Source organism: Lynx canadensis, chromosome E1, assembly GCF_007474595.2.
Source record: "Lynx canadensis isolate LIC74 chromosome E1, mLynCan4.pri.v2, whole genome shotgun sequence".
Lineage (NCBI taxonomy): Eukaryota > Metazoa > Chordata > Mammalia > Carnivora > Felidae > Lynx > Lynx canadensis.
In genome coordinates this window covers 57,997,679-58,065,451 of record NC_044316.2, presented here as the reverse complement: position 1 = coordinate 58,065,451, position 67,773 = coordinate 57,997,679, and the positions used below count along the sequence as shown (strand labels likewise).

Below are 67,773 nucleotides of genomic sequence, written 5' to 3'. Positions count from 1 at the left end.
ACAGAGCCAGAGCTGGGTCTGAGCCCCGCAGACCTGAACCCTTTAAATAAAAGAAGGAAAGAAAGGCAGGCCTTGCGTTATTTCCCGGTGGTCCGTTGCTTTTACGCGCTTTTTATCGCAACAGCATCGGACAGGAGCCTGCGTTCTGGGGGAGGGGCAGAGGGACAGAGGGACAGAGAGAATCCCAAGGAGACTCCCCACTGTCAGCACGGAGCCCGGTGTGGGGCTCAGTCCCACGAACCAGGAGATCGTGACCTGAGCCAAAATCAGGTCGGCGGCTTAACCAACCGAGCCACCCTGGTGGTCCTCGTTTTCTGATTTTAAAAGAAATTAGGGGGAAAAAATAAAAATAAATAAAATAAACGGAATGTTATTCAGCTTTAAAAAGGAAGGAGGGGCGCCTGGGTGGCGCAGTCGGTTAAGCGTCCGACTTCAGCCAGGTCACGATCTCGCGGTCCGTGAGTTCGAGCCCCGCGTCGGGCTCTGGGCTGACGGCTCAGAGCCTGGAGCCCGTTTCAGATTCTGTGTCTCCCTCTCTCTCTGCTCCTCCCCTGTTCATGCTCTATCTCTCTCTGTCCCAAAAATAAATAAAAAATAAAAAAAGAAACGTTGAAAAAAAATAAATAAATAAAAAGGAAGGAGAGTCTGACACGTGCTACAATATGGATGGACCTTGAAGACAGGATGTTTGTTCAGTGAAATAAGCCAGACAGAAAAGACGAATGCTGTAGGATTCCATTTATATAAGGTACTTGGAGGAGTCAAACTCATAGATCCGTGGGTATCGGGGGCTGGGGGAGGGGGAATGGGATATTAATGTTTAATTGGCACAGAGTTTCCGGTTAGGGGGAGGACGAAGGGATGGTGGTGAGCTGGTACAGTAATGCGAGTGCGCTCAGCACCACTTAAAAATGGGGGAAAATCGCACCTGGGTGGCTCAGTCAGTTAAGCCTCTGACTTCAGCTCAGGTCATGATTTCACAGTTCATGAGTTCGAGCCCCACATCAGACTCTGCACTGACAGCTCAGAGCCTGGAGCCTGCTTTGCATTCTGTGTCTCCCTCTCTCTCTCCCACTCCCCCACTCACAGTCTGTCTGTCTGTCTGTCTCTCTCTCTCTCAAAAATCAATAAACACTTAAAAAAAGTTTTTAAAAATGGGGGGAAATGGAGAAAATGGTAAATTTTACATTACACGTGTTTTAAATATTAAATTTTTAAATAAACAACTTTTACCCCCCCAAAAAAAATCAGAACGATTTTTGGGGATCCCTAAAAGCATTGCGGGCCCTGGCGTGCGGGCCTGATGGAGGAGTGTCCCTGCCCAGAAGCACAGGGGCGGGCTGGGCCTGTGGGCACCTACTCACACCCTCTCCCAGCCGCACACAGGGCTCCACTCGCCACATTCCTTCTTCGTCAGTGAGTAGCTGAGCCCAGAGAAACAGAACATCTGAACTTTATCCAGAACTTCGGTGATTATAAATCGTCTCAAGACACAGTCCAACCTAGCTCTTGCCATCCTCAAGGCCACTGTCCCCATCAGCGGAGGACTGGGGGTCCCTTTTGCCTGCTTGGGGCATCTCTTCGGGCTTTAGTGTTCTCCCGTGCACAAGGCGGGGAAGCATCCCTTACAGGGAAGCATCAGGCACGTTGAAATAGTGCCATTTGTCAGCCACGGCCGCTTTTATTTAGTGAGCCTCAGTTTAGGGAAGAGAGTCCCTGGTGGGGTTCCCGTCCCAGGCTTCCCCAGTCACTAATTCCTACCTTAAGTAGGGCTGCCTTAGGGAAACCTGCACTGTAATATCAGTTTGCTTCTTCTTGGCCCTTTGATAGCAGAACAAGGACCTTTGTGATGCTCTTGACCTGAGATTTCCTTCAAAACGCTCGAATAAAAATGTGTATGTATGAAAGGAAGGGCAGGACGCAAGGGGCCCGGTGGGGAAACAATGGCGCTCACGCTGACAGACGTTCGGTCCTAGGTGTGCAGGGGCTCCTAGGGTTCAAAATCGCTCTGGGTCCCGTGGTTTCTGGCTGGAAAGGGGACAGCCACGCAGCCAGAGCGATGAGGAAGGGAGGGGGCAGAAGCAGGGCGCGCGGGGCTCTCCAGCGAGACCCCCACTTGGCCCTGCGCGCGCTTCCCCCTCCTCGCTCCGGGAGAGGCGCGGAGGGCCGCCCTGGCCAAGGCCCCAGCAGCCCGCCAGCCCGAGGGGAGCCCGCCCCCTAGGGGAGGGCGCAGCGGGTGCAGGCTCCGCGGCTCCTGTGCCCCGGCCCCGCCTGGGCGCCGGCTCGGGCAGGTGAGGCGGTGGCTGGGGCAGCCCCCCACCCCGGGAGCCGAAGGGGATCCCTCGGGGGTCCTCAGAGACCGTCCCAGGAAACGGCCCTGCAGAACGAGTTGGGGAAGGGGACTTCTTGGACAGACCTAGGGGATCCTTCCGGAGGTGGTGTTAAGGGGACACATACTCCTTTCTCTCAGGATTGGGGGGGGGGCGGGGGGCGGGTGAGGGGTAAGAACCGGGTGATCACGTCCGACGACCTTGTCATCCGGGGTGGGGTGGGGGTGGGGGTGGGGCGGCGATGGGGGCCTGGACACGGAGGGACGAAGCTTCGCGGCAGGCGGACTCCACTCCGGAAGTGGGCAAATCGAAGGCCCGATGCAGAATCTATGGGACTTCGGGGGGGGTGCCCGAGGCTTTACCACCCGCCCCCGGCCCCCGGGCCCCCCCGGTGCAGGCCGAGCTGTGCTCGGTCTGGGCCCTCCCGGCCGCCATCCCACGGTCACGGGATCCCTGAGCACCCCCTCTGTTCGCCCCTCGATCCTTCAGGGACATCCCCCCCCCCAGATGTCCAGGGGGGGTCGCCGCGTTCCCGCCCCTGGGGATCGATCGGCTGGCTGGCGACGCGCGGCCGCGGCTCCCGAGCCTCCGCCCCCTCCCCCGCTCGGGCTACGCAGGACGCGGCCTCCGAGCAGCGTCCTCGCGGTTCCGGGCCGCGGCCGGGCTCGGCTCCCAGCCAGCCTGGGAGGCGGAGACGCACCGGGCCCTTCCGATCGCGCCCGCCCCGCCACTCCGGGGTCGGTGGGGGGCACGATAGCGAGCCCGGCTTCCCCGGCCCCGCGGCGCCCGGCACCCCTCCCCACCCCCGCTCCTCCCCGCCTCACCAAATACCCTCTCGGGCGCGCGCTTCCCCCTCGGCGCGCCGCCAGGCGGGGAGGGGGGCGCGCGCTGGGCCGGGAGGGGGGTGGGGTGGGGTTGCGCTGCGGCTGGCGACCACTTTGGGGTCCGCCTGGCGATTTTCATTTCAATCCCGGCTTTGCTGAAGCAGCTCTCGTTTGGAAAAAGGAAAGAAAGAAATCTGCCCTGTGTGTGGGCCCCGCTGGGTTCGGGGGGCGCAACGGGGGCATCCGAGAGCGAAACACAGGGGGCGGACGTGGAGGGGCGACCTCGCGGGCAGAGGAGGCCCGCGGGGAGACCTTGGGCAAACCAGCCCCAAATGAAAAACACACAGCACGCAGAGGCCGTTGTGAGCGCGCGGCGGCGGCGGCGGGCGGTGGAAGCGGCTCCAAAGATCGCATTTGAAATATGGATCCCGGGGGCGCAAACCACCAGGCCGGCAGGAGCCCCGCGACCCAGCGTGCGGCGGGGGTCGGGTGGGCTGCTCCGGGCGGGCCCGGGGAGGCTGCCCTGACGTGGGGAGGGGGTGGGCCAGCCGACGTCGCAGAACACCGCTCGTCCCGCTTTGGCGCCTGCGACCCCCTCGGGCCGCAACGCGGAGGCGAGGCCCCGCGGGCGCGGGTGTGGCCCCCGGGAATGCCCGGGACCTGCCAAGGGGCCACGACCTCGCGGCGCGCCGGGCCCGTTGCCCCGCCCGCGCACCCTGCCCGGCCCTCCCACCGGGCGCCCCAGCTTCAGCCCCGAGCGACCGGCTGCGGAGGGACGCGGGGGCATCCAGGGTTTCGCCACCCAAAGGAAAGCCGACCTTTCGCGGGCGGTGTGACAAAGAGCACACACGCGGGGACGAGGACACGGAGGGCGGAGGGGCGCCCTTGGGAACAAAGCCATCCCTGCGAGAGGGTGCGGGGAGGCGGAGTGCAGGGCTCCCACACCGCCTCCCGCTCTTCCCCTCCTGCCCCCCAGGCACAGCCCCACCGGGTCAGTCACCACTCAAAATGCAGAATTAGAACGCCAGCGCTGAAGTCAGAGACAAGTTCCACCAACTAAGAACAGAGGGGAGAAATGAGCTCTTGTTAAAGCCTGGGTAGATTTTGTAGCCGTTGTGCTAGTAAATTCTCCCTTGGCTGTTTGAAACCCACCTCCAGGGACCTAGAAAGCCACACCAGCTGGGGAGCTTTCCTAGTATAGGACTGGCCGGGGAAGCCACAGGCGGCCCCTTCCCGGCAGAACTCAGACCTGGGCTCCGTGGGCGGGAGGGGCCTCTCGGTGCAGAGAGCGTCCATTCAGGGAGAAGATTTACGAAGTCATTTGTTTCCCTGGGTCGGTGTGGCTCGGGACCCTTCAGGGACCCCGAGTCTCACCACCCTCTGGCCCAGGGCCATTAGAGTCTCCGGCTTCCCCAGGGTCTGCTCTTTCGGCCCTCTCCCCTCCACGAGTGAGGCTGTGGCTCAGCGAGACAGCATCGCTCCTCACTTGGGGCCCCTAGGGGCCCCTGGGGGCCCCAGCCTGAGGTGGCACCCGGAAGGTTTCTGGCCCTCGGCGGAACCCAGGGGCGCAATGCGTCCCTGGCTGGAAGGGGGCAGCGTCAAATGCGCGGACCCGTGACCCTTCTCCGGGGTTCCCCGAGGGGCTCGGGATATCCCGGATCGGAGGCAGGGGCCCCAGCTGAAGGCTCTGGGAATCCCGAGTTTGAGCTCCACTCGCCTTCGGTTCCCTCAGAGGGGCCAAGACGGGGTGGAATGGGGGGGGGGCATTGGGAGGTTTCCCAGGAGGGGCTGGTGGGGCGCATCAGGGAAGCCTCCGGGGCGCTCCCGCTCCTCCTGCACCGCTCCCTCCTCCCCCCCTGCCAGATTTTGTCTACGCCTCCTCCCTGCAGCCCATTGATGTTTCTGCGATCTGAGCTCCTCCCCACACGCGCAGGCAGGTGAGGGGTGGTCTAGGGCCAGGCCAGCCGGAGGTGAGGCCGGGGCTCTGGGAGTTGGCCTCTCTCCATATCCGCCCACCCTCCTCGAGGACAAAATAACCGCGCGAAGGAGCGAGTCGCCGCTTTCAGCCCGCGTTTGTGTAATTCGGACACTTGGCGCAGAAAGGCCAGGAGTGGGGGCGGCCAGGGACTCCCCGGGCTTCTGAGGAGCTTGGGGGCCTCCCCTCCCGCCATCTGGGGAGCCTGGCGGCTGCTCACACCGCCACACAGACAGCTATAGAAAAGATCCGCTGTAGTGGCCGGCGAGAGCCACCCTTCCTCCCCAGCTCGGCCGCAGGCCCAGCCCGGCTCCTGCGCAAAGTCGCCGTCGGGGCACCGGCTGCCGCCGCGTGGCCCCGGAGGTCCGGGTCCAGAGCAGGCGCCCGGGAGGTGCGGGGGCAGAGCGAGCGGGATGCTAAGGGCAGAGTCCGACGCCCCTGGCGGCGCAGAGGCTGCAGCAGTGAGACCAGGATGCCGCGGAAACACCCACTGGAGACAGATTTTCCAGGGGATTTTCTAGTGAGGGGGCAGGCGGAGTGTCGGGAAGCTCGGCCCCTACCCGGACGATGGGGTTGCCCAGGACAGGGTCGCTGCGGACCTCCCCACACACTGAAAGCGCCTATGGCTTGGCGGCTGGCTCTACGTGTGAGAGTGACTGTCGCGCTGACAGCGTTCCCCGCGCCAGCCTCGGGGACCCTTCCCCTTCCGCAGTTAAGTTGTTCACCCGAGAGCTCCTCGCCCTGGCCAAGAGTGTCAGAAAAAAACGCCCGAAACACAGGAGGAAAACGTTTTCCCTGTGTCCCCCCTGCCCCCAAACTCCGCCTACCCCAGCGTCTATAAACCCCGAGAGCCGCCCCCCCCCACCCCGCGACCCGTGGACTCTAGGCAGCCGCGCGCCCCCACCCCTACGCTCCTCGAGGAATCTTGGGTTTGTGCCTCGAGCTTGTCAGAGAGCAGTCACTGCAGACCGAGCCCCTGTCTCACGCCGCCAGAAGACCACCCCCCCACACACACACACTCCCAGAACCACTCGAAGGGAGGAGCCACGCTGGTCGTCTTGGGCAGCCGCCGACAACGCACCAGGAAAGGCCACCGCCGCGGGAGCTGCGAGGTGGTGGTGGGATAGTGGAGTCGGCGAGTGCGTTCTTAAAGACCAGACTGTCTCCAGGCTTCTCCCGGATTCCTGGGAGAAGGCGAGCCCCGAGCAGGCTTGGGGGGTTCGCTTCAGTCCCTCGGCCCTCCCCGGCTCTCCCGAGCCCCCCGCGCAGTCCCCACCCAGCATTCCGGGACGTGTGTCAGGGCGGGAGCGGAGACCCGGATGGCTCTTTGCCCGCCCCCCTCGCTCATTCCACTCTCGCTCGGCTTTTGCTCATTTTCTTTCTCCAAGGACGCTCAGCCAAGGGATTGCGCAAGCTTCCTGCTCCCGGTCCTTCAGGGGCCTGGAGCAGGGGGCCCGGACACACCCCAGGGCAAGCGCGCCCCGCGCCTCCTGCGCCCTCCCCAAGTCCCCTCACCCCTCGCGGCGACCCCACCGAGCTCGCAGCCCCGCGGGCGGCGCCCTCGGGAGGCCGCGTGGAGCGCAGCAGCTCCCCCAGCCGGACGCTGGAGCGGCACGCCGAACGCGCCGTCTCGCCGCCGGAGGTGCTAAACTTCACACTCAGCGTCTTCTCAGCCTGCGTCAGGAGGGCCTCGCTCAGCTCGGCTGGCTGTCGGGGACCAGGGACGCAAAGTCCTGCCGAACGCTTGGCTCCTTGGCCATTGCATTCAGCTCCCCTTTGTGCGGCCTCGATCTGCCCCCTGCTCAGCCTGAACCTCTTCTCCGCCCTCCCCACTCTCTCCTTCGATGCCTTTCCCGGGACCCCACCAAGTCCCCCTCGGTCCCCCGCCCAGATGTGGACATCCCCTGCGCCCCCTCTGTGGTCTCCCCCTCTCGTCCCGCTTGGCCTCGGGGGGGGGGGGTGGGGGGGGTGGGGGCGGGGGTGGGGAGGAGTCTTTGCTGGAAACTAGGCTTCCAACCCCTGCCCCACCGAGGAGAGTGCCGAGGGTACATTGGGAGCCTGTCAGGATCTGGGGTGCGATCGATCGGGACTCCGAGCCCCCTTCTTGGTAAGGTTCCGGAGCGCTAGGGCCCCAGACTGGCCGCTCCCGTCCTCTTCTTCCTCGTCTCTTCTTCCCGATCTCCCTGGCGATCCTGTGAACCCCGTCCTCCCTCTTCTCCCTGCCCTTTTCTCTCCCGTGCCTCGCCTTCCTAGATGCCGGGAGCCTCGCGGGGCGGGGCACGCAGGGCGGGGGGCCGCGAGCTGCCCCTGCCCCTATTCCGCCCCCTGCCGGCGGCTCCCCGCGTGTCTGCACATGACGCAATTCTGTGCAACTGGAAACGGCAGTGGATGCTTCCGTGGCCCCCAGCAGGGGTCCCTGGGCGGTGCACACCGAGAAAGAGGCGGAGGGGCAGGCCCAGGCGCCGAGCTGCGGGCGAGGGGTCGCCGCCGAGCCCTCCCGGCCCTGTCAAGCTCTCCACCCCCCCCCACCCCCCGCGCCCTCGGCCCGACACACCTCTCCCGCCGGGTCCCGCTCCCTCCCTCTCCCGGGCCCGCCGATCCCTCCCCCTGCACCTCCCCGGCGCCCTCCTCCTCCGGCCCCCTCCCGCGTCCTTCCTTCTCCCCCCGCCGCCCAGGCCCGGGGCCTCCGGTAGGCCCGGCTGCGCCAATCCCGGCCGCGGCCCGCCCCCTGACGCCGAGCTGGGCCCGGCGAGGCCCCGCCCGCTGACGTCCGGATTTGCATGAGTTCTTGTGCAGCCGCGGCCCGGGCTCAGTTGTCTGAGCGAGCGCGAGCCGGGAGTCGGGGCGGGCGCGGGCAGCGGCGGGCGGCCGGGCTGTGCAGGGAGAGCGGCGGCGGCGGCGGCGGCGGCGGCGGCGGCGCGGGCGGCGCGGGCGGCAGGGGCGCCTCGGCCCGGGGCGGCAGCGGGGCGCCGGCAGGAGCCAGCAGCGTCTGCAGCCGCGCCGGCCGCCCGCGCCCCGGCGCGCTCCGGCTCGGCCATGGAGCTGCCAGCTGTTGGCGAGCACGTCTTCGCGGTGGAGAGCATCGAGAAGAAGCGGATCCGCAAGGTAGGGCGGCGCGGGGGCGGCGGCGAGGCGGCGAGGGAGCGGCGGCCGGAGCGGCCCGCGAGGAGGCGGGGAGGGGGTGGGGAGGCTGCGGGCCGGGGCCGGGGATCCCGCGGAAGCTGATGGAGTGCTGTCTCTTCCCCCCTCAGGGCAGAGTGGAGTATCTGGTGAAATGGAGAGGCTGGTCCCCCAAGTAAGTAGCGGCGGAGGGGCGGGGGCGCGGGGTGCCGAGGCGCGGGGCTCCCGGGCTCCGGACCGCCGAGCTGGTGGGGTGGTGGGGGGAGCGGACGGGAGGCGGGGTGGAGGTGGGGTGGAGGGAGGAGGGGGTGGGGAAGTCGGTGGCAGGCACTGGGGAAGCCGAGCCGCCGAGCCCGAGCCCGGCGCCCTGTGTTGTGCTCCGCTCTCCGGGAAATGCCATCACTAATTTATGCACTAAAAGGAGCCGGAGGAGCTGGAGAGACGCGGGGCCGAGCCGGGGAGGCCGGCGGAGGGAGGGAGGGCGCAGGCACTGACTGATGTGCAGCAGAAAATGGCTCCTTTCCCCTTTCCCTCCACCGAACGGCTCCATATTGCAAAACCAAAAAAAAAAAAAAAATTAAAAAGCGACGAAAATGCAATTGTGTGCCTCTTCCCTCCTAGTGGTGCGGGGAGAGGAAGAAAAAAGGCAGAAAATGTTGGGAACTGTCACTGCGGCGCTTTTGGTGGGGATTTTTTTTTTTTAATTTGAAATGCGAAGGCACCGGATGGAGACAGACGCGCAGGCACACGCACACACACACACACACACACGCACACACACACACACACACACAGAGGCATATTTTTATATTGCTGAGTATTTGGGGGTGCTTGCCCGTGACACCGGGCTCCAGAGCTGCGAGGGGGGTGTTGGGGGGGGCCACTTGGCTGACGGTGATCGGATTAGGGGTCAAATGGAGAACAGCTGAAGCCCTCGCGGAGACTCGGGGTTGGGGAGAGGAGGGGGGGACTGCGACTTTGCCTTTCGGCTGCTTTGCACGCAGGGTTCCTGGTGAGCAAAGTGGCTTTGGAACATGTCGCAGTAACATGCTTAAAATTCTTGACAACTGCAAAATAAACGGCTAGTTTCATTTTTCTTACCCCTCCCCTTTCTTCCTGCCCTTGTGTGTTTATTTTGACTTGAGGGGGGGTTGTCGGGGACCGTGTCAGGCCTGCAGAAATCTACCCTCCACCCCCCACATCCACAGCGAAATAGCTTTCGGTTCATGGAGACAGAGTGGGGTCTTATGTCATTCCCCACCTGGAGGCTGCAAGGCTGGCTCGGTTTTTTTTACGCCGTGTCCCCCTCCCTTTTCCCTTGCAAGATATAACACGTGGGAGCCGGAGGAGAACATCCTGGATCCCCGGCTGCTGATCGCCTTCCAGAACAGGTGAGCGTCCCCCAGCCGCCGCCGCCGCCGCCCGCAGCCGTGACCGTATATGGGAGAGTGGGAAAGGGGGCCACGCGGCAATGGGAAAGAGGGAGCGGGCCGGGGCGGGGGGGGGGGGGAGGCGGGAGCCCCCTTCCCCGACGGGCCTGCACAGGCAGGGCTGCGGCCTCGGCTCTGCTAACCAACGTCCTTGGCGGTTGCGGCAGCCCGGGGTGGGGGCGGGGCGGGGCCCGGAGAAGGCGAGGCTTGTGTTTTGGGGGAACTTCGAGAAGGGTGCGCGCGGGTGGCCCTGCCGCTGCCCGGAGACCTCGAGGCTGCTCCTGGCTCCCCGCGGGCCCCCCTCTGGTCGCAACCCTGGAGCCCCACCCCCAGAGCCTAGGTGTTGCTTTCCTGTAGCCACTGGCCGCTTGGCAGTAGCCCCTCGCGGGGCAGCGCCGAGGGAGCTGGCGTTGTGAAACCGCCGGACGTCACGGAACTGAGCTTAACCTGTTGGGGGCTGGAGAAAAGTTGAGAAGGCCTTAACCCCCCCCCCACACACACACACACAACCTTCGACCCCCTGGGAGCTTGGGATCTGCAGGGGGTAGATTCTGTCTGGTGCTGGGTGCCCTTCACACACACACACACACACACACACACACACACACACCCCACTGGGCCACTTGGTGGGTGTCCGTCCCCAGCCTCTGCGCAGGGGGAGCTGGGCCCAAAGGGTGTGTGGGATGGGAGCTGCCTGGTGGCGGAGGGGTGGCTTCTGACGAGGGGCTCATCCTGGTGCGCACAGATGTTTGTCACGCTGTAGCTGCTGCGGCTGGATTCACCGCCGGTGGCTGTGGTTCTCTGTTTCGGGGAGGACGAAGGGGGGGGAGGGCGGGCGAGAAGGGGAGGAGCGGCCGGAGTCCAGGAGCCCGGCCACCCCGCTGCCTTCCATCCCCCCCTCCCCCTTTTATTTTGCATTATTTCCTGTGGTGCGTTTGGCGCTAAAACTGTAAACTCTAGACCCTGGGAGAGAGCCGCCGGCGGGGAAGTTGCTCTCCCGCGACGCAGGGGGGCGCCGGGAAGGGATCCTGCCCCGGTTCCACCTGGGAGTTCACCACCCTGTAACCATGTCAGCGGCTGATGCCATGTTGCATAATGGGTCCCCGAAGAATTAAAACGCAGGCTGTTGCAATGCCACGCAACTTTGGAGTCAGGCCCCGGCCCCGGCCCCTAGGCATGGCTGAACTCCCCTGGGTTAGCCCACGGGCAGGAGGGTGCCTGGGGTCGCTGGACAGCGCGTTTATGACCCGGGAAGGGGTTGCAACTTTAGCAAACGCTGGGGAGGCAGCCCTTTCTCCCGTGGAAGGCTGGGGGCGGTGCTGGGACGATCTGCCCCCCCACCCCCAGCCTCGGGTTCCCCTCTGTCAGGCCGCAGGCGGAAGCCTGGCAGTTGTATTGACCAGTGCCACCTCTGGTGGGCTTTGTTAATTATTGGGAAACCGAGGCAGTCCGGAGCCCAGCTTCGGCGAGGAGGAGGTGCTTCTGCGCCCCGCCCTGGCCCCGCCCCGCCGCTCCGCCCAGGCCGACCCAGAGCCGGTTCACCAGGTGGCTGCGAACCTGGCCAGGCCGTGGCCTCGGCTGCCGGCCCCCGCCCCCAGCCCCTAATTGGCTCATTTGCCGCCGTGTAAACAAGGGCGCAGCCCCTCCCCCTGTTTAGTGCCTGGCCTTTAAGAAAACGAGTCCTCCCTTCTGCCGGCGGCACTCGCTATCTGAATCTTAATGAGGTCATTAGCATCCGTGCCTCCGACGGGGTGGGACACTTCGGGCGCACACCTCGTTGGACTCGTTTGCACCCCCCTGGACCCCCGCGCCCACCTCACTTGGTGCAGGGCCACGGGCCCAAAGCGGTGGGCGCCCAGCTGCCGCCTCCCCGACCTAGAGGCCAGGCTGCGCGGGCGGAGGAGGGGGGCGCCAGTTCAGGTGCGGCTATGGGGCGTGGGGGAGCCCTTCCTGGAGGACCCCTTGGTCAGATGAGGGTCGGTGTGAGCACAGAGTGGGGCTCTGGGACCCGACCGAGGCGCCCAGCTGGCGGCACAGGCGACCTTCTGCCCTGAGCTCTCGATCCCTCCGGGTCTTGCTGGCCTGGCTGCTCGGCGAAGGGGGGGTGGGGAGAGCGGGGGTCACCTCAGGTTGGACACAGCAAGAAGGGAGGTGACCCCGAGGCTAATAGCGCTGCCCTCTGTTCCCTCCCCCCAGGGAACGGCAGGAGCAGCTGATGGGATATCGGAAGAGAGGGCCGAAGCCCAAACCGCTGGTGGTGCAGGTGAATATACTCGCTGGTCCTAGGGCTGTCCACTGGTCTTCCCCTTGACCTTGACACCTGAGCTGCCTCCAGGCCCAGAGGGCAGGGAGAGTTCCTCCAGAGCACGCAAGTGCACTTCCTTTCTACTTGACCTTCAACACACTGCCCCTGGAACATAGCTGCTGACCCGGTGGGGGCTGGGACACTCCTGACGCTGGAGGCATGCTCTGGGCCCGGCCTCGTCCCTCTGCTCACCTCCCCCTCCCATCCCCGCCTCGTTCCCCCAGGTACCTACCTTTGCCCGTCGCTCCAACGTGCTGACTGGACTCCAGGACTCCTCCGCAGACAACCGCTCCAAGCTGGAGCTGGGCGCTCAGGGCAAGGGCCAGGGCCACCAGTACGAGCTCAACAGCAAGAAGCACCACCAGTACCAGCCCCACAGCAAGGAGCGAACCGGCAAGCCCCCCCCGCCCGGCAAGAGCGGCAAGTATTACTACCAGCTCAACAGCAAGAAGCACCACCCCTACCAGCCGGACCCCAAGATGTACGACCTGCAGTACCAGGGCGGCCACAAGGAGGCGCCCAGCCCCACTTGCCCGGACCTGGGCGCCAAGAGCCACCCGCCGGACAAGTGGGCCCACGGCGCGGGGGCCAAGGGCTACCTGGGAGCCGTGAAGCCCTTGGCCGGTGCGGCCGGGGCTCCAGGCAAGGGCTCCGAGAAGGGCCCCCCCAACGGGATGACGCCGGCCCCCAAAGAGGCGGTGACGGGCAACGGGATTGGGGGCAAGATGAAGATCGTCAAGAACAAGAACAAGAATGGACGCATCGTGATCGTGATGAGCAAATACATGGAGAACGGCATGCAGGCGGTGAAGATCAAGTCCGGCGAGGCGGCCGAGGGCGAGGCGCGCTCCCCCAGCCACAAGAAGCGGGCCGCCGAGGAGCGCCACCCTCCGGCCGACAGGACTTTCAAAAAGGCAGCGGGGACGGACGAGAAGAAGGCGGAAGCACCATCCAAGAGGAGGGAGGAGGAGGCGCCCGGGGCCGGCGACCCGCAGCCCCAGGACGCCGGCTCCCGCAAGCTCTCCCCCACCAAGGAGGCCTTCGGCGAGCAGCCGCTACAGCTCACCACCAAGCCCGACCTGCTGGCCTGGGACCCGGCCCGGAGCTCCCACCCGCCCTCCCACCACCACCACCACCACCACCACCATCACCACCACCACCACTCGGTCGGCCTCAATCTCTCTCACGCGCGCAAGCGCTGCCTCTCCGAGACCCACGGCGAGCGCGAGCCCTGCAAAAAGCGCCTCACGGCGCGCAGCATCAGCACCCCCACCTGCCTGGGGGGCAGCCCGGCCGCCGAGCACCCCACCGACGTGCCCCCCACCGCCGCCCTCCCGCAGCCCGAGGTCATCCTGCTGGACTCGGATCTGGACGAGCCCATAGACTTGCGCTGCGTCAAGACGCGCGGCGAGGCCGGAGAGCCCCCAAGCACCCTCCAAGTGAAGCCCGAGGCGCCCGCGACGGCGTCGGCCGTGGCGGCCGCCGCGCCGGTGACGGCGGCCGAGAAGCCTCCAGCCGAGGCCCAGGACGAGCCCGAGGAGCCGCTGAGCGAGTTCAAGCCCTTCTTTGGGAATATAATTATCACCGACGTCACCGCGAACTGCCTCACCGTCACGTTCAAGGAGTACGTGACGGTGTAGCCAGAGGGCTTCGGAAGGGGAAGCGCCATCCCCGCGGGTGGCTTAGCACCTGGTGCCTAGGGGCGGACTCCTCCTCTCTCGCCAGCTGCGGGAGATCCGGGCCTGCCCCCCGAAGTGAGGACGCCCGGAGCCGCAGAATCCGCGTCCCGTCGTCCCGCCGCCGCCGTCGTCGTCGTCGTCGTCGGCTCCTGGCTGGGGCCCGCCCCCGGCCCGGCACTGGCCCCTTGCACGCGGTGCCTGCGGGTCTCTCGCCGCCCCCCTCCACCTGCCCCATCCCCGCGCTGGACCTCCCCTCCCCCCGTGGATCTCCGGGACTGACAGGGCAGCCACGCGCCTCGGTCTCAGAGTTATAGTATTATATTTTAACCGTGCTAACTTGTCAAGTGCAGACTTTACTCCCGTTTGTACGTGGTGTTCTTATTGAAATGTATTGTTTGAGCTCAAAAGGCCCGACCATCCCCTTCGGGCTGATATATATATATTTATTTGTAGGTATTTATATATGGAAATATAAAAACCTAGATTTATGGAGTTTCCTCTAGATCCTGTTATATTCTATATCAGACAAACTATTTTCTGTTGACCTTTCTTCCTGTTCATTCAGTATTTCGGTTGATTTCATTCCCTCCCCTTCCTGGAACTGCGATGCCAGGGACCTCGGTATATATTTTTTAATACCGTACACATGGATGTGTTGTTTCTATGTGCAAAAAAAAAAAAAAAGTTTGTTTAAAGGCTAAACGAGCTCTCTAGAAACTGCTGCTACTAGAAATGTCTAAACTATAAGCTTCCAATTATTACCTGCTTGAATGTAAATATTAAATGGAGATGTTGAAGGTGCATTTCGCTGTTGGAGATTAGCGCAGAGGGGAACCTTTGGAGGTTCGGGAGGCGGCCGGACCCCTCTCCCCACCCCTCCTACACCTTAGTCTCGGGGAGGAAACCTACCGAGCCCTGCGCTAAATCTTTGCAAAAGCAAAGTGGCCTGGTTTCGCGGGCAGAGGAGTGACCCTGCTCCCCGGAAGTCGAGAGGCGCTCCAAACGGAGAGGGGAATTCCTGCGGGGGGAGGGGGTGTCAGCGTCGCCCCCGCCCCCAGGGTTTCCAGGCCCCCCGTACCCACCGTTCGGGAGGACCCGAGGATCTGCTTGGGGGTGGGGGGGTAAGGGTGCGGGGGGAGGGGAGGGAGGGGGCACGGGAGGCGCGGAGGAGTGGGTGGGGCCGGCTCCCCCATCCCAACCCCCCCCCCCGCCCCCGGAGCCACACGCCGCACCCGCCTGGCACCTGCTGATCTTTGCCCCCCACCCACCCGGTGCGCAACACGCCCGGGTGCCGGCCCCGGTGGGGCAGGGGTGTTTTTAATGACGCTGGCCCGGTACGGCAGGTTCAGCGGGGAGGGGACCCTCCCACCCTGTCTAGCGTCGCAGGCTGGCATCGCTGGCCCCGCCCCACCGAGGAAGCCGCCGAGGCTTTCTCTGCCAGGCTCTCCCCGGAAACCACCAGGCCAGAGGCTCCGACTGGAGGCGCAGCGAGCGCGGCCAGGGCAGGGGTGGGGGGCTTCCTGCGTGGGGGAGGGAGAGGGGGAGGGGGAAGGCCTGGCGAGCGAGGCCTGCCCACCCCTGTTTCCTCAGTGAGCGAGGGAAATGCGGGACCCCACTTCATCCGTCCCGCTTTGGGTGGCGAGGCTGGGGCCCTTGGCGTCGCGGGGCAGGAAGGGGTTAAGGGACCAGAGGGGCCGAGGGGAGTGGGCTGAACACCAGGTCGTCTCCCCCCACCGCCAGAAGCCGCGACTCGGGGAATGCAGCGGCGGGCCGTGGCCAGCTTTCTGCAGACGCAGCGATCTTCCTCCGGGCTGGGGTGGCCGAGCAGGGCCAGGGGCCGCGGGACTGGGGCCCTGGTGGGTGCCGGGCTGCTCCCCGCCTCCAAAGCCCCTCGCCTGCCCGCCCGGGACTGAGGGCCAGAGCCTGTGCGGGGCGCCAGGGCGGAAGAGGTCAACGTGGTTCAGAATGAGGAGGGGGCGGTGGCGAGAGAGCGCAGTGCTGGGAAGGCCAGGGGAAGAGATAGACGGCGGCCAGGAGGGCGGGAGGCCTGAATGCGGACAGTGTGGCCAGTGTTGGCTGCAGGCCACCAGCGCCTGGAGGTGGGGGAGGGGAGGGGGGAGGGGAGAGAGGGAAGGGAAGTTCTAAAAAAAAAAAAAAAACCGTTGGGAGTTTCTAGCCCTGGCTTTTGTGAGTTGTCCCTCCCACTACCCCCAGCACCCCAGCCCCCTTTAGAGTGAGTTAAACACTGCCCCCTCCCCCCTCCATGTAATGAATGCCCTTTGCCACCCTGGGAGCGGAGGGAGGGGTGATCTTGACTGCTCCTGGCAAACTGCCTGTTCAGCACTAGAATTGGGCCTGCCGTTCACTGGCTGGTGCACAAAGACGTTCGCCAGGCAGGGATTTCGTCTCCCTGTGCTTCTGGCGGAGGAAAACTAAAAAATCAGGAGTGGGAAGGGGAGCGCCTTGTTGAGGTCTGCACCCTTGGTGACGGGAGTGAGCCTTAGCCCCTGGGGGTGCCCCTCCCACCCAGTGGGTGGCCTCTGCCCGGCTGCGCCTGCCTGGGGGAGGGGAGATAGACGATGGCAGGGAAGGAAAACAGTGGTCCGCCACCATCCTGGGGGGGGAAGGTGTGGCCTGCATGTGGCCTGAAGCCCTGGAAGGTGGCAGAACCTCTGGGATGGGTCCTTGAGGAGGGCGGTCCTAGGCAGCGCCTGGAGCCTGACGTCAGAGGGCTGACAGTGGAACAGAGGCCAAGGGGTGGGTCAGGAGGAGCTCAGGGATGCCCATCATGGTGCCAGACCCAAGAGTGTCCAGCACCCATGCTGGCCCCAGGACCCTGTCTTGTGCCGAGCTCCTCAGACGTACGAGGCACCCCATGAGCGTCTTGCTCCGTTCAGACCCCGTAGGGCTTGTGGTTCCTTGTGGGGTGAGAACCCGAGGTTCTGAGGGCAGACCAGCTTGTCGGGCGCATGGCCACCACGTGGTTCCGGGATGATTCTAGAGCCAAGTTGCCTGCTCAGCCGTCCTGCAGGGACGTACCCCGCAGCCACTTGCCCTCCAGGCCTCTTGGACACGGATGATGCGTCGAAGGTCGGGAACACTCAGAGAGAGTCAGGAGCCCTGGCATTGGGGTGGGGGTTGGGGGGGGAAGCCATTAGCCCCAGGTCCTCTGGGCGAGGACTGCTTCTTCCTAACTTGAGGCCTAGATGTCTGAGGGCGCCCAGTCCTTCACAAGCAGAGGGTCATAAACCCTCTCTCTGAGTCCCAGTTCAGGAGAGAGAAAGCAAGCAGGAAGCTGGGACCTTAATCTTACACACTGGGAAACCCAAACTTCTCCAGATGAACCTTTCTGAGGAGACTGAGCCTTGAGCACAGAGAACCAGAGCTGACTCACCACCAAGAGAAGGACTCTCATGTGTCCATTCACCCCTCCGAAGCTGGTCCCTCCGTCACCAGCCGGGTCCCAGACTCCAGCTCGGACTCTCCCTGGATGTTGCCCTCACCCCCATTCGTTGTCAGGAGTTCAGCCTTGAAGCGATCGCCCTGTCCTTGGATCCGCCTGGGGTGCTCTGGAGCGAGGGTTGCCAGATTAAGCACGTCAAAACCTAGGATGCCTCACTGAATTTAAATTTCATAGGAGAATGCATACTTCTTTTTTTAATGTTTCCTTATTTTTGAGAGGAGAGAGAGAGAGAGAGTGTGTGCGTGTGTGTGTGTGTGTGAGCAGGGGAGGGGCAGAGAGAGAGAGAAAGACAGACAGAATCTGAAGCAGGCTCCAGGCCCTGAGCGGTCAGCACAGAGCCAGATGCGAGGCTCGAACCCACGAACTGAGAGATCGTGACCTGAGCCAAAGTCGGAGGCTCAACCGACTGAGCCCCCCAGGCGCCCCATGGACCGTGCATACTTTTTTAGTGTGTTTCATGAAATATACGAAAAGACAATGCATCGTTTATAGGAATTCAGGTTTCACTGGACATTCAGGATTTTATCTGGAAACCCTATTTGGATCCTGACTAGCCAACGTGGTCAGTCCCTGCCCACAGGGACGGCTCAGTCCTACGGGAGAGAGAAGGTACAGAGCTGAGCAACTCGGGTTGTGGCAGCACCCTCGTCGTAAGGACACGGAATATGTTGGCGAGGCATGGAATGTGTGCCGTGTCACGGTGGGGCCCCCACTGTCACCTGTGATTTAAGGTGGGCGTGGGGCCCACATGTGACACAACTGGACAAAAGAGTGAAGAAAGGCCAGAGCTGGTCCACCCCGGGCCCCTGGATAGAGTCTCTTCCTCCCTCCAGCCCACCCCAAACAGCAAACTTCTAGAACATGTAAGAAGGGGCAGGACAGATCCAGTTGCAGTCCCCCCCACCCCATCAAAAAACCTGGCCCTTCAGTTTCCTTGTCCCCTTCAAAGATGTGCTTTGAGGACGAACTGGGTCAGGAGAGAGCCTTGAGCGCTTCTGGAAAACCCCCTAAGTAAACACACAGGTTATTTTTTTACCAGGGAACATTAAACATCCCTCGTCAGATCCAAACGCCTTCTAACGACTTCTGGCCTAGAGCCTCAGCTTGACGGAGGGACAGCTACCCAGCGATGTTTACCTCGAAACTGACTGCCAACCCTCCCTGCCTCCCTCCCTCCTTCCCTCTCTCTATAACCCAGTGGACACCACCTTGTGTTGCTGTCCTCACCACCTGCTTGGTGGATTGCCCACTGACCTGGGACCTCCTCCTCAACCCCTCCGGTTTTATTGGGTCACCGAGAATAACACTGGGACGTGAGAGTCAGGATGAGACCCCCTGAGCCAAACCTGCACTTGCCTACTCTTTGAAACAAATTCCTCCTATGGTTCCGTATTATGTTTACCACTCGTGTGAGAAGGTAAGAACTCAGAAGAGGAAATAGTTATTCCTGGGCTAGTATCCATTTCCTGCAGCTATAGTTCAGAAATCACTGCCCCCCCCTCCCTCCCAAGCCCGTCCACTCCCCCTCTCTTCCCTTTGCAATTACTGGTAACAGCTGACATTGACTGAGTGCTCATTATGAATGGGGACCTTTATTTAGAGGGATAATCTCATTCAATGCTCACACATCTTCATGAGGTAGGTCCTGTCATTGTCCCTGTCTCACAGATGGTAAAATGAAGGCTTAGAGGCTTGAGGAACCTGTCTGAGGTCGAATGTCCGGTAAACGGGGACACACACAGGGGTTCAGAGATAGACTTGTCTGTCTCCAGAGGCTATGCTCCCACCTTCCAGGATGCTGAGGGGCCTTCAGAATGCCGATTCAGACCCCATCCCCTCCCTGGGGTTGTTCTAGATTATTCCAGCCTTTATCAAGGCTGGCTGTGCCCTGAAATCCTGCATTATTGACTGCCTCCCCCCACATCACCGCCAGTCAATTGCATCCCGCAACATACACATACGTATGGGTCTCCATTCTCCAAGTAGACAGAGCCTTGAGCACCTTGGGAGGTGAGGGGAATGTCTTGGGTATTTCATGCATTCCCGAAGCTTGTGCACTATTCTCATTCTTAGATAAATACCTTGGAATCAGATGTCCTGTGTGTACGTGTATGGAGTCCTGTGTGTGTGTGTGTGTGTGTGTGTGTGTGTGTGAGTGATTGGACGACGAAGCTTTATTCCTGCACTGCAAGTTGTTAACATGTTAACAGGGTCCACAGACCAAGGAAGGGCCCCGAGCTGTCCCCAGGGGCCTCAGTGCTCAGTCTGCAAAGCACAGGCTGGGGACTCAGGCCGTTCCCTTTCTCCCTACCACAGGCAAGGGCAGACACACACGCTCAGCTGCTCTGGGGTCCTGCCGCCCCTCATCCTTCACCTGATCCATTTGTGAGAGTTTCAGGAGGCTCTAGGTAATTATGTGGTAATTGAATTTAGGGAAACAGACCCTAAGGATAATCCTGGAGTCAGTTCCAGGAAGAATCACGGTTTAATTTCCGTATTTAGCTGGTGGTACGTGTTATACGGTTCCTGACAGCACAGCACCTGCCTCATTGTTACGGATTTCGTTTTAGCGCGCAGTTCGGAACGGGAGAGCGATAGGCACGTCACTCCGAGCACACGCATGCACACTCTGTAAGCACAAGCAGAAGACGCAGCCCACAGCCCTCTTGTCTTTTCATGTGTGGTCTTCACGCGAGCTGTGTGGCTAAGGCCTCACCCGGGAGAAGAGCTCCCCCAACATCGCCTGCGACGCTGTTTCGCTTAACCAATATCCTGCAAGTTCTCAACTCTGGGCAGGGGCAGGGAGCTGGCCCTCCCCAAGGATGTCTGAGGTGCATGCGCACGGGTGTGGATGCATGCGTGTGCGTGCACGAGTGTGCCTGTGTGTGAGCATTTAGGGCTGGACGAGGGTCACAGACTGGCAGGAATACCTCTGGTTTGCTGCCTGAGTGAAGGAACCTTTCGAACGCACCCTGGAGTTTAATATTGCCAACGACGGGCCCTGATTCCTTTCAACCTGCGCCAGGTGTCATGTAAACCTCCCTGGATTTCCTCCCTTTCCTGTTTCATCTGAGAAATTCTTCACTAATTCCACGGTATCTGGTTTCTCATTGTTTCTCTCCGCTTCAGACAGCCCCTTGGGGTGGGCTTTGTAAAGGTGTGCTTAACGCGCTCAGCTGTCCAAAGTGACACCAGCTCGGCTCTCGCTACGCCTCCAAGCCTCCAAAACCTCTCCAAAGGGGCTGCACGCGCCGGCAAGGCCACAGCATCCTGGGGGAAGGCGCCCATGCCCATCACCAAACCCCAGGATAGTCTGGGGGGGTCGCTTCACTTCCGGAAAGCAGTATGCAAACCAAGCACGGGACGATCGTGTTAGGCTCTTTCGTGATAGAATGCTGAGATTATACGAATACAACAGAATAATGAATGGCATGTCATCCATTCTTTGTTGAGGTCATGCTGTTTAGGGTTGAGGACAAGGCATAATCCAGCCTGGGGGGAGGAGGCCTGGGCTCCTGTTCCAGCTGCAAGCAGGGGACCATCTATTTTCCTCCGACTCTCGAGAGGAGGTGGGATTACAAAATCATGTGGATGTTAGGGGGTGGGGAGAGAAGAACCTGGCAAACAGAATCCCTCCTATGAACAGCGGAAGCAAGCGTCCTTGTAGCCACTTCCTGCTTTGTTTCTCATGCTCCCGGACCCTCCTGCCAGTGTGGAGAGGGGAGAGGAAGCACCAGGCAGGGCCAGGGAGACGCAGGGCTGGCCAGGTTCCTCTCAGCCTTCAGTGTGTCTTCCCCTTGTCTCCTCTCCAGGCATTGAAAATTATTTATGTTTGCAAATTGCTTTTGACTCACATGACTTACTCCTCTTGCCTGCCAACAGGTCTGGGGCTGGGAGAGTTCTCGAACCGGCGAGCTGAGAAATCAGGGGCGATGGCGGAAGGAGCACAGATGTGAACTCACGAGCCCTGGGATGTGGTTCCCCCCCCCGCCCCCGACACACACACACCTCCCCTGCCCGGGCCTGTGGGGTCTCAGCTGCAAATGAGAGGGTGGGTGTGAGCTCTCCAGGGCCTAGTGACTGGTGGCTGTGGCACACCCCTGGGCCTGGGTGCTCCAAAGAGGCTCAGATGAGGTTAGCACCAACCACTTTGCTACGCTGGCACCTGTGCCTGGCAAGCCCACCGCTGCTGAGCATTGGAGGGCGGAGAAGTGGCTATCCAGCCCTGGCCTGGCAGGGAGAGGAGGACAGGGCGCTGGGGCGGCCAAGAATGCTTCCTCCCTTCATGTTTTCTTCACGCTGGTCCTTACCCAGGCCTTATTCCAGAGACCAGGTTGAAAACTCGTGTCTGCAGGGGACCTCTCTTGGAAAGTCCCTGGGGCTAGTCCAAGAGAGAAACACACACAAACACCCCAATAACTGTCCTAATTGTGAGCACGGCCAGAGCAGGGTCAGCTCCATGGCAGGTGGAGAGGAACGGATTGGCCTGTTGACCACGGGATCCTGGGTTTCTGGAAGCTCAGAGCAGAGAGGAGCCATGGAGTTTTTATTCTAAGTCCTTCACTCGACACATGGAGGAATTGAGCCCTGCAAAGGCCAAAGCCAACATCAAGGTGAGGCATCGGCCAGTCTCTGCCCACAAGTGGGTACATGTGTTCCCGCGAGGGTCAGTGCTCCCCCACGCCCCCTACGACAAAACTGGATTTATTAATGGGAATAATGGTAGCAAAAATCAAAGGCCAGTGCCATAGTCGTAAACAATGGGCCGTGTGTCGAGTGCCGTGGTCTGGCTTCTAGTCTCTGGACGGTGGTTTGGGGCTTAACCTAGAGAGAAGACAGGAGGATCTGGGCTTCTTCGAAGCCGGTGACCACCAAGTGGAAGTGAAGGCTGCTAAGGGTTCAACTCTCCAACAGGGCAAGAAATGTGCTAACCTCAGAGCTTTGAGTTAGCTCTGCTTCAGCAGAAAGGCGACATTGGCTCAGCCTTGGGTCTAGAGTTTGGGGTCTCTGCACTCTTTCGTGGAAGAGGACCCATGGCAGGCAGAAGGCGGCTGGACAGCAGGGAGAGGGACTGTCCCTCAGAATGTCTCGAACCCTGAAAGCTGTCCTATCTCTTGGGCCCAGAAGTGGGCTCCCCAGAGCATGAGATCCCATTTGGGTATATTCGGACACCCCATAGATCTGGCTTCCCCGAGCAAGCTCCCATCAGTTCTATTTGAAACCTCTTAAGAGAGAAGCACCAGACAGATGATGCAACAGGTCATCAGCTGTGGGTTAACCTGGTAGCAGGTGTAAATGGCGCCTATACACACATCAGTAATCTGGAGAGAGAGAATGGGGAATGGGTGAGCCAGGACCAAAGTCAAGGGCACAGGCAGCAGCAGAGAGAAAAGGAAACCAGACGGGACCACAGACAGATGTAAGGAAACCGAGAGTACAGGGATGAAGGAACGGAAAGCGATCATAACAGGAACAGACATGGAGAAGCAGATGAGGGGAAACCCAACGGTTCAGAAACACCAGGTTGGGAGGGATCGAGGTTCACATCACCAATATCGGGACAAACTGACAGGTGTCTCCTGATGTGATGTACCGAGAAGGACATAATGACACTCCGGTGGCACCCCTGCCCCAAATGCAGAGCCTGAATCTAACCACGCAGAAATATCCAATGTGTTCTCTTCAAATCACCAAGTTTAAGTTACCCAGAGAAAGGCAGGTGCTCCGTCCCAGCTTAAAGAATAGTAAAAAGAAAGACAGGGCATTGAATGTAATTCACCATCCTCGTCTGGCTTTTGGAAGAGGGGGAAAAATTACTCATAAAGAGCATTATTGAGAAAATTGACAAAGCTTGCACACGGACTGGTGGGTCAGACAATAGTACGAGATCAAGAGTAGACATTCTGATTTTGTTAACGGCACAGTGGATACATGAGTGTCCTTGCTCTTAGGAAAAACACACTGAAGTATTTAGGCATAAGGGGCCACTAAGTCTCCAGGTCACTCTCAAATAGTTCAGAAAAAATATGGGGAAAATATATGTGTATATAGAGAGAGAAAGAATGATAAAGCAAATGGGTAAAATGCAAATAAACAGTGAATCTAGATAAAGAATATAGGGAAATTCTTTTAATATACTTGCAGCTTTTCTGTACACTGGCAAAAAATACTGAGTTGATTTTTTTAAAAAACCCTTTAATGTTTATTTATTTTTGAGAGAGACAGAGACAGAGACAGAGCACAAGCAGGGAAAGGGCAGAGCGAGGGAGACACAGAATTGGAAGCAGTTTCCAGGCTCTGAGCTATCAGCACAGAGCTCAACATGGGGCTCGAACTCATGAACCGTGAGATCATGACCTGAGCCAAAGTCAGACGCTTAACCGACTGAGCCACCCAGGCACCCCCAAGTTGGTATTTTAAAAGAGGTGCTTTGGGCCGCTGGCTGGCTCAGTCCAGTCGGGGGAACATGCAAATCTGGATCTTGGTGTTGGCGAGTTCAAGCCCCACGTTGGGTGTCGAGATGACCTAAATAAATAAAAACCTTTCAAAAAATAATTAAAAAATTTAAATATGAACAAATAATCAGAAGAGGTGCCTGGGGGCTCCCTGTTGAGGTGGGGGACAGGTGCTGGCTGGCTCTGGAGCCTTTTCGTGGGGCTGAGAAGCAGCCTGGGAACCAGCCCTCCAGCAGCTGAGAACATCTGGACGACTTGACCCGTCCCTCGCTGCCTACTTGAAGGCCTGTTTTTCCAACCCTTCACCCCGTGACCTCAACACGAGTGAGTGGGGGTGCAGGAGGGTGGGCCCACAGCTGCCCCTTGCCCTGCACCAGGAGGTACCAGCTATCTCCAGCTCAGCTGGTCCCTCACAACACACAGCAAAGCCCACCCTTGCCCTTTGGCCACGCGAGGAGGAAGGATGCAACAAGAAAGGTTAGGTCAGCAGGCAAACGAGGCTCCGTGTGTGAGCCGCTCTGTGCTCACCAGTTCTGTGCCCTGGGCTGGGGGCTGTGTCCCCCCAGAGCGCCCCAAGGCTGGCCTGCTCTTACACTTGGGTTCCCTAAATATCCCCTTTCCTGACCCATGACTTCATCATATTACCCTGTTTTTCCTTCCTATTGATTTGTCGACATGTCTGCCGTGTGTGTGTGTGTGTGTGTGTGTGTGTGTGTGTGTGTTTGTGAGAGAGAGAGACAGACAGAGACAGAGACAGAGACAGAGAGACAGGGAGATTTGGCTTTACTCAGTGTTCTGAGCAGGGCTCCGAGCTAGAGCTGAGGTCTCCCAGCCTCTACCTGCAGATCTGACAACTCAGGAGTTCTGTGAACTTGGGCAGGCTGATGGGCCAAGCAGGGGGCCAGCTCCAAGACTGCATGGGCCCCAGAAATCCTTAGTCATCCGTCTTGTGAAGATATTCCAGAAGTAAAGCATCCCTAGGCCCCCCAGATGGCCCTCCTCATGCTGACCCGGATATTCCTATCCCGGTCACAGAACATTCTAGAAAAGAACCACACCTCTCTGTTTTCTCCCTCGCCTCCCAGAAATGGGAGAGACGCAAGGTCAACAGAAAACAGGCAAGAAATGTTGCCCTGTCCGCCAAGTTTTGAGTGGAAAGTGAGTGAGTGAGTGAGTGAGTGAGTGAGTGAAAACCTCTCATAGTTTAGGTGAGTTTAGCTCATAATTTGGTTTCTTCCCTAGCACATATGACACTCAAAACACTGGGAAGACCCCAATGAGGCCTGAACTCAAAAGCCGGCCTTACTTGGGATCACAGCACGCTGAAAAGCTCATCAGAGATGACCCTGGCATCCCAAATGGAGCTGGTCCCTTCCCCAACCTAATTGGGGCCCAAGGAGACAACTAACTGTATTGAAATTCAAGTCCCAAAGAGACAGGACGCAGCTCAGAAGGTGTTGAAGAAAGGCTGCCTAACCACAGCCACTGAAACGTGTTTACGGCTGTCTGTCGGCCGCTTCGTAGCTTCCCCTGTGACGTTGTCGAAAGATCTAAATGTACCCCGTGCATTGCAGGGGAACACGCTGCGCGGGCCAATTTAGCTGATCAAATCTTGGCAAGTCAGCAAGTAGGGACCATATTGACATTTAAAACATAAGAGGCGATCTCCTGGTCTGCTCCAGCCGCCTCCCCAGCTGGCTGGAGAGAACTGTGTCTCCGAATCTGGACCAGCTGGGTCTCCTGCAGATAAGCTGTCTCTTTGTCTCGTCCATGCCTCGTGCGGCGGGTGTGGGGATTTGCCATTTTGAATGACTGCTGACAAGGGCAGAAACCAACCTGTGACCGAGTGTCCCGAATTCCCATCCTCAAGATAAGAGTGGGCAAACAGTCAGATCTATAAATAATGCTTCCTGAAGCACCTCGCACACTTGGCAGCCAAGGGCCTCTCACTTCTCTCTTCCCCAGGGCGGAGCCGGCGGGCTCCCTCTCCCTGGACCTTTGGAAGCCCAGCTTCAGGAGCCCTTTTGCCTTTCCCCACCTTGCGCTGAGCCAAAGGCAGCCACGAGATGGTTCTAGTCCCAGCCATGCAGCTGCCCAGAAATCAGCCTTGGTGCAGAAGAGCCCTCCCTGAGGTCTCTGAGCCCCAGTTCGCCCCCAGTTAGGGTGAGAAGCCTCCACCAGGCTGACGGAGAACACGTCCAGAATTGCAGGCCACGGCCATGGGCTCCATGTTGCCCTACAGGTATCCCTGCGTGATTCCCTACCTGCTCACGGAAGCGGGAGGCGGGGGAGGCGTCCCTTCCTCTCTCGCTGCCATAACCAGTCTGTAGTTACTGGATTCGGTTCTTTGTCTCAACTCTTCTCTCAGCTGCCAACGGGATCGTTTTTGTCCCAGCTTGTGAGGTATTTTGTTTTCTTTCTCTCTCTCTGATAATTTTCATCATCAGCTTGAATTCAGATGAGATGCCCAAAGTGACCCCAGCCCCTGGATAAACACCGCTGCCTGGTGCCCCCATGACCTGATAATGACAGTAACTCACAGTTATAGAATGTTCACTGAGCCAGGCTCTATGGAAAAGCCTTTAGATGGATGATTGGTCTCTTTTAATCCTCCCAATAACCGGATGGAGTACAAACTATTATCACCCCCAGGAGGTAATGGATGCTTTGAGAGGTCAAGTACCTGGCCTGGGATCACAGAGCTAGTGAGTAGGGGGGCTGGGGCTCAGATCCAGGTAGCCTGGGCCCCGGACCACGGAGTCTCACCACTGCCATCATTGCTGTCGGGACACAAAGAGTGTCTGGCTAAGACGTCTGTCCCCCCAGAGAAGAGGCTGCATAGTGTAACCACCCGTACACCAGAGGCACCAGCTGTGAACTGAGATGAAGCCCACGAAGTGAGCAGCCCTTGGGGCCACAGAGTCACCACAAGGACGAAGCTGGCACGGGCCTTGAAAAGACTCCAGGACACCACTCCCTCCTCTTACAGGTGAATGGCAAGGACGCTCGGGCCCCGCACTTTAGCTGGTGAAGCATCCACGACCACGAGGGAACAGCCCTTCTGCCCGTGGCCCCCACTTTGGGGTTGGTCCTCCCAGCAGACGGGGCAGGAGGGGTCAGCTCGATGCGGGACGGGACCGGTCGGGTTCCGCTGGAGACCCCAATGCCCTGGCTTTTCCCAGGACTGGCTCGGCCCTCTGGAGGCCCCTGTGGGGCAGCCTCCAGAATGAGAGGCTGCGGGTTAACCACATCTGCCCTTTAGACCTGGCAATTAACGCCCCCTCTTCACGCCTGGGTGTCTTTGCAGCCTTTTCTCTCCCGCAACCGCGAGGCGAGTGGATGAGAGGATCGTTCTTCCACATCTTAAGACTCCTGGTAGTTCTATTTCCATGGCTACTCCATTCACACTCAAGCTTTGGTTACATCCTCAGCCGCCTGAGCTGCCAGCCCTAAAAAATCCCGAAGCGGTACGAGGGTGGACGGATGGATGGCTATGGAGAGGGCGAATGGAAAAAATTTGTCGGAGGCCAGATCACCAGCATGGCGTCGGGAACTAACCAGCATCCCACTGTGCAGAAGGGTGGTGCTAAGAGGGGCTGCTGTGGGGGCCTTCCTTCTCCCCCCACCTTCTGGCCCTCTCTTCGGGGTTCTGCTACACACGCCCCAGAATGCCCTCCTCTCTAACCAGTAGCCCCTGGGGCTAACGGCAACCTCAGACGGTTGGTGAATGACACTAAGTTCTCTCCCGTACCCATTTGGATTTTGCCCCTCTTTCCTTTGCCTGCTGCCCCAAGGAAGGTCTCACGGGGCATCCCATTACCTGGAGGGCAAGCAGGTGAGCAGGCTGGAGTGGATGGCCTTGATGTACCTCCCAGAAGGAGCACAATCTGGGTCCCCAAGGAGAGGAGAGAGAGGATGGTCCGGTTCTCCGAGACCCCGCTTTCCTACTTCTGCCATTCGCACACTGGTGACCCATGGGACTTTGTAGGCACCTTCTTCACGTCCTCCGTGCAGGGTCTAGAACAGCGGGAGGGACAGAAGGGGCATTTACAGGAGCTTTTCCATGATCACAACGCCCAAGAACACCGTAAGGACACTGACACTATAAGAGAGAGTAAAGGCGCTCCTCGGATCTGGTCACCTACTAAGTGCTTTCCAGGCACACTGTGTGCTATTTCACAGAGTCCCGTATGGCCCCATTGCACACACAAGGAACACCAGGAGGCCTGCAGAAACCCAGCACTAGCCGAGCTGGGGTTCAAACCCAGCTGTGGGCCATGCTTCTGTTTTCTCTGTTCCCTGGAATCTTGCAGGTGGAGGCCCCAGATGACATCCGGGTCACCTCTGACCGAAGCAGGAATTCGGCTGACAATTTCCCAAGATCCTAGGGAAGATCCTAGGCCCAGGCATCCCAGGTAGGTATCCGCCTGCCCTGTCTAGGGTGGTGCTGATTGTGGTCTGCTCCTCCTCAACCATTTCTAAGCCTACCTTCCCTGCCACTTCCTCGGTTTCATCTGGGCTTTGCCCTTGGGGCAGGGCTCCAAGTGCTGGGAGCTCTGGGGGGACAGCCTGGGCGGGAGGGTTCCCCAGCCAGCCAGGCGGACCCCCAGCCCCACTCCGCCACAGTCTGTTAACTGTGCCTGTGCCCTCCCCCTTCGCTCCTCTGAAACCACTTCATCCACCCCCCCTCCCCCTTTCATAAGGAAAACAGCCTCTACTTAGCTCGGGTTGAAAGAATAGTAGTACTTTTTTCGTATTCCTGCTACCGCCCCATCCCTCTCCCACCTGCGTTTTTAACACCTTTCAACCCGGCCTAATAAGCAAAGCCACTAGGAGGGTCGAGAGGAGGGGGAGGTCCTCCAAGGGCCGACGAGTCTCCTCTGCCCCCACCCCAGGTTAACTCCTGTGGGGGAAGGGAACTATAACGGCGCAGGGAGGGGTGGGCTGATCCGGGAGGATAAACCCAAGCACAACCCCAGCTCTGCCTGTGGGTGCTGCCTGCCCTGCCTCATCCCCCCCAGAAAGCGATGTACGGATGGGAAGGAGGCGGGGCTCGGCGAAGGGGCGCACCGGCCCGCGCACTGGCCCTGCTGACTCCGCAAAGCTGGCCCCACCAGCCCCGCATGAGGAGTCGCAGCGTCCCCTCCGCCCCGCGTGCCTGCCGGCCCTTCCTAAGCCCCCTGCTCGGCGACGTTGGCGGCCGGCCACTTTCCCTCCTCGTCCCCATGGCCTCTGCAGCGCAGGTCCGCACCTGGCGGAGACCACAGCCCGCCGGGCCACGCGCCACCGCCCACCGGGGGGTGGGGGGGGGGGCAGGGTCAGCCAGAGCGCACCGAGCGCGGGCGCCACATGGTGGGCGGGAGCGGAGCCGCTCGGCCCTGCCCTTTAGGGGCTTCCCGTCGACAGGAGCCTCGGGCAGGACGTGGGGGCGCAGCCGCTTTCCTGGGGAGACCTGGTGAATTGCTCGCGGAGCCTTCGAAACACGCGCGCAAGGTGGGCGGCGGCGCCACGTGCCCACCTGGCCACCAGGGCGGGGCTGCTCCGGCCTCTCCCGCCCGCGGTCCCCTCGAGGTCCGTCCCTCCTCTGCGGCCTCGGTCCCATGAGACAATACTCTGCGACCCCACGCAGCAGCCAACGTTCTAATGGCCCGACACTTGATGCTGGATCTCAGCTCAGTGTCCCAACCAGACTGTAAGCGCCCCCAGGGCAGCCAGCGTCTCAGACGACGCGCACAGGGCGAGGTCACGGGGTGGCTCTTGGAGGGGTCATCGGGGCCGCCGCGGTTGGCCCCGCGGGTGAGAAGCGCTGTGGCCCGAGAGCGGAGCTTCCTTCCAACCATCGGGTTTTGCGACGGGGAGACCGAGTGGGGAGCGGCCAGAAGGCCCGCAGTGTGCGGGCGGGAGTGTCCCTTTGCCTCCATTCATCGCAGGGGCAGCCGAGGCTGCGGCCGAGCCGCGCTCACCCCACCCTGGGAGGCGGCCGCCCAACGCCCGGGGAGGTTTGGGAAATGGGCGAAGTGGTCAGACTGGTTTCCGGAGCCGGGCTCGGAATCCACGCAGGCTGGCAGGCGTTGGTGGGGGAGGACTGAACCCCGCCAGCGGCGTCAGAGAGGCCACCCCGGGACGCTTTGTTTTCCACCCTCGAAGGCGACCCCGAGGGGTGGGGGTGGGGGAACAGCAGGCATCCAGTTAGGGAAACCCGGTTTCCCGGGATGAACCAGCACACTGGCCGCTTCTCGCCCCGCTGGTGGTACCCAACCCCCTCCCGGCCACAGCCCGGAGTTGGCCAAGAGCGCCTGGAGGAGTGAGCTCCCGTCCATAGCGAGCCTGGGCTTTGATCGTCGTATTTGAAAGACATAAGAGGAGGGGAAAGGAGTGTGAAGAAGCGTCCAGCTTAACCACTAACCTGAATGACCCTGCACCAGTCACTCCCTTGTCCCAGCCTCAGTTTCCTCATCTCCCGCTGGCCCTTCCAATCACTCTCAGAAGTCTAGGTGGAGGGCGACGTGGGGACTCCCTCTAGGGTCGGTGCCAGGGGAAAGGAGGGTGCCAGAGCCGGTGGCCATGTGCTCTCAGAGGGTTGAGCAGTCTCGAGGAAACCCAACTAGCTGTGGTGGGGGCGTGGGCACCCCCATCCCACTCCCAGGCGCTGGGGACTCCGCGATGGGAAAATGGAGTCTTCAAACTCTCTACCATGCAGAAGCGTGGCACTGATGGCGGAGGCTGGCAGGCGCCAGGTTCTCCTGCGCTCCCTGGGCTGAGAAGGGGTGCCTCCCGCTCCCACACACTTCCCTCCCCCCCACCCCCAAACCTAGGGGTTTGGTGCAGGGGCGTGGAGAGAAGGGGCTGAGCAAGCTGGGGGGATTGGAGCGAGACAGCGCTGCCATCCCAGAAAATGGAGTGCCAAATTTCCCGTTCGCAGCAGCTGCCGGGCAGCTAGGGGGGTCTCGAGAGCCGCCCATGCTGCGGTCTTCTTTGAGGTTCCTGGGTGGAAAGATGGGGGCATGAGGTTGGCACTACGCGGGGGCCGTGGGGGCTCCTGACTTAGTGACACCCCCCCTCCAACCAACCCAATCTGAAGAGAGAAGAACTGGGAGCTAGGAGGGCGCCCAGCCCTCATCACCGCCGCGCCCGCGGGGGACCCCCCCCCCTTCCCGCAACCAGGGTGGGCTGCAGCGTGGGCTCGGGTCCAGCCCTGCGACCGGCGTGGAAGGGGGGGGGGTGGTCCCGGCCGAGCCGCCGGGGCCGGGCGAGTGGCCGTCGCACGCGGAGCCCCCTCGGGGTGGGGAGCACTCCGGACCCCCGAGAGGGGTGGGGCGAGAGCGGGAGGGGGGTACCCCGGGGGCCCCCGGGCCGCCCCGCCCGGTGGGCTGCAGGGGCCCCCCGTGGGCCCGGGCCGGGCTTTGTCTGCGGCAGCTCGGCTTTGGGAAGGCGCCAGCCCGGGTACAAGATGGCGGGGAAAGGGTGGGATCGCGGGCGCTCGCCACGCGGAGCGGCCCCGCTCTGCCTGCACTGCAGCGGGGGGAGGGGCTCGCGGCGCCGGCGCCCCCCGCGCGCCCCCGCCCCGGCCGCGGGCCGCCCCCCCCCGCCCCCGCGCCGGCCGCCCCGCGCCCCTCCGGCCCCGCCGCCGCTGTGTGGCGGCGGCAGCCTGCGCCTCACTCCGCCGAGCCCCGGCCGCGGCAGCTGCAGAAAATGGCTGCCAAAGCGGCGCCAGTCGCCACGCTGCCACGGGCGGGGGGCGCGCGCCGCAGCCCACCCGCAGCCCCGCTCCCTTTCCCTCGCCCGGGGACTCTCCGCCCGGGCGCCGGGACCCCGGCGGGCACCGGGGGAGTAGGGGCCGGAGCGGGGGCGAGCGGGGAGGGGGAGGGGGAGGGGCGGTTACCTGCGGGCGGAGGGGGCGCAAAGTGGGGTGGGGTGGGGGGGGTGGCCTCGGAGGACTCGGCAGGGAGGGCGCTCTCGGCCCGTCCCCCTCCCTGCGAGCCCCGAGCCTTCACGAGGTCGCGGCTCCCGGGTGGGGAAACGCTAATGGGCTGTTGACCTCCGTGACCGCGTGCCGCCCCCACCCGTGTAGATATCACTGTCCTCACCCCCACCCCCAACCCCCCCCCCACCCGGGCGCTGCGGCCGAGCTGGCCCTCCCTGACGCCCCCGGCAGAAAAATGAAAATTAAATTAAAAGCCGTGTGCGTGCCGACTACAAAACGACCCAAGCCCGGAACTCCGCGGAGAAGATCCGGGTGGATCCTCCGGCGCCATGAACTGCAGCGGCGGCGGTGCTCAGCAGGTGCCGCGCGCCCACCCTCCTCTCCGCAGGGAGCCGCTCCCCGACCCCCGCCTCCGCCCGGCCGGGAGCAGCTCGCGCAGTGCAGGCGCCCGCGGCCACCCTGCAGCTCCCTGGCACCCGGGCCCAAGCACGCTTCTTTGGGCGCCAAGGGGAGCCCGGGGCTGTGGAGAAGGGCGCCCAGGGCGAGGGGGAGACCCCAGCGTGAATTCAGGACAGGACCGAAGAGCGCACCAGAGCGGGGAGGAAATTGCACCCCCCCCGGAACCCCAGGCTCGGGGTTCCTGAGAAATAAACGAAAAGTGCAAATAGAGGGCCCGTGGGTGAGGTCGGACTCTGGAATCGGGACCGCTTCGTGAGGTAGAGCGGGTCCGTAGCCCCCCCCCCTCCCCAATCCGGAGAAACCCAGGCCCAAAGCGGCCAGGCCCGCCCCGGGGAGAGGTGTGTCTGTAAGTTTGGGGTTTTAATTTTTCCCTTCCTGCAAGTTTCCCTCTCACCCCTCCCGCCAACTGCGTTCTCCACTCCAGCGATTTCACTACCACTGGCTGGAAAACTCAAATTCAGTAAATGAGAGGGCAGAGACCAGGAGCCAACAGGTCAGGTAAAGGTGTTCCCAGATTTGAGAGGGGCTTCTGCTCTTGGGGGTTAAGAGTAGAGAAGAGGCACACTCAAGGAGGCACGCCCCTGTGCCGGGAGAAGTCGGGGGGACACCTGGGCACCTGCACCCCCCCCCATCCCCCCGCTGGACGAAGGTCTCCATGTACCTAAGCACACAGAAACCTGGGAGTGGGGATTTAATATAAATGGCCTGGCTAAATGGGCGCGAGCAGGCGCGGGGCAGGGATGGGCTATGCAGGGGCGTCGAGAGGCGGTGCCCGGGCGTCCACGGATTTTCCGGTGCTCAGACAGGTCTCCACGGCACACAGGTCGGGCACCGGGAGCAGACCTAGGCAAACTCTCTGCCCCAAGGGCATCTTCAGTCCCCGCGCGGGAGGGGAACCGTGCTTTCTGTTAGGCAAAACACCGCGGCAGCATATCTCAGCCAAGGTCAGGGAGGGATATACGCTGGCACCAAGGGCTGCTGCGGCCGCAGAGCTTCCTTCCGCAGAAACAGCGAGGAGGAGGCGGCCGAAGCTAACTCGATCCAGCAGGCAGCGCCCTCCTAATCTCGCACCCGCATTCCCTGGCAGTGCCCGTTTCCGCCACCTTTCCCCAGGAGGGGCCGGGTTGGGGGATTTGAGCTTTGAAAGGAAAGGAGAGCGAGGGCAGTGGAGGATGCCCGAGACGGAGCGGAGGTCCGGCAGGTCGTGTCGTCGCGCCCCGTTCCCCATCCCCCACCCGAGCCGGCCTCCAGGGCGACCCCCACCTGCGCCGTGTTCCAGGCGCAGGCTTCCCAGTAGGGGGCATCGCTCCGCGCCTCCTCGAGGCGGCTGCCCTAGAGGCGAGCTCGGTCACAGGCGAAGTCCCCAGGGCGCTAGGGTACCCATTGTCTTAGCTTTCCTCTTTGGGTCCCCTGGGGACAGGAGAGGATCCCCAAGGGGTGCCTCCGGCCTCCGCGGCGTCACTGGGAGGACAGGCGCTGCGGCACTGGCGACTGCCCAGGAGGGGTCAGCCGGACACCTGTGCGTGCGTGCGCGCGCGTGCGCGCGCCTCTGAGCGGGAGGGAGGGGGCGAGGGGCGCCCCCGGAACCGCTGCGCCTTCGCTCCCTGAATTTGAGGCGAACGGGAGCCTCATGCCCAGAGGAACAGTGACGTCTTCTGCCTCCGCGGGCTCCCCACCCCACGGGTGGGCCCAGAGCTGGGCACCTGACCTGCATCCGGCAACTACCGCTCCGCTGCAGGCTGCCTGGAAACCCAAGGATGGCTCCTTTGGAGCATTTTCCCTCCCGCACGCAGGGTGTTTTTTTTTTTTTTTTCCCCCTTCCCATTTCCCCTCAACAATTGGCAGGTTTTTGAAGTAACCTTTAAATGAGACATCGATTTATCATTATTCTGATTGCATTCAGAGATCCAGCCCGAAGGGAAACCCAGGGAAATGGTAATTTGGTGGTACCTAGGGCTGTTTGTGGTTAAGCACATCCCTAGCCCCGCAAGCACATTTCTTTGGCAGCTAATTGCTCCGATTACCTTTGGGGCGGGGGAGGTGAGTGTGTGCCTGTGTTGGGGGGAGACTCGTACTGTTCCCAGAGCCCTGTGCGTGCACGCCGTGGACCTGATGCTGCGGCGGCTACTGCAGCAGCGACGCGCACACACCCCCGGCCTCCAGCGCTCCTCCCGCATCCGGGCCTTCCGGCTCCTCAGCCGCCGTCCGCTGGGTTTGGGGAGGGGGTGCGTGGGGTGTGATGTGGAAGCTTGCGCGGAGGGGGCGAGGACAGGCCGAACGGGAGGGAGAGAATGACAGCGAGGCGGAGGGGGAGGGGGACAACGGCGCGAAGAAAACTTGGGGAGAGGGTGCAGGCAAAAACGGGGGTAGGCAAGGGGGGGTGCCGAGGCGAGAGGCGGGGATGCCGGGGGAGAAAGAAAGGGAGGGGGCGGGGAGCGGGCGGGGAGCGGGCGGGGGCGGCTGGCTCGTTTCCACTCGTGAGAGCCGGTTGCCGAGAGACGCGCGGGCCAATGAGCGCGCACCAGCTCAGCCCGGCGCCCGCCGCGTGCCCTTATATGGTGAGGCCGCTCGGCGGGCGCTCGCGCACATCGCCATATAAGGGCAGGAACCTAAATACAGGCTATACCTTGTTCTCCGCTCGCCCGGCCGCGGCCCCGGCGATCGATGAGCGCGCCGCCGAGCGGGCCGCGGCGCGCGGGCTCCGAGCGCGGGCGGGAGAGGGCCGCGGCGGCCGCGCGGCCGGGCCAGATGTGGTCGGCGTCATGGCAGCTCGGGCCAGCTGTGGCGCTGGGAAGGAGTCGCCCGCCGCCGCCAGGCTTCCCCCTTCTTTCCTCCCGCCGCCCCCCTCCCTCCTACTCCCCGCACTGTTTCCGAGGTGCAGATGCAAATGAGCCGGGATTGAAATCTAATTGCTTTTGTTTAAAAAATAATAATAATAACGTGAGCGAGTCTGTGTCGAGTGTGAGCAAAGGCCCAGGATCCCGAGAAACCGAGCCGAACGCCTGGTGGGCGGGCGTTGGGGAGGAAAGAGACCTGGGCTGTGATTTGGGGCTTGGGGTCCTCCGGCTGTCTCCCGAGGCCTGGCCCGTCTCGCGGTCATCTGAGATTCCGCGCCCCATTCCTCCGACCCCCTAGGCGCCAGGCCCGGCCAAGGTCCCAGTCTGGAGCTCGCGGGTTGGGAGCTGCGTGTGGCTGGGGCGGCGGGGAGGCCGGGAGCGGTGGCCGCGAGGACCCACGGGATCGGGGCCCGAGCGGGCAGCCTGGGGCCAGCCGGGCGGCGGGAGGGAGAGGTGAGAAGCGTCGCTGTCACCTCTCTCCGCCGTCTCTGTACCTGCCCTGCTCCCAGACGTCACGGCGAGTGCTGCTCGCGGTGACAAGCCGCGGGATTGGGCCCGTTAGGTGGAATCAGACCGTTGAGGGTGGGAGGGGGCTGCAGGAGGTCTCTTTGGGTGGAGAGGTTGGTGCGAGCCCCTGGATAGCCCATCAGCCACGGCCATCTGGGCTCCTGCCTGTGCCAGAGACCCCAGAGCCGGGTCTCCTGCGGATTGCTCTGTTTGTATTCTCCCTCCCCACTTCTGGCCAGTCCCCTCACCCACCGGGAGAGGGATTTTAACCTCCTGGTAGGGAGGGGGGGGGATCTGATCGCAGGTGTGGCCCCTGATCGGGATGTCTGGAGAAGAGGGAGGGAGCCTCAGTCTGGGACCTGTCCCGTGCTGCTGCGGTGGTTCCCACGCCTGGGTGGTACAACCTCGAACTGTGGGTGAATGTTGCTGGAAACCCCAAATAGCCCGCCAGCAAGCCCGTACACAGCCACAGCAGGTTTGGGGCCGAGGCCTTTCTCTTCCACCGTTTGTAGTGGGTGTGAGAGACTCCCAGGGACCCCTGGCTCACCAGCAGGCTGCCGGTCCCGGAGAAGCACATGCGCCTGGATCCGTGGCCTCTGGAGTCTGAGAGACCCTTGCCCCAGCACATGCTCCACAGGTGCCCAGGTGCCCCTCTGCAGCCAGTTTGCAAGTGGGGCTCTATTGACCTGCCTTGACTTCCCCCTCGCCTGGAGATGCCACGGAGAGAACCTCTCCCTTCTGAAAGAGCCATTTCCAGTAGCATGATGCCACCTATAGAATGTACCTGGAATTAGTCCGAGCTGCTGCGATGCCTCCAGCAGTGTGGCGCTGGTGAGGGAGCTGGAGGGAAGATAATGCCCTCTGTTGTCCTTGACTGAGGTTGGGGAAGAGAAGGGACTGGAAAGATGGTCAGGTCACCCAGCGCTTCCTCCAGGACTCTTCCTCTTGCCTTCCTGGGTCCCCTGGCTAGATGTTCGGTAGCCCTGTGCCTGGCATCATTGGGGAAACGGAAACGGGTACCCAGCACAGCTGAGACCGTGCTTTCCAGACAGTCACAGACTCACAAACTCCAGGGTTTTGTGCACTGGCTGGGGCGATGGGCCCTGGGTCAGCCATCCGTGGTTAACAAGTCTTTCCTGAAGGTTCTGGAATCCCAAGAAACCTGCCTGAACGACCCCACATGTATGGACTGTGGAGACCAGACAGGCTGTTTTAAGGCTACCTGGCTCCAAATGATGGCTTTGCAGGGAGAACCTGAAGCTGGGAGAAAGAAACCGACTTGTCCAAGGTAACTCAGCTAGCCAGGAACAGAACCAGCTCAGGGCTGGACCCTGAGCTTTTTATCTTCAGCCCCAATCCACTGGTCTTTGGATCATGCGGACACGTCTCAGAGGCAGCCCGGCACAGGCTTCCGTATCAATGTGGCTCGGTGGTCCGGGAGCCCTGGAGATGGTGTGTGAAGGGAGACCGGTGGTGGCCGCCCGCCTGGCTGTTCCAGCGCTTGGAACTGACAGCCACTGATGGCAGCCCGTCGCGCTGTCAGGGCGGCTAGGGAAGACGGGGAGCAGAGGCAGGAAGACCGTCGGGATTTGGCTCCCGGACTCCTGGTATTGCCAGAATCTCGGAAGTGCGAGAGCCAGTGACATACACACACTGCCCCACCCCGGCTAACACGCCAAACCCCAGAATTCAGAGCAGCAGCAGGGCCATACCTGCCTCCCTGCAGAGCCTGGTTCCATACCGAGAAATCTCCTCCTAGGCCCTCAACTCTTGGGTGACAGACTTAGGTCGAGCTCTGTCCTGTGGCTTCACTTGGCCACTGGCAAGTTACTTAAGCCTTCTGGGCTGGTTTCAGAACGTAGTTCAGAATGTATTTCAGATGTAGTTAATAAGCCTCCCTCTAAGGGCTGTGACGAGGAATGGAAGTCAAGATTTCTCGGGAAGGATCAAATACAGAACTTGGCTTGGAGCAGCCCTTGCTCAGTGGATGGTGGCTACATCTGTCCACTCCCACCGTTCCCGCATATCCTCTTGTACCAGGCTGGGCACCAGGCTCTCGGATACAGATGACCATAAAATATCACGTACGTTGGATCCCGTGTGGAAACAGGTACAGGAAAACTCTCCCCGGCTGGCTCCCCTGGGCCGGTGGTGGGTGGTCGTCAGCTCCAGCCTCCTCCCTCCCCTTGCCTAAATTCCCCTCCCCCTTCTGCCTGGCTCCACCCTCAGCCCTGCCTTACCCCTTGCTGCCGCCCAGGACCCAGCGTTGTATCCCGAGACCGGCTTCCCTGAGTATCCCGTGTAGACAGCCCTGGGATCTTTTCCTCCAGGGAAGGTCAGTGCCTATAAGGTGCATTACAGGTGCCCGTCAAGCAAACCGAATGGGAAAGAACCTGCCCATTTTGGCAGGTGGGAATACTGATTTTCCAGGGGGCAGGGAGGGGCTTCCCTGGATTCCCCCGAGAACTTGGAACAGGGGCTGGGCAGCGTTGAGAGCCCCTGCTGGAGGGGGCACAGGGGGTTAGCCCACAGGCTTTCAGTACCTGATGGATGGTGGACAGGGAGAGGAGGCAGCTCAGTGTCAGGCTCTGAGCCATCTCCCCCACACGTCTGTGCCCTTCTTCCTTTCCTTTCCCCCACCCGTGCCCCCGGCACACCCTCTCTTTCAGACTCGCACCCCCTCCCCCGGTGGCTGCCAGCTCAGCCCGCACCCCAGGCGCTTCTGAGTGGTGCGGGCGCCGTGGAAACCCAGCTGGACCCCGCGATCCTCCTCACCCACCGCGCTCACCCTCTGCGTGTCACCTGCACACCCCCGCGCGGCCCCAGTGGCGCAACGTGGGCTGTCAACTTTTCACCTGGCCGGACTCCGGGATTTGCTCTTAGAAATTCCCGACTCCGACTCCGGGAGGAAAGCTTCCCACCCCGCCGCCCCGCCCCGGGGCCGCGCCTCAATGGGGCCTGCGATGGCGACTGGGGTGGGGGTGGGGGGGGGCAAGCCGGGCGCCCCGCAACCCCCAGCCCGCCGGGGCCCTTCCAGCCAGTCCCGCAGCGCCCCCTTCTGCGCGGGCCGGTCTTTGTCCCCAGCGGGCTGGGACCCGGTGGGCTCGGGCTCTGGGGCAAACGAAGCCGATACTCCGGTCCTTGCAAGCGGGGTGGCGCCCCCCTCAGGAGGACAGGCCGCTCGCGGGGCCCCAAGAGGCCCAACCTCTCCGCTTAGCTTGGGGGGCGCAGGGGGAATGGAGGGTGGAGTTCTGGGACCCTCCGCCGGCGCTGGGGGGTGGGAGGCTACTCCCAGAGCGGGCGGGAGAACGAGGTGGTCTGGAGACCTTCTGCAGACTTAAGAGGTTTCGGAAGCATCAAACTGACGACGCCCGGCAAGGCGCTCGGCTGGCCCCTTCCTCTATTCATTTCGTGTCCTCCTCTAGTCTCAGAAAAGGAGAAACTGAGGCTGAAACCCTGCACTGTGATGGGGAGGCCTGTGATCCCAGGATGCCTCCATTTCCCAGCTAGGAAAAGTCTGGGGGGCGGCGGCCAGAATCTTTGCTCGGGTATTCTAGGGGTGCTCCCACCCCGCCCAGGGTAGAAGTTGCAATAACTCACACACCGCTGGGAAGAAGTTAATACCTCTGAGGTGGGTCTGAGCCCCCCCCCCCGGGGAGGCTTAAAGACGTCGGGATAGAAACGGCTCCAAGAGGCAGCATGAATGAACGCGGAAGGGGACCCCCTGTCCAACCCCGCAGCCCCCAGCCTCCAAAGACAGCCCCTCCCGCAGCCCACGGTCCCTTCCCTCGGTACCCTCCTCCCTTCCGCCCAAAACAGCCGGTCCTTCCACAGGAAGGGGGGAGACTAATTCTCCCCCCCCATTCCCCCTCCTGCCAGCCCAGTTCTGCAGGCGGCCCCACCTCGACGCAGTTCATAATCCACCTTCGTCCTGTAACCCTGATGTTAAAAGGAACTTAATAATTATTTAAAAAGAGGTGACCGCGATGGTGGCTTCTTGGTGGCAAGCCTGAGCCGCCACCACCTCCTTGATAAACACAAAACTTGCATCTTTTGGGAAGAGACGGGGGTTCTGGTTCGCAGCAGGATGTGGGGGTCATGGGCGGGTCCCTGCCGCACTGTGTTCCTTCTCTGCACTATCTACTGGGGGAGGGGGGCAGTGGCCTCAGAGGGCACCAGCTCCTCTGGAGCCCAGAATGGCCCCGAAAGTGGCCCCGCGATTACAATTCTGGTGCAAATTCATTTACCATATTTATTTGTGGATTTTCTCCCTCCCACTCCTTTTCATATTAAAAAAAGATCAAAAAGATTTTTTAATGTATAAAAGATGTTTCCTCCACATAATGCCCTCACCACCACCCACACAACCTTTTTTTTTTTCTTCTTCTCTTTTCTTTTCTGCTTTGAATTCAAAGACTTCTGCCCCAGTCAGCAGGGCGGCAATCTCAGAGCAAGGAAGGGCTTCCTCTGATCTGTCCAAAGGGTGGGGAACGGAGTCCTGGCGGAACCAGCCGAGAGGCCCAGAGTGCTGGTCGGCCAGGCACCTCCTTAATCCAAATCAAATAATAGAAACTCAGCTTTTAATTTCTACTACTTTAAACCTCATCTCTCCCCGGTCCTGGTCAAGAATCCCACCCTCTCTGCAAAATCAGTTTTTCTTGCCTTAAGCCTCTGTTTGCTGGATCTCAAGGACTAGCTGAAGAAAAAGAAAATTAATTTTGCCTGTGATTGCTGTGTTATTCTAGATAAGCCATTATTATGCAAATGAGGGAGTGCGGCTTTCAAGATGAATAAGGACGGTTCCGGGTAGCGGCGCAGGACAGCCCCAGATGTTTGCATAATCGCTTGTGCCCCAACTTCAAGAGTGCAAAATGTCAAGGGAGGAAGTTGTGCGGGTAAATACGGTACCACGTTCCCTGAATTTGATTTTCTAGAGAAGGGCGGGGAAGCGGGGCTGAGGCTTTCATCTGCGGAGAGAAAAGGCGTCCCGGCTCTCCGACTAGGGTGTCCCGGCCCGAGCGGCCGTCCGCGCTTCCCCCCCCCCCCCCCGGGGCCGAGCCACCCCGCGGCCGAAGGCGGCTGCAGAGACCCGGGTCCCGCCCGGGCGGCGAGGCGCTTGCGCGGGGACGGGGCCGCCGCTGGCCGCGCGCTTTCCGGCAGCCCCGGAACCGGCTACGCGGCTTCTGGGCGTGCGCGGAGCCGGCGCGCTCTGGTGGCGCAGCCTCGACGCCCGCCCGGCCTCGTCGGGTCCCCCGACGGCGTCCCCTCCCGGGGGCCAAGGCCCGGCGTGCACGGCGGGAGCCCCGGCGCGGGGCCGGGCCGAGGGCGCGCAATCCCGCCGAGGTCCGGCAGAGAGAAGAAGACCGAACCCTCGCGGGCACCGTCGCGCGTTCTCCGTCGAGTCCCGGACGCCTGCCCCTTGGGCTTGTCCCCGCGAGGCCCGCTCCCGCGGAGGGCGAACGGGCCCCGCGGACGCCTCGGCTGCCCCAGGTGGTTCCGGAGGCCCCCAGCTCGTGTCTCCTCCAACGACCCGGTAGCCCCCCGCCCCGACCTGTTTCTCTGACCTCTAAAAGGAGAGGCCGGGCTTGGGCTTTTGTCAGCGCCAACAGCCGAATAAGGAACAGCCCTGGCCGAGGGACCGCCAGTTTGGAACTAGTTGAGGTCCCAGCAAAAAGTCACTTCAATTCCTTCCGCTTGGGGGCGGGGTACGAAGCGAGAAAGGACCTGAAGCTAAAGACGGAGAACTAGGCGTCCCTACAACGTCCCTGGGGCGGAAGAGAGCCCTCGGGTGGGGGTGGGGAGGGTGGAGGGGAGCAGGCGGTGACCAGCGGACTAGCGAGGCTGGCCGCCAGAGTGCCAACCCTGGAGGGATCCGGGTCCAAGGGAGCCCGGAGACCTGGCTGTGGTGCCGGCAACCCTTGGTCAGCCTAGCCTGGTGCCATTCCTTGGGAGGTACGTGCTCCCTGCCTTCCGGGACGTGTAGGGTCACGAGAGCCGAGGGGGCGCACAGAGACCGTGCCGCGTAACCGCGAGGCCACTGCTCTCTCCCTCCCGGCAGAATCCGGGGGTCAAATTTTCCACCGGGAACAGCCCGAATTACAGGCTGCAATTCAGGCTGCAGTCAATGGGTCGAGCCGTCGATGCCAGCGCCGACGCGGCCGCAGAGTCCCCGCGCCCCAGGCATCCCAGGCCAAGAGGCTTCTGATAATGCCCGCCTCTTGGATGGGGCTCCAAAGCCTTGACCCCTAGGCCAACCACTGGTCTCAGGCCGCTCTGCCCCCACACCCCGCCGCCCTCCTGCCCCGCCGTCCCTAGACCTGCTCTGAGCCCCTTCTCCAGGAGCGGCGGGAACACGGCGCCGGGACCCGCTCGCCCCCGCACCGCTTCCACTCCTCGGGACGGGCGCAGGGGTGCAGCCGCTCGGTTTTCCCGCCCACCTCTGAGCCGTCTCCCCTCACCCCTGTGCACCCCAGGGGCCGATGGTGCCTCCTGGCTCCCCGAGCCGGATTTCGCAGGCAACACCAGGCGGTCTTCCCGGGGAGGATTTGGGGGGGGGGGCCCACCCTGCGGCGCGCGTGAGCGCATGCGTGCCGACTCTGGCGCTGTGCGCGTGCTCCTGCCTCCAGGCTCCCGCAGCGTGCCTGGCCTCCGCGCTGCGAGGGGCCGCCGGTGCCTTTTGCGGCGGGACCGCCTGGCCGGGTGCGACCTGGAGCAGATGCCCCAAGGGGCGAGTCTAGACTGTCTGAGGAGTACACGGGTTCCCCGAAAGGGTCGGTGAGCACCCAGCTCCCAGCACCGTGGGTGCCCCTTCCCGGGAAGTAGGGACAGTTCAGGCTGACCCTGTGTTCCCCGGGGGGAAGGCACCTAAACCAGACCTACCCACTGGGTCCTGTTAGCTTGACCTGGCCCCAGAGCAGCAGTAGTAGACTATCACACCTGTGACAGTCACAATTAACGTTTATTGAGCATTTACCTGTGCCTAACAATCAACCGTCCTACACACCCTGTGGGGCGAGCACGTTAATACTCTGTTTTCTTATAGTAACTGAAGCACAGAGTGGTTAAGTAACTCACACAAGGGCACACACTTAGTAAGTGGGTTTGAATCCAGGCAGGCTGGCCCTAGAGCCCACAGTTGTAGATACTGTGCTCTGTGATGGAGGGAAAACAGACTAGCACCCACATCTAGCCTCTAGCCCAGTCGTCTGGCCTGCTGTGACTCCTTCCCGCCTCTGCTGTTTCAGTGTCATCATTTTTGCTAAGGACCCAGAGCAGTAGCCCTGCTTCGTGGGACCAGTCGGCTGATTCTGGTAATGAGACCCCTGGCTTCGTCTGTGGCCATTTCAGGACGCTCCCTGGGCCCTTTCTTACCTTGAGTTCTTTCCTTAAGCCCTGGAGGAGCTGAGCTGTCCAGAGGGTCCAAAGCGCCTGATGCAGAGTGTTAGAAAACCTAGGCTTAGGACTTGTCAGGCATAACATCTGCTGTGTGTCCCTGGGCAGGTTACTTGGCCTCACTGTGCCTGAAGCTTCCTCAGTTATGAGATGGGAACAGTGGACTGGATCTCACCTGGTTGTTACGGATCTCAGGATCTCAGGTGGGACCGTGCAGGTGCCAGACAAGAAGTGTTCAGAAGATGTTGCTTGCCTCTTGAGGGGTCGCTATTCCTCCTATGGAGGGGAAGGGAGGGGGCTTGACGACAGCTCACAGTGTTTTCAGGGGGCCAAAGTCAAAGGTCACGTGGCTTCTGGGGTAGGTGCAGGCTTGTGGGAAATTATTGGAACATGGCCAGCCCCCTCTTATCCTTTGCAGCGTGTTCTAGTGGTTCTCTAATCAGGATACTCTGAAGGTCTACTAGGGAGGACAAAAGAGGTGGGGTGTCTCACTCCAGGGACAGCTGGGGGCTGGGGCCCAGGCCCCAAACCCAAGCAGCCTCACCTCCAGTCACTGGCCAGCGTGTCACGTCCGGGTCGTTGGGCCCTCTCTGCAGGGTGTTGGGTCAGCCCCTTCGCACCCCCCCCCCCAGAAACAGACAATCCGTGCCCCGCAGGCGTGGGCCCGGGCTTGGGGCTTGGGTGTGGGGGAGGCAGAGGCTGGGGACGCCCATCGGGCTCTGGGGCCACTGAAGGTAAGCCATGGGTCCCTGCTGCTGCACGAAGGCCACATCCCACACGGCCACGCCTCAGAGCCACCCGTGCTCACTTCACAGCTGGCCCCACCGACGCTCCCGAGGAACCATTAGGTTCCAAATCCGCCCGCGTCGTGGCCAAGACCAGGCAGGTCCGACGCCCGCCGAGCCTCAGAGTTGAAACGCTCCCAGGGAACGAGCTGAGGCCCGGCCTCACCCTCCAGCTAGAGGACGCGCTCGGGCTTGCTGGTCTGGCCGGCAACCCAGGAGCCGAGCGCCTTGCCCGGCCTGCCTCTCCTCTTCCTTCCCCTCGACCCCGACAGCCTTGGGCCTCTCTCCCTGGGTGCCGAGTCTGATGGCAGCGGGCACAGGGAGGCCTGAGAGGTCCCCGGGCCCTCAGCTGGCCTCCAGGCTCAAATGAGGCCATGGCATGGGGCACAGGGTATGAGCACCTTCCAGAGACTGGGACGGAGGGCTCGGGCTGGCTCTCAGGTGTGGGGAGCAGGTTGGAGGTCCTTTGTCGGGAAGGGACATCGGAGCCGTGTGCCCAGGTCAGCAACACGGGTGCGGAATCGGGCCAGAGACCCAGGGGTTGGGGAAGCAGGTGCCCGAGGTGGGCGGGCGCCTGTGTTTCCGTAAACAAAGAAACCGGGCAGCTCATCTCAGGAACTAGGGGTGGAGGGAAGGCTGCGGAGAGAATCGCCGACAATTTCCTTCATAAAAATGCGATCTGAGAGCATTTGATTTCCACTTTCACTCCCCCCTGCCCCCCGCCCCAACACCAGCACTGTCTCCAAAGACACTCAAATTGCAGCCATATGGGGCTAAAGTAATAGGAAGCAGTTACCTTATTTACTGCAGAGGCCGCGCACTCCAACCTGACAGCGGGAGCCTAGGGCAGCGGAGCAGTGGGATTAAAAGCAGAGGGTTCTTTGAAACTTTGTTTTGTTTACTCCCAGGGGTGCGCTCCGGGAAAAGCAACGATCAAACTTTGAAAGGGAAAAGAGGTTGTGTGGAGGATAGAAGGGAGGTGTCAGAAGTTGAATGATCCAGGAAGGGACGTTCAATAAGAGAGTGGGGAGCGAGGTTCCATGTTCTCTCGGTTTCTAAGTGCCACTGGCTGACCAGTTTGAAAGAACCCTGCCCCCTCAGCCGGAATCATGCCCCCACCGCTCCCCGGCTGGCGCCCTCTCCTGGCACATCCGGGCACCCTCAGTGCCCACCAGGGAGGCCCCAGCTCTGAGTCCTGTCCCACCACAAGCCCATTTCTCAGACGGCTACCTCTCAGTGTCCAAACTTTCCCGGAGCTGAGGTCGCTCAGTGACCCGTTTTCCCACTCTCTGTAACCCTGCTCCATCCAGGACATCTGTTGGTGGGTACCAAGCAGGGATGACACCCTGCCCTGGAGGGGGGGGGATTGCTGCTGCAAAGAATGGGGTTCGGTCTGATCTCAGATTATTCTATTCCTCTTGTTTCCTTTTGGACTGAGTTCTCTCCTTGCTGTGGGCTCTGCAGGAATGATTCCCGATGTTTGCAAACTCAGACACCTCACAAGCAATAATTTTGTTCAGAACAAGGGCTTTCACCACCAGGCATAGAGAAAGGCGGGAAGACGCAGGGGGGAGCTTGGGGGAAATACTCAAGCCCCCCCCCCACCCCGCAGAGGAGGGGGCCCTGCATAGCCGCACCAGGCTTTTCATTTCCCCACTTCCAGCTTCGGAGGCATTTAGGCAAAGAAGGAAAAGAGAGAGGGAGGAAAGGAGAGAGAGAGAGGAGGGAGAAAGGCAGGCAAGGAAGGAAGGAAAGAAGGGAAGGGAGGGGGGAGGAAGGAAAAGAAAAAAGAAAGAAAGAAAGAAACACTGGGAGGGAGGTGGAGAGTAACTTTTTCAGTGAAACTGAAACCATCAACGTCTGCACGCCTCGTGCAGACTCCAGGTCGGTGAAGGCACCCAACGCAAACACAACTCCCGGGGACAGGGCTCCAGAAACCCTATCTGAAGGGAAACCGCCGCTCATTGCGGGCGCAGGCGGGCCGGCGAGGGGTGGGGGGAGGGCGGGAGGCGAAGCGGGTCCGGTCCTCCGGCTGCTCGGGGCAGGCTCCCTCCCTCCGGCCTCCAAGGTGGCCCTCGAGCCTCCTCGGGCGGCTGCTGCGGGGCAGACCGGCAGCGTCGCCCACGGCGGCGGGCAGCGGATTCCAAGAGGGGGCGGGCGGGGCGTGCAGAGCGACCCGGGCCCAGGGCGGAGGGTGGGCTTTCTCTGGGCGGGGAAACCAGACACTTATAGGCGGCTGAGGCCGACTTTATTTTTACTGCCCAAACTGTTGGAAAGTATTTAAGCTTAAACAGAAACAGCTGTATCGCTGGCACCGGCCAACGAAACTATTTGTTACCGGGAATGACTTTTTATGATTAAGGACGCGGCCGTCGGCGGCCTCTCGCGGGCGGCCCGCGCGGGTCTGCGGGGCGATCTGGCCGTCGTCAGCTCGCTGTTCGTTAAGACAGAACGGCCAGAGAGATGAGCCTGGTCACCCGGCGCCCACCTTGCAGAGTTTGGAACGAGGCCAAAACCTGGAACCCCGCGTTTCCAGGGGGCGGGGGCGCGGAGTGGGAGGCAGGGTGGGCCCGAAGCCGCGCCGGTCCCGCGCGCCCCGCACGGCGCCGCGCCCGCCGCCCGCCGCACACCTAAACTTGGGACAGGAGGCCAGTTTTCCGCTCTGGGCTCCCTGCCCTTTCGAGTCAGACTCCTTGGCTCGCCTTCTCGCTCGCTCTCTTTTTCTCGTTCTCTCTCTTTCCCCCCCTTTCTCCCACTCCATCCCTCGCCAAGGGAAATCGCTTCCAGTCAAGTTCATCGCCGATGTTTTAACTAAATCATGGGTTCCAAGGAGTGGGTGTTGTGACTTGCAGCTTGGGCGGTAAGAGAAAAGGGTCGGGGAGAGCTGGGCCCGGACTCGGGCTGCGGTCACCGCCGCCGCCCCAGCCACGGGTCGCCGCGAGCTGAGCGAGAGCGTGTGTGTGTGTGTGTGTGTGTGTGTGCGCGCGCGAGGCGTCCGTGGTCCGACCCTCGCCCCCTTTCCCGGACCTGCTATCTTCGCTCTGGAGCCCCGGTCCCCCAAGAGGCACTGGACCCCGCCACGCCCCCGCCACTTCCCGCTCGGGGTTCCCTGGCCGAGTGTCTTGCTGCGCACGTCGGGAAGAGCCGTGGACAGGAAGTGCACGGCGCAGGCCCCGCAGGTCGCCGGGGTCCGCGGGGAGCGGGACGCGCCCGCAGCTACTCGTCCCAATCCCAGCCAAGCTCCAGGCTCTGCCTTGGTGGTCGTCCACGCCCTCCCCCCAGTCCCCCAACACACCCAGGCCGGCCGGGGGCAAGGAGCGGCTGGGTTGGGGCTGGCGACGCGCAGGGCCGGGGCCTGGCGGGGACGAGCAGCACGGGCTGGAGGCAGGGGCAGGTGGCTGCGGGCGTCGGGGACGAGTCAGGGGGCTGGAAGAAGGCGCGCGACGTCCCCCGCGGGTCCCGGGACGCGGGAAGGCTGGGTGGGGGCGGGGAGACAGCGGGTGTCCACTAGGTCTTGCGTTCGGCTTCCGAGCTGGGAGTGAGCGCTGGAGCCCAGCTCGACTCGCAGGGCCCGGAGGGTGGCCGAGGGCAGGGCTGCGCGACAGGAGACCGAGACACAGGCACATTGATTTGTTAGCGGGATGGGGCTGGCGGCGGCGGGGGAGGCCGTCGTCATGGAGACCGAGGGTCGGGTGTGCGGAAGGGGTGAGGGGGCCAGGAGGGAGCGGGGTCGGGGCGCGTGGCCGGCTCTCGGGGTGCCGGCGCGGCCCGCGGAGCCCCAGCACCTGTGCATTGTGCATTGTGCGGCGCGGGCGGCGGCTGTGGGGGGAGGGGAGGGCGCGAGTCCGCGCGGTGGGGGTGGGGCGGCCGGGGTCTGCAGAGGGGGCGGGGCCTGGCTGACACCGCCGCGGGGGTCCCAGCGAGAGCCTTGGGGGACGCGGAGCACCGGAGGGACATCTTGGTGGCGGGGGAGGGGGCCCCGGCCAGGACAGAGGGTGGACGGCCCCCTCGCCAGCCCCGCAGACTGACAGCGGCCGGGCCCGCCCTCCCGGCGACGTCACTTCCGGCGGCGGCCCCCACCCCCTCGCGTTCTGTCTCTGGAGTAGCCTCGGACTCCGCCCCCTGGCGATTGGAACGCGGGTCACGTAGCAACGCGGGGGAGAAAGGGAGAGGGGCGTGGCCCGGAGCTCGCCCAATCGGCGCGCAGGGGCGCAGGCCCCAGCCGCTCCGCTTTAGCAACGTCGTTAGCAACACGTGGGGCCGGAGGAAGCGCGGGGCGGGAGGGGAGGGGGAGCGGGCGCGCGGGAGGGGGGCGGGGAGGGAGCGGGCGCGCGGGAGGGGGAGGAGAACTGACGTCAGCGGGAGAGTATTATGGTCTGTCGTGCGCTGGCTGCTGCTTTTCTGCTCCTGGAAGCGGCCAAGGGGGGAAGCGGCGAGTCAACATGGAGCTTTCAGCGGTGGGGGAGCGGGTGTTCGCGGCCGAAGCCCTCCTGAAGCGGCGCATACGGAAAGTAGGTACCCCCGGGCCTTGAACCGAGGCTGGCCGAGCCCTCCCCTCCCGGCCTGGGTTCCCTCCTCCTGCTGCAGCCCAGCTTCCCTTCCCCCAGGTCCCAGCAGCGGCCGCGGCCGTGGCGGCGGCGGCGGCGGCTATGAGCCCAAGCGCTTTCCTTAGACTTGCAGCGATGCACAGATTGCATGGGTGGGGGGCGGGGTGGGGGGATGAATGCCGGTGCATGCACTTTGTGCAGCGTTTCGTGCAGGGGGTGATGCAGCGAGCGCGTGCCTTTCGCGATGGGATTTCGCGCATTCATTTGGTGCATGCATTTTTTGCATGCATTTCTTGTGTCCTCGTCATGCATTTCTCCCCTTGCACACACGCATTTTCCCCCTTTGCATCCGCAGGGACGCATGGAATACCTCGTGAAATGGAAGGGCTGGTCGCAGAAGTAAGTAGGTTATATGCAATTCTCAACCCCAGACTGTTGTTCGGGAGGTTTCTTTCTTCCTCTTTTTCCCTTTACATTGAAATACAATACAATGCAACAAGAAAAGTTACAGACGTACACACACACAGCCGCCGCTCTTTCCCTGTTCCCGGGACTGACGCCCATTTCTTCCTGATTTCCTCTAGGTACAGCACATGGGAACCCGAAGAAAACATCCTGGATGCTCGCCTGCTCGCAGCCTTTGAGGAAAGGTACAGGCCCTTTCAAGCCTCAGACTCTCACTTAGGAACACGGGTCCAGCCTGGACTGGAGTCCCACTAGGTTCTTCACTCACACACCCCTTTCTCTTTCCTTCCTTTCTCTAGGGAACGGGAGATGGAGCTCTATGGCCCCAAAAAGCGAGGACCCAAACCCAAAACCTTCCTTCTCAAGGTAGGAGGGCAGTGTCCAGTGGTGGGCAGGAATGTTATAGTGTCATTTGGGGGGGGGGGGAAGGGGGCCCTGAGGGCTTATGGAGCTTTGGGGGTGTCCACTGCTCTTGGCTATTTGTAATCTAGGAAGGAGTCCCCAGACAGGCTGTCACCAGGTCAGTGGCAGTGCCCAGAGGTGTCTTGGGGGAAGGGGTTCAGCACACTAGGATTCGGCCCACAGCCATCCCAAATAGACATATAATCAAACACAAGAAAGAAGTGTGCTTTCTGCAAATGGCTGCTTCCAGACAAATTCTCTGCTTCCCCCAGACTGCTGCCCCTAAGCCCCACCCCCACCCATAGAGAAATTCGGAGGCATCAGAGGGTGAAGCAGGGAGGCCCCCCCCCCCCCCCGGAAGAAGGGTCCTGGGGGAGTGGGCAGGGGCCTGCTCTGCTCTTGACATGCCTTCTCTCTTGCAGGCCCAGGCCAAAGCAAAGGCCAAAACTTATGAGTTCCGGAGTGACTCGGCCCGGGGCATCCGGATCCCCTACCCTGGACGCTCGCCCCAGGACCTGGCCTCTACATCCCGGGCACGTGAGGGCCTTCGGAACATGGGTCTGTCCCCGCCGGGAAGCAGCAGCAGCACCAGCAGCACCTGCCGAGTGGAGCCCCCTCGGGACCGGGACCGAGAGCGGGAGAGGGAACGCGAGCGTGAGCGGGAACGAGAGAGGGAGCGGGAGCGTGAGCGGGGTACCAGCCGCACGGATGACAAGCCCAGCTCGCCGGGAGACAGCTCCAAGAAGCGAGGCCCCAAGCCCCGGAAGGAGCTCCTGGACCCCTCGCAGAGGCCCTTGGGAGAACCCAGTGATGGCCTCGGAGATTACCTCAAGGGCAGGAAGCTGGACGAGGCCCCTTCCGGGGCAGGAAAGTTCCCAGCTGGCCACAGCGTGATCCAGCTGGCCCGGAGGCAGGACTCGGACCTGGCCCAGTGCGGTGTGGCCAGCCCCAGCCCAGCCGAGGCCACAGGCAAGCTGGCAGTGGACACCTTTCCGGCCAGGGTCATAAAGCACAGGGCGACCTTCCTGGAGGCCAGAGGCCAGGGCACCCTGGACCCTGGTGGCCCTCGGGTCCGGCATGGCTCAGGCACTCCTGGCTCTGTGGGGGGCTTGTATCGGGACATGGGGGCCCAGGGGGGAAGGCCCTCCCTCATCGCCAGGATCCCAGTGGCCAGAATCCTGGGGGACCCAGAGGAGGAATCCTGGAGTCCCTCTCTGACCAACTTGGAGAAGGTGGTGGTCACCGACGTGACCTCAAACTTTTTGACCGTCACCATTAAGGAAAGTAACACGGACCAAGGCTTTTTTAAAGAGAAAAGATGAATTGCTGGGTGGGTGATCGCAGGACAAGAGAGCAGGAGAGAGAGTGGGAGTGCAAACTTGGCCTAATGCTTTTTATTTCTGGGTGGGAGGCGGCCTTCCGGGCTGGCCCTGTCCCTAACTTCACATACCCCAGTCCTTTCCATTTCTCCTCCCTCCCCTCAGTTTTGGTTGGAAAGATTATCTCTAGAGTTATATTTTCTATTAGATGTAAATATGTTATTTAAGAAAAAATATCTAAATATATATATTTCAACTCTTGAAGTTGTTTTATTTAAACAAGCAGAGAGAGAGAGAGAGAGAGAGAGACTCAGCGTGGTTTAGTTGGGGCAGACGGGCTGCGTCGCCGCCCCTCAGCCACCCAGAGCACTAAGGAGTTTGGGGACCTAGGTACTGGACTCTCTGATCGTGTCTGGAGGGACTGGCCTACCCACCTCGCCCCTCCTCCCTTTTCCCACAGCCCCAAGGCAGACCCCTGGAACCAAGGCAGGACCCGGATTTTTTCTCTCTTCCCATTGGCCCACCAGGCCAACAAAAGATTAGCTCCCCAATCAGAAAAAAAGGGGGTGGGGTCAGTCTGTTTTGCCTTTTTTTTTTTTTTTTTTTTAAGATTAAGAAGTCTGTTGGGGGAAAAAAGTATTAACTTGAATAACTTTTGTGTGTGATGTTGAAGGTAAAAAGTTAAGGAGTTGCAGGTGGTTGGGGAGCAGCAGATTACCCCCCCACCCCCACCCCCACCCCCACCCCCGCCCCGGGGACCACACCAGGAAATGCACTTTAAGGGAGATGTGTGTGTTACACACGCAGATCAGATCGTGTGTATGTAATGTGGATAAACTCTCCCAGTTCCCTCGATTCCTTTCCTTACTCCACAGAAAGAAAAGAAACCCAGCGAATCTGTTTACATTCCCGAAATGCCAGGATAAATTGGGAGGATTGCATGTCAGTGCCCAGAGTTCGAGACAGTTGTTTTACAGGAAAAGTGTTTGGGGGCGGACTTTTCCTTTTCGCGCACTCTAGCTTCGCCAGGAGAAGAGACGGTGGCCCCCACCTCCCAGGAAGAGTTGGACTAGCCTCACTCCCTCGGGGAGGGCGGGCCGCCGGCTCTCGGATGGACGCACGGCCGCACAGGCCCACCCTGCGGGACCCACGGAGGGAGGCGCGGCGGCGGGCCCGGCCGGGAGTGCGGCGCAGGGTCTGGGCTCGGGGCTCTAGGAGCCGGGCAGGACTCGCCTCCCGGCGGCTCCGGCGGGCGAGGGGAAAGGAGGGGCGAGGCGAGGTTTTCATCCAAGAATGCGCATCAGAACTTTTGCTTTTTCCTCCCCCCCCCCCACTTCTTAAAAGCAAAAGCTATAATTTATAGGCCTTTTCGATTCGCGGAGTGTTCTCTATTTGAACTCGACATTCAGACTCCGCCAAAGGGGGCGGGAGGAGCGGGAGTTGAAAAGAGACGGCCCGCGGCGGGGGAGGCCGTGCGCGGCGGCGGGGCCCGGGGCGCCCCCGTGCGCTCCAGGGACGCAGGACGCGCGCCCCTCTTTTGACTCGAAAGCACAAATCTGTCCTCCCCCCCACACACACCTCCGTCCCTTGGAGGGCTGATCCTGCGGCCTCCCCGGCCTCCCCCGCACTTAAAGGGCTAGGGAGATCTGACTGCCCCCCTGCTTGTCGAGGGAGAGCAGGGGGGCCCGGCGCACGGGAGGAAGCACAGACTCGGGACGAGAGAGGCAGGGGGCCGGAGCTGGGGGGAGCTTCTGGATGGGGGTACGGAGTGGGCACGCCAGCCTTGTCCTCCGCACTCCCATCTTCCCACCTCCCTCTCTCCCCCAGACTTTCTTGCCTTTAAAGAGAGGGGGTTTAAAAAAAAAAAAAGGAAAAAAAAAGGGGAAAACGGTGTACTACATGATTTTATTTGTTTTTGAATATCAAATTGCGCCTATAAAGAGAAGCCCCTCGAATGGGGATTTTTATCTGCTCACATTTGTAAAACTGATATTTTAGACTTTGTATAAAGAAGCGCCGTTGACCAAGTGTATCTATTTAAATGTGGACGCTATTTTCAGACGAAGCTTCTTCGAAGGGGCATGTCTGTTACCCAGTGGACGGTAACTCGGGGACACGTGTCTTTACCTGGCTGCCGCCTTCCTTTTGTCCCTCGCCCTCTTGGCTCCCGTGTCCCTCCCTCGGGGCTGACTTTGCCCCTTCCCTCCGACGTTCCTTGGCCAGCCTGGTTCTGCTCCCGGAGCCCCCTCTGTCCGCCGTCTGTCCGTGGCCGTGCGTGTGTGTCTTCTCCGCTCGCTCTTGCGACGCTGACCTGGGGGGTGGGAGGGCGGGGGCCAGGGCCGCTTGGCTGGGAGTCTGCAACCGCGCGGGATGTGCGCGCGTGTTGGGTTTATTTAATTCTAAGATGTGTACAAATCTCGAATCGACCCCCGCCTCAGCTCAAGAGTGAAGCTTCGGTACCTATCTTCTGCGGTCGTGAATGTCTGTACCCAATACCGCTTTCTACGTGTTTAAATATATACTTTGTAAATAGAGACGTGTCTCGGTTTTATTGTTTTCTCCCCCCCACTCGAGCAGAGGGAAGCGTAGCCCCGGGAGAGAGGACCCTTTCTTCCTCTCTCCTTGCCCATCCCACCCACCCCCACCCTGGGCCCCGTGGGCCCGGGAGGATCCCCGCGCCGCAAAGGCCCTTCCCCAACCGGGGGAACGTCCCAACTAGGGGAGGGGGGAGAGACGGGCCCCGGAGGGAGTGGGGTGTGACCCTCCTTAGCCTCCTGGGGTGGGGGGTGGGGGTCGTGCCTTTCCTCACCTAGCGGCCGCGTTTCTCTGGGGCCCAGGTGGAACTCGGGGACCCCAGGAGGACGGGCGCAACCTCTCGGGTCCCCTTTCTTCTGGCGGGGCTTCCCCCCGCGCGCCCCACCCCTAGGCCCGACGTCGCTGGTCCCCGAGGCCCGGGCGCCCCAAAGCCGCGCGCCCCGGGTCATTCGGCCTGCTTCCCGGTGCTGTCGCGGGACCCGCCCCCCAGACCCACCCAGCCTCGCCAGCGCTCCCCGAAATGCAGCGCCTCGCGCCTATTGATTGAGGAATTGAATTCGCGGGTATTGCTAGGCAACTGACTGCTTGGAGCCGGCGCAGAGCAGGCTGATGTGATTAGTGAACCTGGGCTGCCGCGGCGCAGCCCCGCGCCCCCCGCCCCCCGCCAGCATCTCCGTCCCGGCCTTCTTGGGGTGTAGAAGCCCCAACGCCGGGCGAGGCGCGGTCGGGGGAGAGCAGAGCGCAGGGTGGGGATGGGGGGGTTCTCGGCCCTTCCCGGCCCAAGAAGACTTTGCTGGGCGCGGGCCTGGGGCGGCAGAGGAGAGCCGCCTCCCGGACCCCAAGGCGGCCACCGCAAAGTCCCAATACCTCCCCCGAAGCCGCCGCGGGCCTTGTCGCGCAGGGAAGCCCCGACCTAGGCGCCCTGGCAGAGAGCGAAGGGAGGGGCGTGGGGACGCGTTCGCCCGCGCATCTTCTGTCCTCGGCCAACCGATTGGGGACCCCGCCCTTGACGGTGCTCTCCGCGCCTCCTTCCCCAATTCTGAGAGCCCAGTGGGAGGATCCGGGAGGTGGGGAGCGACCTGCGCCGGCGGGGAGGTGGGGGTGGGGGGGTGGGAGGCTCTGGGCAGCGGGTCTCGGGGCCCTGAGCGCCCTACGGGCTTGAGGGGCCCGCGCCCTCTGCGGGCGGAGTCCGGGGCGGGGATGGAGTGGGGAGGCCGGCGAGGGGCGCGGAGGGCGACCAGCCCCTGAGCTGTGGCCCAGCTGCTCGGCCGGGACTCCCTCAAGCGACCTCTCCTGGGTGTCTGGACAGCGGAGTGGGCTCATGTTCGGGAAGAATGGAGGGCTCCGACTCAGCCCCCACTTCCCGGCTACCTGGGCACCAGCACGCTCTGCGTTGACCAAGAGCTCCTTCCGCGGTCTCCGTTCCCTGGGCAGGTTCTCCGGGAAAGCGACCAGCGGGGGAGGCCTTGGCCCGCGGTGCCGCCTCCGTCCTGGGTCGGCTCGCCTGCCGCCGGTTGAACTGGAATCTTTGTGGCTCTTCGGAGCGCGTCGGATCGAATCCATTTTTCTGTGCCTTTGGTGCTCACAGCGCACGGATCCGGGTCGAGGCCCTGTGCTGTGCGCGGGAGACCCGACGGCGAGAAGGCCGGCACCGGGCGTTTCGGGGGCTCAAGCTCTGATTTCCTCCTCTCACCAAAAAGTCCTCCAGGCCCAGAGGGGGCCTCGGATCCAGCTGGAGCCTGGGATGGGAGCTGCTCCGTGCTTGGCGGCGCTCCACGGCGGCCAGCCTCGGGGGCCTGGACACGGGGAAGAGGCCGTGGGTTGGGGCCGGGGCTTTCTTCCCAAGACTTCGGAATTGGAGGCAGCCAGGGGCACCTGGGAGCAGTCGGGGTGGGGATCGCGCCATTCGGTTCCCGGGGGCAGCTCGGAGCCCGAGGTGGGGACTGTCCCCCCGCGCGTCCCAAGAGCCAGAGGCTCGAACTCCGCGGGTCGCGCGCGCCCTCTAGAGGCGATGGTCTCAGTCCCTCTCCCGGCGCCCACCCCCTCCCGGCCTTTCGATTCGCCAAGTGCCTTCCTGGGTTTCCAAATGAGCCGGGAAAGACTCGTCTCCCCCACCCAAAAGCGCGCCACAGTGGGCCACGGTGGGCGCCCCCTCTGCGCCCTCCCTTGAGGACAGGAGGGGGGTGTTCAGCCGGCGGGATCCGCGTCCTCGGAGCCTTGCTGACCCATCGCGCCAGGCGCCCTGGGGCTGGACCCGACAGCGCGGGGCTGAGTCCGGGGGGAGGCCGAGGGCCGGGCCGGGGCCCTTGGCAGCCCAGCCCATTCTTCTGGGAAGGCGGTGGATTAGGCCATCAGATCAGCGGCGCAGAAACGAACAAAGGCCGGTGTGGGTCAGGGCCCCGCACCCGTCTGGCGGAGCCTCTGGACAACTGGGCTCCGCTCGGCTCGCCTACTCCTCCCCGGCCATCCCCACCCCTTTCTGCAGCTCTCAAAAGCCAGAGAGAGGACAGGACGCCTAGCGTCATCCCTGCCCACCTTCTCCAAAACAAAACAGCCCCAGCGTCTGCAGGAACAGCGAAAGAACAGGCCTGGAGACCTCCCTGCAAGAGCCTCACGTCAAATCCTCAGGCCTCTTCTGGAGAGTGGGCTGCATTGCTATTTGTAGTGGGAAGCTCTGCCGGAAGGAAAACATTCAGGCCTTTGCCCCAACCAGCCTTTCGACGAGTGGTGGCCAGCATCCAGACCCCTCTTCTGCCTCCACTTCAAAGGGAGCTCGGTTCTCCCTGGAGGCTGAAATTTATGAACAAATTCATGCGTTGGGTGATGCAAACCTTACAGACCCAGGGAAGGTTCGTAATGAGCAATCATCTCTTTATGATGAGCTACGAGCGAGGAGCACAGCAGCAGCAGGGACTGGAAGCCTCTGGAGCGCCACGGTGACTCCCGTGGGACTTTACAGCCGGTGCCCCACGTGGTGGACTGTAGGGTTTGAGTAACTTTCCAACACAGATTTTTTTTTTTTTTTTTTTTTTTTTTACTTAAAACGCCACTTTCTGGGAGAGGTTTCAAAGTGAGTTTATTCTGTATTGCAGCGTCCCTGGCTTCTACCCACAAAGTGCCAGTAGCGACCAACACTGCCCCTGCCCCCCAGTTGTGACAGCCAGAATCCTCTCCAGACGTTTCCAAATCACCCCGTGTAAACTGCCGACGGAGGGGTTCACCTTTCGAATCAGCCCCATCCCTTTGTTGAGAAAACAAAACAAAACAAAACGAAACACCTTTTTCTGCTCTCCGGGAAAGGGACTATAACCCTCTCCCAAAGCTTTGGTTTTTGTTTTTGTTTTTTTGGTCCCATGATTCAGTCTGTGTCCAGAGATGGCTTTTGCCTCAAGAAAGGGAAAGTGAAGGCAGTTGTTCCCAGGCATCACTCACGAGGTACACCAGGCGGACAAGTGAAAAACAGTATTTATTGATATACTAAAAATTAACAGAAAGTAAGAGAAAAACCTGACACCATTCACTAATGTCTTTCCCCTGCAAAATAAATTAACGTCAAAAAAAACCCAAAAAACAAAAAACCTGCGACGTATGCCTAGTGTTAGTTCTCCAAAAATACTAGAAAAGCAACAGAATCTTTAGATGTACTTGAGCAAAATATCTGGTCATCTAGGCACACTACTCTGCCCCTCCTCCCACCCCTCCCCCCAAACCACTGTGGGCTTCCTGGGGGAAGCATTCTCTCTAACTGGTAGGTCCTGATTGAATATGGGGGCCGGGCTGCTCTGATTTCAACAAAGATCTTCAGCTTCCCAGGGCCATAACCTATTCACTTTTGTCCTTTTAGAAAAGCAAACAGCCATAGTTTAAAGCAATCAGGAGTGGCATACATGAATTTCTTTTTTTAATTAAAAAACACAAGTCAAGCCAGCAATCGGCACTGGTCCAAAGCTCTGGTCCTTCCCATCTCCCCCTAACGAAACCTCTAGGCCCAGGTCAGAATTTTGAGCGTAACCGAAACAAGGAACGCTCTTTTTGGTACCAAAAAATATATATAAAAATAGGTCAAATCCTCTTAAGAGGACAGACTGGGCACTTCTTCCTATCGGTTACGAGCAAACAAAGACACGACAGTATTAAAACACCCACTCAGCATACACTGTGATGCGGTCCACGTAGAAGACCCTGCAGATTAAAGAAACGAGGGGTCTCGAACCAGACGTGACTGACGGATGCCCAGCCACACACACACCCGCCCACCCACACGCACAGCACACACATGTACACATAGCAGCAAATAAAAAAGTACTACTTTTATTGGTAAACGTGACGGTCAACTCTTCAGTGAAGGCAGTCATGCCTGCACGTGTGCACACACACACGCGCGTGCACGCACGCACACATGCACACACCCTCTTAAACATGAACCACGTGGAGTCAGAAGCACCAGAATGAAAACCACACAACACACCAAGGCAAAGTGGCTGGGAGTAAGGTGTTTGCAGATTCGACTTTGGGATTATAGTAGCTGGTAAACAGAAAGGCACCGCGTCGGGGTTTGGCGCGGACACACGCTGGTCCGACAGCTCACGGAAGCCCGGGCTGTCCCCGAGGCCTGGGGAGCCGCTGCTGGCCTGGCTTTGCGGCCTCTGAGGCAGCACAGTGCCTGGCACAGAAGGAGCTGAAAAACCAGGAGACGGGCAGCCCCCCTGAGGGGGAGCCCTCTCTTCACAGCCAGGGAGCACGTGGCTGCCTGGGAACCGGAGGGGGAGCTGGTGCCAGTGGCCCAGTGTGCCGGGACCCCTTTCTTCCAGACCGTGCAGGGTGAGCCGCGATCCCTTCCTCCCACTTTCCAGCGTTTAGCCTGGCTGGCCGGGACCCCCAGCCCTCCGGATCTGCCAAGATGGGCACCCCTCCCTGCCGCAGCCCAGCACGGCTACCGCGCAGCAAACCTGGAAGCTACATCTGGATGCCCCTTGACGAGGTCCTGGACGCGTGTCTGTCCCCAAAGGCACACTGTTGAAATCGATTCAGGTTCACGAAAGCCATCTTTCGATTTGGCGCGCAGGGTGAGGGACCAGGGGGCCGGAGGTCTGGCAGGCGCGCCCCTCAGAGAGCAGAGCCCGCTGTGTAAGTCTGGGCTCCCCTGTGATCAAGGCAACAGGACAGAGGGCGCGCCCACACCTGCTGGCTGGCTGTCACTGTCACTGACAGCCGAGGCAGAGGAGGACCCACACCTCCACTTTTCTTTTGGCATCACAAAGACCCAGCGTCCCCACTCCCTGACCCACCTTTCTGCCACAGGCCACACAAGACCGCTCCCAGACTCGGCTGTCTGGGGACAGGCAGATTCGCCCTTTCCTGGGGGCCCTCCAACAGGTGGGGCGCCCAGATTGTGCCCCACTTCCAAATGGTCCGAGGGTACAGCCTTGCAGCTGGGAGGGAGCACACGGAACCCCCAAAGGCGGGAGGGATTGTCAGGGAGCGGGGGGGGGGGGGGGTCCACCTGGGGGGAGAGGCCGCCGTGGGAGGGAGCTGGGCTAAGCACCTGCCCGCACTCCCACCTTCCAGGGGCTCTCAGGGGCCCTCTGTGGGACCACGGCTGTCCTGGCACGAACGCAGAAAGGAGGGCAGCCAGAGACACCCTTCTGCTTCTCCCCATAATGGGGAGGCTCTAGATCAAACAGCTGCGAGACCGACCCCTCCCAGATCTGACCTCTAAGACATTTCGGTGCTGCAGGCGTTAACCTGAACCAGGCTTACAGGGCACCAAGGGAGGTCTGCAGGGCTCCCAAGCACAGCTACAGCCAGCCTACATTCAGGCCACAGCCCTCTGGTGTAGACATGGGGGGCAGGGACAGGGAGGCAGGCAGACCCCTAGTCCTTGGCAGCTCAGGCACTGAGCGGAGTCCTGACTGGTGAGGTCCCTTACCTGGCCCACGGCCCATCTTCTAAAAACCTAGCTGAGCCCGCACGCCGTCCTTCAAGGCCTGACCCCCCCCCCCCCAACTTCCCAGTACACATTCCTTCCCCACCGCCGGGCAGGAACGACCAAGCTGGATCTCTCCTCTAACAGCTGCGCCCCTGGGAAATCCAGAGGAAAGCTGACCACTACTCTGTCATCACAAGCCAGGGAGAGCAGTTCAAACAGCCAACAGGGGACGGCCTTGAGAAACGTTCAGCCAGAGACCCGGGAGGCAGACTTCCTGAGGCATATGGGAAGTGAAAACAGAGGCCCAGAGGTAGAAACGGGGGCAAGGCCAGGCCTTGGCAAGGCATCAAGGTATGACCCTGCCTGAAGCCACAGGCAGGGCCTCGGGGAGTCCCCTCCAAGCCTGCCCTTGAAGGAGGCTACCCGGACCCTGGGGAGGGCCCGGGGTACAGGGCCATCACCAAAGCAAAGCCAGAGGCCAGAGAAGGGCAGGCAAGAGCCGGGCAGCCAGGCGGCTACGGGGCATCAGTAATGTCTCAGGTTGAAGAAGCCCACGCTGGTGGGGGACTCCTTCACCGTGACTGTGATGAGGTTGGCGGTGACATCGGTGACAAAGACGTGCTCGATGAGGCTGCGGGTGGGCTTCCAGTCCTGGCTGGTCTGGACAGACACAGACAGGTTCTGTCCAGCGCCGGGCGGGGAGGCCGGGTCGGGGTCGGAGTCGGAACTGCTGTTCTCCTCTCCGGTGCTCATCTCGGACGGCAAGGCTGCCTTGCGCACTTCTCCGGGGCCCGCGTGGCCCTCCTGCCCACCGGGGCCCGAGCTGCCCTTGACACAGTCCCTCTTGCCTGCAGGGGTGGGCAGAGCGGCCCCCCTAGAAGCCAGCTTCTCACTCTTGTTGGTGTCGCAGGACACGCTGGCCCCACTCCCCCCGGGGGGGGCGCCCCCGGCGCTCTTCCCAGTGGCCGGGTTGGTGGCAGGGACGCCCTTGGTGGCCGCAGCATGGCGGGCAACCGCACCCACCCCTGGTGTGCCGTTCTTGACACTCTGTAAGTCCAAGACCTGGGGGCTCAGCTCCTGGGCGGGTGCAGGCTGGGCGCCCAGGCACCCGGCAGGGGCCTTGCCACCGCTGTGGACGTAGGGGGGCCCCCCCGCACTCCCTCCTTTCTGCTCCACAGTCCCGCTGCCGGGGGCCTTTGGGGCTTTGCTTCCCGGGGGGCTCATCCCCAGTTCCCCCTTCTGCGTCCTCACCTTGAGGTCCAGCCCGAGGCCGCACTTGCTGGTGGTCTGGGCCTTGAGCGCCAGTCTGCTGGCGGCCTGGGCCTGGCTCTGGCTCATTCGGTTCATGTAGTGCACAATGGAGCTCTGCCAGCTGATGCCACCCCGGCTGGGACTGCCAGCCATGCCCTTCATGAGGCTGGCCAGGTTCTCCGGGCTGGCCACGGCGCCGGGGCCACCGCAGGCCTCCTTGGCGTGGGCCTTCAGGGCCGCCAGGCCCGCCACGGGGGCGCTGAGCGGCGGGGGCAGCTTGCCGGCCGGCGTCCCCAGGTCCTTCCGGGCGGTTTTCAGCACCTTGGCCAGGCTCACGGGTCTCCGGGCAGCCTTCTGCTCTGGGGGCAAGGGCTTGCGGCCTCGCTTCTTCCGGACGGGGTCCTTCAACTCAGGCTTGGCCACCAAGATCTGGGCCTTCTTCTGAGGCACCGGGTGGGTCTCGCGGCCCCGGGGACCCCTCTTGGCGTCTAAGTCGCTGTCTTCGTCTTCGTCCGAGGACGTGGAGGAAGACGTGGACGAAGACGTGGAACTGCTGGACTTGGAGGGGGCGTCGGGTTCCTGCAAAGAGAGCGGGAGGGGTCACCACCTCCACGGCCGGGCCCCCGGCGTCCAGAGGGCATCAGACACCTCCAAGCCAAACCTCTGGTGGGTTCCACAGGAGAGAAGCAGCCAAGAGGGAGCGACTTCTCGGCACCTTGCTCCAGAAAAGTTTGGAAAGTCCTCCTGAGAGTCCGTGGACTGCAGTTAAAAGCAGAACCAACAGCACCAGAAACCCCAGGTGGGTCAGGAAGTCAGGGCAGAGTCAGCGCGGCCACGTCCCCGGCACTAGGGTCGTGACGGGGACAGACCCCGCTGCACACAAGTCAGAGGGGAAAGCGCAGGGCAGCCCAACTCACGGGCCTCAGGCTAGGAGGCAGGAGAAGATGTGCGAGGGCTCTGCCACCGAATGCAAGAGGACAACCTGCTTCAGTCGTCACGCTTCCAAAGGTGACCCCTTCAGAACATTCCAGCGACCAGGAAAACAAACTGCTGCCCTCCCATCTCCTGGGCGTCTCCCCACGTGCAAGTAAGGCAGCCCACTTCCCCGACTTGGTGTCTCACGAGGCGCACCGTAGGGAGGCCGAGCCAGCACGGGCTCCCTGCGGCAAAGCTCGCCTGCCTTCAGCGGGGGACAATCAAGTGCCGCCCAGAGCCTCAGGGCCTCCTCGTCCAGCCAGGCCCACTGCCTCGATGCCACTTCCGTGGTCCCCAGCTGGTGGGAGCCCGAGCCACAGGGCTGGCCTGCATCGCCTCCCTCCGTAAACACCCCATAGTCTCCCACACGGGACCCACCCAAAGCTTAAAGCAAGGTTTCCACAGCCTCCCGCAAGGGCGGTTTTTGTAAGCGACTGAGCTCTGGGCCACAGTGTGTCGTTTTGAGATCCTGGGGCAGGGCCCTCGAGAAAGGAATGTAAGACACGGTCAAGACCGAGGCCCTGACCCTTTCGCTCCATGCTGCCTCGGAACTGAAGGCAGGACGCTGCCACAGCCCCCAAGTGCGCGTGTACCCGTGAACTGCCCCGGTTAGTTGTGTCTGTTCAGTGAATCTACAAGCGCCTACGGTGTCCTTCCTGTTCCTGTGAGCCACCAGCAGTGAGACAGTGGTCAGCAGACAAGTCTGACCCTGCCACCCACTAGAAAGGAGTGTAGGAAGGACACAGAATGAACAAGAAACCGGCTCTGGAGGGGGTCGGCCAGTGCAGGGCCCTGCTGGGGGCGGGGGCAGGGGCAGGAGCTGGGGCTTGCTGTTGCCCCCTGCTGGCAGAGGCACAAGTGACGAAGGAAGCCTGAGGCCGGGGTCTCCTGAGCAAGGGAACCACCTCTGCAGCCACAGCAGCCCCATCCCTGTTCCCCAAAGCCCTCCACCCTCCCGCCCCGCCCAGAGAGAGCGCTGGGAGGGAAGGAGCCTCATCAGGCCAGCAGCCACCCACCTTGAGCTTGGAGTGCCGGCTACAGGACATCACCGTGTGCTTCCTGGGCCTGCCCCTCGGCCGCTTGCCTCGCTTCCGGTTCTGCACCTCCTTCTCGTGTTCCCTTAAGACAGTCACCAATCAGGGTGGGAGAAGCCCCGCACCCACACCCCCTCCCACCACAGGGGAACCCCAGGGCTTCCAACAGCCCGACACTCAGAGCCTCGGGTAGCTGATCGCCACCTTCACTGCCAGCGCCTGGACAGTCAGTTAACGTATCCACCGCAGAGGTCTACACCCTCCCCTGTGCGATATGCTTATTGTTTTCCATCCCTCCGTTTCATTTGCAAAAGCGAGAGAAATTCCAGCAAAGCTGGGAAAGGAACACTTCTCCGGTTTTCTGACTCCCCTTCAGACAAACCTGTGCTAACCGCAGTTACTTCCTGCAAAAAAAACGTTTTATGGAACTTCTAAAACGCAGCCCGCTAGGAGCCAGAACTCCCACGTGGTGCGAACCCACCATTCCAAACGAGAGTCCCAGGCAGGGAGACAAGGACCACGGGCCCCAGCCTCTACCTCTCCGCAGCTGCACCACGCTCACACGTCCCCGGGGAACAGGTCAGGGGGGACCAAGGACTCTGCTCTTAGAGCCGGTGCCCCTGGTTCACAGTTCCCTCCCCGGTTCCTCTTCCTAGGACCTCGCTGTTCCTAGACAGTATTCTAGATTGGGAGCACTGGAGGCGCCCAGTCCCCAAGTGGCTGGGGCTCAAAGCTCACACCTCCAGGAGGATATCTCCAGTCAGCTCGGGAACTCCTGGGACTCAGGGTCGTAAAGCCAAGACAGCCGCCTCCAGCCACCCCCAGAGGAAGCTGGTACTTCAGGGCACCCCTGGGGAAGAGGCTCGATCCGGAGAAGCTTCCCGGTAATTAAAACAGACAAACATCACCTCGTTGGGGCCCGAAAGGGCATCTCTTAAAGAATCCAGTGAGTACAACCAGACAGAGCTCAGAGTCCAAAGCGGCCCCTAACTGGTCTCCTAAAAGGGCAGGGCCGTCTCAGGGTCTCCTCTGCCGATACGTTAACCTCACCTGCAGATTCTGAACCTCAGGCTTGCCCTTAAAAATGCCACATTACCCCACACCAAGCATGTGACTGCCAGCTCCTAGCTTCCAGGGGTGCGGGTTCTTCTGGGCGCAGAGGGGAGGGGAGACACCCACCTTCTCTGATTTCTCTCCCCCATGATGGAAACCAGACTACCCCATACTTCAATCCTCACACCTCTCGGACACTTGCTAACCCCAGTTCTTACCTGCCGTGCAATAATCCAAAGTAAAGTTAAGGACACACCCTCTCTCAACAGTTAGGATGCTGTCTCGCAGAGAAATGGACCAGATGCCCCCCCCATCCCCCCAACCTCACTTACAAGACCCGGATTACGAATTAAATAGTAGATGATCAGATACCAGGTTATGGATAAGCTTTTCCAAAGGTACTCAAGCAAGTTTAGGCTCACGTCGTGTTTGCTCACCTTGCCAAAAGCCTAGCTTTATTTTCTTCCTGTTGTCATGGCCTCTCTGAGAAGACCAAAAACACCATGCTTCAGTGGGGGGCCGGGGGAGTGGGTTAAAAGGTGGACCAGAGAACACGCTGGCCAGACTGACCCTAGACGGGCAAGGTTTTGAGCAACTAACCCATCTGCCTCTATCAACAGGGCGAGCCCCAGCAAAGCACCCACACCTTGCCTCCACCAGCGTGCTTGGGAACAGCACCCCCCACCCCCGGACCCTCAGGCCAGGGTGGGAGGCCCACCCATCGCCTGCCCCTCACCCCCCTTTTGCCTGAGGTCAAAGGAGGTCTCTCTCAACCCCAGTCTCCTATCTAAAAGAAAAGATGACGTCTATTATTACAAGAGGAAATTCGTCCCCTGAGACTGGCAAGGGCACGCGCTCAGTCCCACCTGGCTCACAGCTTAGACGTGTTGTTTCCAGCACAGAATACCACAGCAGGCGTAACTTTTTGCTGTGCTGTTTGGGCTCCCTCTCTGAGCCCTCTCTTGCCCAACGGCACCCTCAGGCAGCACCGGGCAGCCAGGTCACTCATTTTATGGCAAACCTGTCATCCTGGTTTTTCTTAGCGCTGTTAGCAAATTACTCAACAAAAAAGGCCAACCAGAAGAACCAGAACTTTTCACGAAGGAACCGAGAAGGTTCGTTTTTGCACACGTGGCTGTCAGAAAGGCCCAAAGCAGCGCTAACTCAGTGACTTCTTAGGTCTGGACACATGCGGGCCAGCCGAAGGAAGGTGGGGTAGGGTCTCATCTGGGACCTCGGGGCTTGCTGCGCCTTCAGACATGGGACAGAAGGTCCTCTGGTGACCACCGCTACTGGAACTCAGACCACAGCACAAGCCCCGGACCCCTGGAAGGCCAGCACGGCTCTATGATAGGCCACTGTGTCCCCAACACTGTCCCCCTTCCCACACGTGGTGTTAACTTTCTCACTTCTTCTGGAAGGCCAGGAGCAGCCTCGGGTCCAGGATATTTTCCTCTGGCTCCCAGCTGTTGTGTCTGGAAAAGGAAAAAACAAGGTGTCAAGAAACACCAGACAGGCAGTGACCAGCTACTTCAGAAAACAGCCGGAGTGGGGTTGCCCTATCGCCCTCCAATCCCTGCTGGGGGCAAGGGCACAGGGGTGCTGGGGCAGAGTCCCCCCAAGTCCCACCAGTGGCCAGGATGAATTGCTGGAGACTGGGGGTCTTGAAGCCAACCACCTTAGCCTCAAACTCAAAAGGAAACCACCACCTCCACCCCCAATTCACATTAGGCTTCAGGAAAACTCCACGGTCTCCCCCCCCCCCCCCCCCCCGGAGGAAAACGAATCCCAGTAAAATGGGAAGTAGACGGGAGGGAAGCCCCCAAACCCTGGCCCGGATCCAGGAAGGGAAGGGAAGGCCGCTGCAGGATGCAGGGAGGGGAAGGCCGAGGGGCACAGCAGCGCAGCCCAAAGATTAAGAACAATGTGGCTGGCGCCCAAGTGAGCGCGGGCCAGGGCACCGGGAGGGGAAAGCAAAGAAAGAAAAGTGGGGGCCGGGAAGAAACGGGAAACGGGTGGGCCCAAGGAGCTGTAAACAGAGCCCCTTCCGGGGATGCCAAACACCCTTCCTTACTTTAAAAGGGGGAGAGAGAAAAAAAAAAAAAAAAGGAGTTCTACGTCCATCAATAGAAAGCTCAGGTTACAGCGGGGAAAATGTGGACGGGAGGAGGGGGGCTCGCGTCCCGCGCGGAGGGCCGGGGCGGCCCGGGGGCACAAGCAACAAATGGGCGCGGGAGGGAAGCGGGCCGGGGGCGCGGGGTCCGGGCCGCGGCCGGAGGGGCTTCCGGGGGAGGCCGTCAGCCCCGCGCCCCGCGGGCCCGTAAACAAAGGGCGGCCCCGCGCAGGCTGCGCGCCCCCTTCCCGCCGAGCCCGCGGGGACCCCGCGAACTTCCCGCCCAGCGCGCGGACGCCCCCGCCCCCCTGCCCCCCGGGGCCGAGGTGGCGCGGGCGGGAAGGCGGGCGCCGCCGTGTCGGGGACTCACTTGGAGGACCAGCCGCGCCACTTGACCAGGTACTCCAGCTTGCCCTGCAGGGAAAGAAGAGGCGCGTGAGCCGGGGCGGGAGGGCGCGGGGAGGGCGCGGGCCGGGCCGCACGCACCTTGCGGAGCCGCTTGCTCAGGATGCACTCGGCGGCGAAGACCTGCTCGCCCACGCTGCTCAGCTCCTCCATGCTGCCGCGCGCGCCCGCCCCGACCGCGGCGCCCGCCGCTCCCCGCTCCCCGCGCCGCCGCCGCCGCCGCCGCCGCCGCGCGCCCCGCCGGCCGCACACAAAGCACCGCCCCCGCCCCGCGTAGGGCCCGCCCCGCGCACGCGCACCGCCGCCGCGTCCCCGCGCCGCGCCCGGCCCGCGCCCGCCCCCGCGGGCCACCCCCGTCCGGCGCCGACCAATGGGAGCGCGGGGGCGGGCGCGGGGCGGGGCGCGCATTGTTCGCGGCGGGCTCGGCCTCGCGCCCGGGCCTGGGGTCCCGCGCGCGCGCGCGCGCGGGGGCCGGGCCCGGGGTTGGGGGTGGGGTGCATGTGGGTCCCTCGCGGGGAGGAAGGGGCAACTCGAGGCCTGGGACCCGGGAGCCGCCCGCCGTGCCCCGCTTGCGCCCCGGGGCGCGCCCGGCCTCCTCCGAACTTCGTTTTCCGGGCAAAAAGCCATTGTTCGGGCCCGAACGGGGGGAAGTCGGCCGCTTCCTGCCCCGGCCTCCGAGGGGCGCTGCTGCGGGGCCCCGCCCGCCCTCTACCCTTCCGCACTGGGGCCCCTTCTCTTGGGGCAGAAGTCTTCTCTGTTTTGCGCGCCAGCCAGCCGAACGGGGCCGGGGGCGGGGAAGGAATGGGAGACAAAGTACTGGGGCAGGGGAGCAGCCTAGCCATTTCCCCCCCAAAGGCGGGAGAGAAAAACGCACCAAATGAAGACGCGTATTGCTCCGTGTTTTCTTCGAGCCATGGAGAGTGGGACCCAGACCCCCAAGATTTAGGGCACGCCGTTGGGAGGAAAGCGATCGCACCTTTTCTTACTTTGTTGCACGGTTCTGAAGAAATGAATGTGATGGTGGGGGTGGGTGGGGGGTGGGAGCGAGGTTGAGGAGATGATTCTAACCTAGGACTAGGTCTGTAATGGGCCCGACGGGATTTGGCGATGTGTCCTTTGCATCAGTTGCACGTGACGGAAAGGAGACCGCGTGGAGGCGGGGGTGGGGGTGGGTGGGGGTGGCCTGGAGTCCTCTCTGGGGTCATCGTGGGCAGCCTGCCTTTTTATTTTCTTCTGCTGAGATCCGTATTCCCTTGAGCAGCTCCCCCTTAAATCATTTAGAGCTTGAATCAAAGTCAAACGCTGAGTAAAGGCGATGTGCATCAGCCTTAACTTTTTCCACATCAATACCGTTTAACTCAATGAAAACCCATTTTCTGGTGTTGGCGTCTCCCTTGAATGCAGCTGCCAAGTGCTCTCTCTGCTGAGCAAATCAGAGAGTCGTTTCTTGTCGCAGGAGAATGTCTACAAGTAATTTTTGATCATTAAAGCCGTATTTATAAAAATTCTGCAGGAGAAATGTATTTGTCGTTGTTGTTCTAACGGAAATGCCTGCTGTAAAAATTGGGAACTGCAGGGGCCCCATCTTTCCATTTCTGGCATGTTTTCCAGTTTATTTGGTTAAGTATGTTTCATTCATTTGATATCCTGGAGAGACTTTGGATAACATTCGCAAACTTAGATATTGCTTGCAAAGAAGGCAGGAAGGAGGACTCGCCTGGGTCTGGGTGGAGGTGATGGCTCAGGTGGGAGGGGCTGTAGCCCAGAACCCCTGCTTGGTGGTGAAACCCGTCTTCCTGGGGTGCAGAGAGCCGCTGGCCATGTGCAGCGGTTTCTGTGTCCCCATCTTGTGGAACTACTCAGTAAATTGTGGGGCTGAAGCCAAAGGTGTATTTATTGTAGTCCTAAAAATAGCTGGGTCAGTTTCAACTCAGGTTTCCTTACAGAATTTGTCTTGGGTGTGAGGTTTTTGCCCTGGAAGTTTCCAGTTTCCTCTTGGTGATATATGGTTCCCCGGGATACTGGCTTAATTTTTTTTTTTTAAGAAAAGGAAGCTTAAAGAGGGGAGTTTTTTTCTAGTTTGTCTAGAATTTGATCCCAACCTATTAAAAAAAATCAATTTCCTGAAAGGCGTAACACGTACATCGTCAATTCCACTGTGCACCCCCAGTTTGGGTAAAATAATGTTTAGATAATTTATTTGGAGAAACAGATATGACAGATTTGAGTAGAATTAAGTCAGCAGATAAATAGGGTGGTG

General features: G+C 61.5%; 3 protein-coding genes across 3 annotated transcripts; 2 read left to right on the top strand and 1 right to left on the bottom strand.

The window, feature by feature from the left end:
• Nucleotides 1-8,124: 8,124 nt before the first annotated feature.
• Nucleotides 8,125-13,718, top strand: CBX4 (chromobox 4). Its single transcript, XM_030295690.1, has 5 exons — nucleotides 8,125-8,234; nucleotides 8,381-8,424; nucleotides 9,575-9,640; nucleotides 11,876-11,942; nucleotides 12,209-13,718. The coding sequence occupies exons 1-5, from the start codon at nucleotides 8,166-8,168 to the stop codon at nucleotides 13,622-13,624; spliced, it is 1,662 nt and encodes a 553-aa protein (XP_030151550.1). The 5' UTR covers nucleotides 8,125-8,165; the 3' UTR covers nucleotides 13,625-13,718.
• Nucleotides 13,719-47,834: 34,116 nt separating this feature from the next.
• On the top strand, nucleotides 47,835-52,750 carry CBX8 (chromobox 8). Its single transcript, XM_030295691.1, has 5 exons — nucleotides 47,835-47,996; nucleotides 48,388-48,431; nucleotides 48,617-48,682; nucleotides 48,797-48,863; nucleotides 49,322-52,750. The coding sequence occupies exons 1-5, from the start codon at nucleotides 47,928-47,930 to the stop codon at nucleotides 50,219-50,221; spliced, it is 1,146 nt and encodes a 381-aa protein (XP_030151551.1). The 5' UTR covers nucleotides 47,835-47,927; the 3' UTR covers nucleotides 50,222-52,750.
• Nucleotides 52,751-58,020: 5,270 nt separating this feature from the next.
• Nucleotides 58,021-65,666, bottom strand: CBX2 (chromobox 2). Its single transcript, XM_030296569.1, has 5 exons — nucleotides 65,595-65,666; nucleotides 65,479-65,522; nucleotides 64,405-64,470; nucleotides 61,925-62,027; nucleotides 58,021-60,512 (listed from the first exon to the last, which is right to left on the bottom strand). The coding sequence occupies exons 1-5, from the start codon at nucleotides 65,664-65,666 to the stop codon at nucleotides 59,208-59,210; spliced, it is 1,590 nt and encodes a 529-aa protein (XP_030152429.1). The 3' UTR covers nucleotides 58,021-59,207.
• Nucleotides 65,667-67,773: the final 2,107 nt, after the last annotated feature.

Coding starts and splice junctions, on each gene's coding strand:
- CBX8 (XM_030295691.1), top strand. CDS start 47,928: ATGGAGCTTTCAGCGGTGGGGGAGCGGGTGTTCGCGGCCGAAGCCCTC. Junction 48,432..48,616: donor TGGAAGGGCTGGTCGCAGAA/GTAAGTAGGTTA, acceptor GATTTCCTCTAG/GTACAGCACATGGGAACCCG. Junction 48,683..48,796: donor CTCGCAGCCTTTGAGGAAAG/GTACAGGCCCTT, acceptor TCCTTTCTCTAG/GGAACGGGAGATGGAGCTCT.
- CBX2 (XM_030296569.1), bottom strand. CDS start 65,666: ATGGAGGAGCTGAGCAGCGTGGGCGAGCAGGTCTTCGCCGCCGAGTGC. Junction 65,523..65,594: donor TGAGCAAGCGGCTCCGCAAG/GTGCGTGCGGCC, acceptor CTTTCCCTGCAG/GGCAAGCTGGAGTACCTGGT. Junction 64,471..65,478: donor TGGCGCGGCTGGTCCTCCAA/GTGAGTCCCCGA, acceptor TTCCTTTTCCAG/ACACAACAGCTGGGAGCCAG.
- CBX4 (XM_030295690.1), top strand. CDS start 8,166: ATGGAGCTGCCAGCTGTTGGCGAGCACGTCTTCGCGGTGGAGAGCATC. Junction 8,425..9,574: donor TGGAGAGGCTGGTCCCCCAA/GTAAGTAGCGGC, acceptor TTCCCTTGCAAG/ATATAACACGTGGGAGCCGG. Junction 11,943..12,208: donor CCAAACCGCTGGTGGTGCAG/GTGAATATACTC, acceptor TCGTTCCCCCAG/GTACCTACCTTTGCCCGTCG.